At 33.7% G+C, this 71,263-nt stretch overlaps 8 protein-coding genes and 1 long non-coding RNA gene across 14 annotated transcripts; 6 read left to right on the top strand and 3 right to left on the bottom strand.

Moving 5' to 3' along the window:
- The first annotated feature begins 4,583 nt into the window (after window positions 1-4,583).
- Window positions 4,584-6,444, top strand: LOC130981683 (phospholipase A1-Ibeta2, chloroplastic). Its single transcript, XM_057905322.1, has one exon. The coding sequence runs from the start codon at window positions 4,723-4,725 to the stop codon at window positions 6,334-6,336; it is 1,614 nt and encodes a 537-aa protein (XP_057761305.1). The 5' UTR covers window positions 4,584-4,722; the 3' UTR covers window positions 6,337-6,444.
- Window positions 6,445-9,669: 3,225 nt separating this feature from the next.
- Window positions 9,670-10,264, top strand: LOC130981814 (uncharacterized). Its single transcript, XR_009087030.1, has 2 exons — window positions 9,670-9,908; window positions 10,037-10,264. It is a non-coding gene; the product is annotated as an uncharacterized LOC130981814 (long non-coding RNA).
- A 178-nt stretch (window positions 10,265-10,442) lies between these two features.
- LOC130981813 (monooxygenase 3-like) lies at window positions 10,443-12,407 on the bottom strand. 2 transcript variants are annotated; one of them, XM_057905529.1, is made up of 5 exons: window positions 11,897-12,407; window positions 11,748-11,813; window positions 11,472-11,634; window positions 11,074-11,302; window positions 10,443-10,954 (listed from the first exon to the last, which is right to left on the bottom strand). In XM_057905529.1, exons 1-5 carry the CDS (start codon window positions 12,262-12,264, stop codon window positions 10,443-10,445), a joined length of 1,338 nt encoding a protein of 445 aa, XP_057761512.1. In that variant the 5' UTR covers window positions 12,265-12,407. The 2 variants fall into 2 exon arrangements, with proteins under 2 accessions (XP_057761512.1, XP_057761513.1); XM_057905530.1 differs by having other exon boundaries at window positions 11,748-11,821; window positions 11,897-12,137.
- A 10,702-nt stretch (window positions 12,408-23,109) lies between these two features.
- LOC130982442 (vinorine synthase-like) lies at window positions 23,110-24,740 on the top strand. The gene is made up of 2 exons (XM_057906451.1): window positions 23,110-23,652; window positions 23,965-24,740. The coding sequence occupies exons 1-2, from the start codon at window positions 23,119-23,121 to the stop codon at window positions 24,601-24,603; spliced, it is 1,173 nt and encodes a 390-aa protein (XP_057762434.1). The 5' UTR covers window positions 23,110-23,118; the 3' UTR covers window positions 24,604-24,740.
- A 4,585-nt stretch (window positions 24,741-29,325) lies between these two features.
- On the bottom strand, window positions 29,326-29,880 carry LOC130980323 (uncharacterized). Its single transcript, XM_057904015.1, has one exon. The coding sequence runs from the start codon at window positions 29,878-29,880 to the stop codon at window positions 29,326-29,328; it is 555 nt and encodes a 184-aa protein (XP_057759998.1).
- Window positions 29,881-30,666: 786 nt separating this feature from the next.
- Window positions 30,667-34,387, top strand: LOC130982480 (uncharacterized). 4 transcript variants are annotated; one of them, XM_057906497.1, is made up of 8 exons: window positions 30,667-30,984; window positions 31,314-31,402; window positions 31,547-31,622; window positions 31,959-32,008; window positions 32,100-32,435; window positions 32,945-32,986; window positions 33,105-33,284; window positions 33,940-34,387. In XM_057906497.1, exons 1-8 carry the CDS (start codon window positions 30,849-30,851, stop codon window positions 34,105-34,107), a joined length of 1,077 nt encoding a protein of 358 aa, XP_057762480.1. In that variant the 5' UTR covers window positions 30,667-30,848; the 3' UTR covers window positions 34,108-34,387. The 4 variants fall into 4 exon arrangements, with proteins under 4 accessions (XP_057762480.1, XP_057762483.1, XP_057762481.1 ...); XM_057906500.1 differs by having other exon boundaries at window positions 33,105-33,219; XM_057906501.1 differs by having other exon boundaries at window positions 30,845-30,984; window positions 31,486-31,622.
- A 986-nt stretch (window positions 34,388-35,373) lies between these two features.
- On the bottom strand, window positions 35,374-36,248 carry LOC130982429 (vegetative cell wall protein gp1). The gene has a single exon (XM_057906436.1). The coding sequence runs from the start codon at window positions 36,117-36,119 to the stop codon at window positions 35,610-35,612; it is 510 nt and encodes a 169-aa protein (XP_057762419.1). The 5' UTR covers window positions 36,120-36,248; the 3' UTR covers window positions 35,374-35,609.
- A 3,474-nt stretch (window positions 36,249-39,722) lies between these two features.
- Window positions 39,723-43,345, top strand: LOC130979773 (vesicle-associated protein 2-1). Of its 2 annotated transcripts, none has more exons than XM_057903311.1 (7): window positions 39,723-39,966; window positions 40,504-40,574; window positions 40,668-40,749; window positions 41,549-41,664; window positions 41,759-41,890; window positions 42,857-42,925; window positions 43,093-43,345. In XM_057903311.1, exons 1-7 carry the CDS (start codon window positions 39,897-39,899, stop codon window positions 43,243-43,245), a joined length of 693 nt encoding a protein of 230 aa, XP_057759294.1. In that variant the 5' UTR covers window positions 39,723-39,896; the 3' UTR covers window positions 43,246-43,345. The 2 variants fall into 2 exon arrangements, with proteins under 2 accessions (XP_057759294.1, XP_057759293.1); XM_057903310.1 differs by having other exon boundaries at window positions 39,724-39,966; window positions 42,851-42,925.
- Window positions 43,346-56,717: 13,372 nt separating this feature from the next.
- Window positions 56,718-58,840, top strand: LOC130979189 (bax inhibitor 1-like). The gene is made up of 6 exons (XM_057902566.1): window positions 56,718-56,923; window positions 57,344-57,487; window positions 57,592-57,683; window positions 57,946-58,132; window positions 58,213-58,368; window positions 58,493-58,840. The coding sequence occupies exons 1-6, from the start codon at window positions 56,816-56,818 to the stop codon at window positions 58,541-58,543; spliced, it is 738 nt and encodes a 245-aa protein (XP_057758549.1). The 5' UTR covers window positions 56,718-56,815; the 3' UTR covers window positions 58,544-58,840.
- Window positions 58,841-71,263: the final 12,423 nt, after the last annotated feature.

The raw sequence follows: 71,263 nt of genomic DNA on the forward strand, positions 1-71,263 counted from the left end.
TATTAGAGAAATAGAAAATAAAAACCCACAGAAAATGAAATCCTGTGAGGATAGCGAACAATATTCTCTCATGACAAAAAACAAAAACAAAACCAAAAAAAAACAAATCAAGGAGCACGGATGGAAAGTCAGCCTCATTTTATTCTGTTGACATCCCTATTTTAAACATCTTTTTACCCCAACTTAAATTATCTTCTTCATTAATGTTGACAATATCCTCTTCTTCCTTCATATTTCTTCTCTATCTGCCTCTGTGAACAACATTCGTGGCCATGTTGAGTTTGAATCTACACTTAGACTGACCAATCAATTGAGACCGTAAAATTTGAATAATTAGAATTACTCTTGCCTAACCTTAGCAGAGTACTTGAAATCCTAATAGGATACTTAACATATCTTCTATCATTAACAATAAATCAAGACATTAATCAAAAGACACACAGTTAATAATCATTGCGCAAGCTTTAACAGCCCATGAAAATATTGGAGTAAAATATAAATAACCATCTAAAAATAAATATGGGTCATTTTAGTTTTGATATTATGATAAAATTATGAAAGAATAAAAAAAAGATAAAAAAATATTATATTTTGTATTTTTTAATTGATTGAATTATAAATTATGAAGATAAAACTAAATATATATAGAATATTGGTCTATGAAAGATAAAAATAAATAAAGATAAGAAAAATAAAGATAAGATAAAAATAAAATAATAATGACTAAAATTGTAACTAAATTTATATATTCTGTTAGACTGAATTTGTGGACTGCAAGATTTTTTATTGTTATCATAGATTAAGATAAAAAAATCGTTTAATATTTGAATAAGTTATCATTTATATTCATAAAAGATACAGATGCTGACAAATGTACTCGTATAAGAATAAAACGACAATTGTAATCACAGAATATGGCCTCCGTGTGCCAAAAATACCCAAACGTTGATTACGTAATTGTCGTTTATTATTATATGAGTATATTTATCAGCGTCTATATCTTTTATGGGTATAAACGGTTATTTATTCTTTAATATTTTTTCCTTAAAATACTAAGTCACCCCAATAAAAGCCAATTTTTTATCCAAAAATCACAGTTGAAATATTAAATTCTATATAGTGCACCAAATTTCAATCCCCCTAGGAAAGTTGGACTAAATTCAAATATCCGCCACTCACTGTGTTGGCCGATATGCCTTTTGAGTTTTGACGAAAATGAACAAGAAAGGAGAATAATAAATATATCTTTTTATTTTCTTTTGACGGGAATAACTTAGTTTCATTGTTCTCCCTTTTTAATTTTTATATAAGGCAAAGTATGCAGCATATATTAAGCGCTTGTTGTTCAGAATTCAACGGCACCCCGGCGGCATTTTCAGAATGTCAATGCCGTGCTCATATCCTCATAAATGCAGTAGCAGTTATCATGATGTTAGATTATCTTCAATATTAGATCTAATTTTAATTTTATTTTAAATTTTATATAATGATATATAATATATAAAATCATATGTTATAAATAATAATCTAAAATTAAAAATAAAATTTATTTTTTAATATTTAATTTTAATTTAATTAAAATTTTATATTATTTTTAAGAATGTAATTAACATGATAAATTTATTATTTGTGAATATTTTTAAATATTTTTATTTAATAAATATAAAATTAACACATTAAAAATTTAACCTTTTTATATTTTTAATAAAATTTTTTTTTAAACTTAATACATACTTTTGGGGTACAAGATAGACAAATTTTATTTTTAATTATTTTATTAATATAAATATCGTTGTGACAAAATTTTATTGATTTTTCATCAAAGTGATATTATATTTTTAAAGTGATACTCGTTTTGTTTTATCAATAAACTCTAATACAAATTTCAATTCTAAATCAATTTTTTTAAATTATTAAAAATGATACTCTAAAAACATTCTATTAAAAATACTTTTAACTACCAAAAAGTTATTTACACTTTTTTTAACAATATTTTAATGGATTTGGCTGACATATATTTTAAGTTTTTTATTAAATTCATAAAAAAATAGACACACAAAAAAGAAAGTTTCGTGTAATATTAGAGTTTATAACCAAGTTCAGAAAAGATTAATTAATTAAAGTATGGTCATAATCAATTTGAATAGTGAACTCACTCGTTTGCTTAAACAAGTGTCAGATGTTTAAATCTCGCCTTGCGCATGTAGCAATTCATCGGTCAGTAACAAACCCTTAAATGAAGCTCAGATCTACGATAGAATAGTCGTTAACCTCTCGAGTTAGGGAATAACATGCGCAATAAAAAAATATTAAAGTATGGTCATCATCTACGTACAAGGTAACGAAACTGAGATTTTCCGGTTTGTTTTCCTGAGTTTTGGCCTTTGACGCAAGTAATTGATTTGAATTGTTCTATTTATTATTGTGGTGTTCAATGTTCAAACCCTTTTTAGTGCAATATATCTAACGGATCAAACTTTTGCGCCTAAAATATGAAATGTCTAATGTATATATTGGATGCTTAGGTTGAGCTATTGAAATATGTTAACTTTAGAAGTGACATGTCAAATCTCCTCCCTTTAATCAGATTGTTGAAGGAACAACGAAATTGCGTTCTTACGTACTGACAAGGTCCGATTAGTTTGGAGTGAAAGCAAAGAATGTAGTTTAATTTGACTTCAAAACATTTTCAATAATAACGACCAAAACAATATCACTATTAAATGTTATTAATATGTTATTGTTTTTTACGTAAGCAATATCTCATCAGCTATGTATCTATCAAAAGAATATCAATAGCTTTGAGATTTTATTATATTAACTTGCCCTGAAAATATACATTATTTTAAATTTAAATTACACAGTTTATGAATAAGGTTTATAGGTCATATCTGATTGTATTGTTGTTGAACTTTGCTAAGAGGAATAAAAACTGGAACTCTTTCCAGTTTTTCTCTAAAGTGCCGGTTATTCTGAAATATGCAACATACCAGCTGTTGATTATAAAATAAATTGTTTGAAAACAGTTTTGTTATGTCTTTTTTCCTAATCAATCAGAGTTCTGCTGGATAAATAATGGAAATACGAATAACATGAATAATAGCACGCCTTATCTATTATAATTAGAGTTTTACTATTTAATTTTTTACTAAAAATATCGTATTATCCTAAAACAAAAAAGTTAAAGATTAAAATAATTTTTTAATTTATTTTAATGTTAATATTGTGATTAAAATTATTTATTTTAATATTAGTGTTAAAATTTATTGATATTATAGTTAGATGATAGATTTTGTAAATTAATTGTTATTTTTATTGTGTTAAATTAAGATATTATTGTAGTAGTATTAAAAATTTTATTTTTTTATATTAATTATTTTTAAAATTTAAAACTTGATTCTTGATAAAATGTTAGTGAAAATATACATTTTAAATTTTAATTTTAAATTTTTAATTATTTTATATTTTTAATTTACATAAAATCAATTTTATTAATTTAATTAATAATTTATAAGTTAAATTAATAAACTAATAAATCAATAATTTGTCCGATTCGACCACCTGATAACTATAATTGAATGAGATCTTTTCTCATTTTTAAGAGGGTTTTACCAGATAGACAATAACTTTTACAAATAATATGAACAATAGACTTTAAAATTGACTTAATAAAATAAAAAAAAATAGAGAAAGTATAAGGAGCCAATGACCTAAGCGTACAATGTGTACAACGAAGGTTTAGAAAGTATTAGAGATATGATTATTAGTGTTACATTGTCCTATCAGGTTATACTTTTGGGATGAGTAGTTTCAGGATATGGTAACATGAGATGTTTATTATTCCTAATATCTGAATGGTTATTCTGGATAGTATAAGTGATGTTCATTTTATTCATAAACCAAAGATTTAGCACATTATACACATTGTACGTTTAGGCTATTGGCTCAAAAAATATTATATCCCATATTATCTCTTAAATCTTAACATTAGTATAACTATCTGTACACTTAGTGAATTGAATATCCAATCATTATTAACATGAACAAATTAAATAAAAAATCATCTAATTAAAAATAATAAATATAATTATCTGTATATCTATTAAATTAAACATACTATATATTCATTATTCACATTATTTTATATTCTCATTATCAATCTATATTTTTTCTTTTTAAAATTTTTGGAGCAAAGAAGGAGAGGCCATTAGTCGCGTCCTCTGTGTAAGGCAACACTTCAATTTGATGACGCGAGCATCCCAGTTCTTAGGGCCAAAAAAGTCATTTGATGTGAAAACGAGTAACAGCGTTATGTGGTCGCAGACTTTCGTGAATGAGACCCACACCCAAACTTAAACTCGGGACGCGGTCCATTTTACTTCAAAACACTACTCTTATTTTTTTAACCACCTCTAATTATTCAAAATAAAGTCAGACCCCACCACTAATTTCCAAATTCCCATACACACTACCATTTCAAATATTTTCGTTATAAAAATCTATCTATATGTACTACGTAATTATGACAAAATTGAAGGGCATTGACCAAAACACGAAATTATACACCCATCTCTTTAAATACACCTTGAAACATTCACCTTCTTGGATTTCAAGCGCACTCTACTTCATTCATATCATAAAATCTTATTTGACGCTGTCTTCCCCCACCTCCATTCTCAACAACAAAACTAAAACAACGAACTCCATCTTGTATCAAAGAAGATGATGATGATGCAGATGTGCTCCACCGTGCCATCAGTTCACAGCATCCATAACAAGTTGCAGGCAACAAGGTGCCCCAGTTTCAGATGCCGCGCCGCCTCACCTCTCAACCCTGCAGCTTCCGTCAAGCCCTTCGTTTCTACCGAGTCAACTCGCTTGCACCTCTCTAACCTCGAAAAGCTCCTCGATACCCAAAAGCCCCTCCAACAACAACACAATAAGATCACCAGCACTGACGATTCATCATCGTCCACGGAGAAGAAAGCAAAAAGTTTCCTTGAAGGACTCAACTTAGGGAGATTGTGGACTTCGGAAATGAAAGCAGCCGCCGAGGATATGTCCCCGCGAAACCTCCACCGCCTGCAGCGCCTCCTCTCCAAGACAGCCGAGTATTCGCCGCGAAACGTCCTCGGCAGCCGGTGGCGGGAGTACCACGGCAGCAATGACTGGAAAGGGATGCTCGATCCGCTCGATGAGAATCTCCGCCGGGAGGTTGTCCGGTACGGCGAGTTCGTCCAGGCCGCCTACCAAGCTTTCCACTCTGACCCCGCCATGTCCACGGAGGCCCCGCCACAGCCCCGCAACGTAGCCCTCCATGACAGGACATATAAGGTCACCAAAAGCCTCTACGCCACGTCATCTATTGGTTTGCCCAAATGGGTCGATGACGTGGCACCGGATCTCGGGTGGATGACCCAGCGCTCTAGCTGGGTCGGGTACGTCGCAGTTTGTGATGACCAAAGAGAGATCGCACGGTTGGGAAGGAGGGACATCGTGATTGCCCTTCGCGGAACTTCAACTTGTCTCGAATGGGCCGAGAATCTTCGAGCCCAGTTGATTGATCACCCGGATGATAACAAGGAAGATGATAACCAAGGAAAGCCCAAAGTGGAGTGCGGGTTCTTGAGCCTGTACAAGACACGTGGTGCTCACGTGCCTAGCTTAGCCGAGTCTGTGGTGGAAGAAATTAAGCGGTTATTGGAGGTTTACAAGGGTGAGAGCCTAAGCATTACAATCACAGGCCACAGTTTGGGGGCAACGCTGGCCTTGTTGGTAGCCGATGAGATAAGCACGTGCAGCCCAAACATGCCACCGGTGGCTGTTTTCTCCTTTGGTGGGCCTCGAGTGGGTAACAAGGCCTTTGGAAACAGAGTTACGGCCCGTAATGTGAAAGTGCTTAGAATTGTGAACTCGCAAGACGTGATTACGAGAGTGCCTGGAATATTTGTAAGCGAGGAGGTAGAGGAAAAAATAAGGAACTCCAAGGTTGGTGGTGGTGTCATGAACATGCTTGAAGAGAATACACCGTTGGCTTACTCACACGTGGGGACCGAGCTACGTGTCGACACCAAGATGTCGCCTTATCTAAAGCCGGATGCTGACATGGCATGTTGCCATGACCTGGAGGCTTACCTGCACTTGGTGGATGGTTTCCTGGCATCTAATTGTCCATTTAGAGCAAATGCTAAGAGAAGCCTGGCTAGATTGATGCAGGATCAAGGGTCTAATGTCAAGAAATTGTATGTTAGCAAGGCAAAAGCCTTGACTGTTAATCTTAAGAGACAAGGATCTATGTCCATGTCCATGTCCACTTGTTTGCCTAGTCCATCTTAAACCACTCTAATAATATTTATGTGTAATTCTTAGATGAAAACAAAAAATGTGAATATATTTTATTTGAGGATGTTACACATACACACAGCTTGTGCTTTTTGTCTTCCACATACATATAGTTATTTTTAGACGAAGATTATAGTTAAAAGTTATTAAATAATTTAATATATTAACTAAATTATCATTTAAAAATTCTCAACTATTAAATTTCTTTCATTCATAGAGGATGACAGAAACTCCAGATATGCACTTTAGATAAAGTATATGCTGCTATTTCCCTCAGTTGAACTAGTACGTACTTGCATATCAGCTTCCTACACTATGCATGGCGAACAACAAGGGTTAGGTTTTTTCCCACTTAAGTTTAGGAATCTGGAATCTCTCACGAGCAAATGTGGTTCAGGGTTTATCAAATTAGGAAATGGAAGGCGAAGCAAGCACAACATTTTAGTAGCCAAGAGAGCATCGTCGAGTGTTGATGAGCCACATGTAGTGTTACGTACTTGTAACTAATTGCGCCATTAAGGAGACTCACGGAAGAACTAACGAAACTCAATGTAAAAGTTTCTAATAGCTAGATTTAGATGACATTTAAAATTTTCCAAAGCCTTAAAATTAAAAAAATAATAATTGAACTTACATATCCTTTTATTCTAAGATGTTAAATTAATAGAATAATTTTTTTGCATTTGGGAAACTTATATTTCCAGTAACTATTTCAGTATTGCGCTTATATATATATATATATATATATATAATCGCAGCTATATCTAGTACCCTCCAAAAATTTGGGTGATTATAGGTCTAAAAATGGCACATACTTTAGCAGTAGAAACAAACCTAAAAGGACAAGCATATTGTGGTAGTTGAATTCTTTAAGGGGAATTAAGGAAGGAACCATACTTATGCCATTTTTTGATTGAGTAGTTTAGTTTCTACATGCCTATGGAAATCCTGCACGTGAAAATGAGATGAAAGAAGTAAAATAATGGGAAGAAGAGACTACAAGAGGAGTGGCATCATGATTACTGTGACGTACTGGGTTGGATTCGCACTTGAATCGGAGCGTTTTAAAGGTGTGGTTGACTTCTATGGTTATCGGATCAATTATCTCTAACTTTTCAAACCTGTCTCCACATGCAAAACACTAGGCCTTTAATTAAGGTTGTGAAAGACAATAACTTTTTGTAAATAATGTGAATGGTAAACTTTAAAATTAACCTAATAAAATAAAAAATATTTTAATTTTAAATTAATTTATAGAGTAAAGTATTGTTTTTGTCTCGTTTGGGGTAAATTTTAAAATTGTCCCTAACGTTTCAATCGTCCTATTTACGTCCCTAACGTTTTAAAATTGACTCAATGTTGTCTTGCCGTTAGGGATCCGTTAATAAAATTAACGATGGGACAAAATTGAGACGATTTTGAAACGTTAGGCACGTAAATAAGACTAAAACGTTGGGGACAAAAACGATACATAGAAATAAATTTTAATTTTATTCTTCAATAATATCAATTTTTTATTGTACATAGTATTCAATTATTTTAATCATATTTACACTTAATCACCTTATTTTCATTCTAAATAAATTAATTTTTTAATAATTTTACGCTTAAAGTAATATAATTTTTTATAAATAAATAAATTTTATACTTTCATTCTAAATAAATAATGTAATTTTACTTTCATTACTTAATCACATTACTTATATTTTTTTTTATAGTTTTACACTTTCATTCTAATCACATTACATTATTTATTTAGAATAAAAGTGTAAAATTTATTTATTTATAAAAAAATACATTATTTTAAGTGCAAAATTAAAAAAATAAATTCATTTAGAATGAAAATAAGGTGATTAAGTGTAAATATGATTAAAAATAATTGAATACTATGTACAGTAAAAAATTGATATTATTGAAGAATAAAATTAAAATTTATTTCTATGTATCGTTTTTGTCCCCAACGTTTTAGTCCTATTTACGTCCCTAACGTTTCAAAATCATCTCAATTTTGTCCCGCCGTTAATTTTATTAACGGATCCCTAACAGTAGGACAACATTGAGTCAATTTTAAAATAGGACAATTGAAACGTTAGGGACAATTTTGATATTTACCCCAAACGTTTGGAACAAAAATAATATTTTACTCTAACTTATATAATTTAATATTAAAATAAATATCTGCACATCTAATGAATTAAATATGAATAAATTGAATAAAAAAATAATTATTTAATTAAAAATAATAAATATAATTATCTATATATTTATTGAATTAAACATATAATATATTTATTGTTTATATTATTTAATATTCTCATTTGCTATCTATATTTTTCTTTTATTTAACTGTTTACAATGTCATTTTTTAGGTATCAATCGTTGAAGTATCTACCTTTAATTAATTCCTTCACCCAAACTCTACCAACCGCCGCGTGAAAGGAAGCAGAAATGTAATATTTTGATATATTCAATAGAAGACTTTTTATATTATTTCAAAAACAGAAAATAGTTAGCAGTATATATAGTTTTTTTAGGAAGTTACTTTTATTTTTGACCCAAAGTGGGAACATTACGAAGAATTTCCTGTACATGACATCACCAAAGTAGTTAGGAGGATATATCGTTACAAAATAGCATAATAAGAAATGTAATATATGGGTGTGTGTAAATTTTTTATATGTTTCAAGAGCAAATGAATGTTTTCCTTACGTACTATTTATTTTGTTAGTTTGATGTTAATTTCAATTTTATTAATATTTTTAAAATTAAAATTAAAAATAGACTATAATATTGATGTAAAAAAAAACAATTAATTGATCAAAATAACAACACTTACTTATTCTTGGAAGTTGAAACACCTATAAAATTTCTCACACATAATTTATTTTGATACACCTTTTATATTTTTAAATAGAATTTTATGATTTTAGTATGCAAACATTTTATATAAAAAATGAATTATATTATCATTTTCATTAGTATTAGTATATACGAGACACGGTTGAAAAAACCTAGAGTAAGAGTCAAATATTTCTACTTATATGACTCTACTAAAACTTTTTAAATAACTTTGAGTAATTTCATTTTCTTAGATCTAAAAAAGTTGACATTTATTTAAATATATAAAAATCTTGATAACAATAGTAAACTTAAAGATGATAACGATGTAGGTGTAATTCATTTGTCAAATGTGAATAAACAATATACCTATATTGAACAAATAAATATTGTTGAATAGGATGGCACCTTCCTAGAAAAAGTGGTAGGAAAGGAAGAAAGAAAGGGATATAGGAAAAAGAGAAGAAAAAATGAAGTTGAGAAAAGACTGAAAGAGTTGGACTCATTCTAAAGCATTCAAGATTCAATAACATCACTCGGCTGCTTCAGGCTGAGCATGGAAACCGATGAAGACCTTCCCACATACGATCCCCTCTCGTATGTTTCAAAGAGGGAGCGCTCTCGTGTCAGATCAGCACAGAAGGCTGTCCACCTCATCCCTCTTCTCGTTCTTCTCTGCGCCATCATCCTCTGGTTCTTCTCTGCTCCTACTCCTTCACCGCAAAAAGGTTCGTCTCGGATTTATTTATATATGTTCGCATGAAAGTTCGTTGGAATTGGATTTGTATTAACAGTTGTTAACTGATTTTGAGTTTTGACCTAAGTTTTTTCCTTTCCTTTTATTTAATTTTTTCAGCCTGAGGAAGCTGAAGTTGAATCCTGAAGATGACAGAGCAGTTGAAGTGCTATTTCATTTTGTCAAATGATTTTGTGGTTCGCTTTTGATTAGATTAAATGATGGCTTGGATGGACTAGTTTAGTTTTAAAATGTAAACAAAGAAAATCATAGATATGGTTCTTAGTTCAGAAATACTCCAATCTTGATTGTATTCTTATCTATAATATATGGCTTTTATTGTGTTGAGATTGAAAGCTTGTATTTGAGGTGTATCTGAGATATTTCTGGCAACTGAAACCAAAGCTTGCAATTGCATTAGTGAATACAGGCATTTCTCTATCTTTACATTGATTTAATGTATTATACATTCAGGTGTTGGATTTAGTAGAAATAAACTACTATTTTATCCCATTATCATTCTTCTTCATAGACTCTCAGGAGTAAAATTTGTATGCTCCAACAATGGTCCAAGCCTTACTAACTTAGGTATGACAATGTTGTTCCTAACAGAACACACCAATGGATTCTCCCACTGCAATATGGAACCCACAAAGTATGCACGAACAGTGAGTGGAAACACTCGGGGCCATCTTTCACTGCCATATGACCTCAAAGCTTCTTCAACTGATGAGTGGTCCTCATTAGACTTGATGGCCCCTGCAAGCTTCTTAGCAAGAACCACAGCATCCTCAAGTGCACAACATGCTCCTTGCCCCAGATTCGGAGTCATCGGATGCCAAGCATCTCCGACCAGCACCACTTTACCAGCAGAAGCAGGTGGACTTACGGCCGGCCAAAGCCACCGATCTACCAGCGGAGTCTTGCTGACAGTCTCGTCGGCTGTAGCATCCACTATGTCCAAAAGCTCCGAAGGCCAATTCTTGACTAGTTCTTTAGCTTCCTTCTTAAGAACAGTTGGATTAGTTATTTTTGGACCTGCCATTCAACTCAAACTATTCTTTAAATGAACCAAGATAATTTCAAGTTTCAACTTTCATAGATTGTTGGTATAAAATATGTCTATATAGATTATGTATGGAGCTATCATTTAGGACCTGGGGATGAACTGTTAAAGCAGATGAACCAGTAAACTTTTGTTGGAGAAACAGGAACATATCCTGCACGCACCCCTCTACCATAGATATAATTTACTCTTGGTCCATAAGGCTGTCCTTCTGAATAAGAAGCAAGTCCACGGAAAGCACAATGACCAACATAATTTGCCTCAGAAAACCCCATCCACTTTGCTATTGGTGATCGAATCCCATCACAACCTATCAAAATCTAATTATTCATGAGATTAACTTGTCAGAGAGAATCATAATTGGTCATCATATTTCAGTCACATAACTAATTACTCATTTCATTGTTACTGCTACTTTTTGTTACATTCTTGGATCAATATATATGGAATTTAAGCTGAGCTAATTAAACCAGAATATGCACTACTAACCTTTGCAAGAAGCTTAGACCCATCTGCAAGTTCCAACAAGGTTTCCCCGTCTGGATTTGATTCAATCCTTGCTAGCTTTGAAGAAAACTGAATCACATCCTGGGGGAGCTGGGCAGCTAAGGTTTCCAAAAGTACTCGCCTTTCCACAGCTCGCACCTCTTGGCTGCAGCATACCCCTTCTTTAACAATTTGATAAACAGAGGAACTTATAGTATAAACTAAGCCGCCAAAAGGTAAATTAAGAAAGCTTGGGATTTTTGAATCGAGTCTGGGTACCTTTGATCCTCTTGTTTGAAAGTGAAGGAACGTAGTTCTCTGCCATCCTCAGACTTCACCACCATCCTGTACAGCTGATAATATGAACCAGATCAAGCTCAGCTGATAATAATTAAGATTGAATAATAGTGATTACTATAATAATGTACCCTTGAATTTCCAAGAAGTGAGGTCTGAGATAATGAGCGATTCCAATAGCATCGAGTACCCTCCAGCCGTTCTTGAAGAGGGTGAGGGAAGTGCCACCGGTTCGAAGCGAGTCAGCCTGCTCAAGAACGAGGGACTTAACTCCAAGCCTGTGAAGGGAGACAGCAGTTGCAAGGCCAGCAATGCCAGCACCCACGATAACAACATCTTCCTTACGGACTTGAGCCTTCATTTCAGATTTGCTTCTGTGGTTGTTCTGGTACTTTTGTGTTCGCAGTTGGAAGAACAAATTAGATGTGGCGTGAGAAGAAGAAGGTAGAAGAGGTTTGGGAAAGGCAAGAGACGCGGTTGTTGTTGATGATGTGGCCATGGATGAAGCAAAGGATCGGATGATTGTTGAATCGTGAAGCTGGCTATGCCAACCAACATACAGTGGTCATAGGAGATGGTAACGGTGCATGTGTGGCTGCGTGTTCAGCCTTCCGCCATAGAAACGAGTGGTGACTGCTCACTCAGGATCATTTCTTCATTTTTTTTTGGGCAATTTACTTATTTAAATAAAATGACAGAATCCTTTACCTAAATGTGCAAAACGGATTGTTATTACATGCATGTGCAAAAACTCTATTTTATATAATCCGTGGCAACTCACCACGATTTCTGAATTGTGCATAAACCGTATGAATTGTGTATAAACTGTGGCAGGCTGAGACGGTTTATGGAAAAACTTAGTTGCTTGTAAACCGTGGGAGGTTCCAGCGGTTTATGAAGGTGGCGTGGAAGGCATAAACCGTGGTAGGTTACCACTGTTTATGAAGAAGGTGAACTAGTCATAAAGGTTACAACGGTTTATGTAGGTTCAATTATGGCAAAAAAACACACCGTTTATAGATCTACAAATAGTATATAGGAGTAAATAAAAAATACACAGACAGCAAACATGACTTTTTCAAAGATTTTTTTAATAATGACTGTTTATGAATAAGTCATATTTAACAAGAATTTTTTTAATTATAAATTAAAAAAATAACTATTTTCTAAAAATAATCCACTTCAAATATGTCAGATTGAAAAGTTAACAATAGTAACTATTATCATCGTCTCCACAGTATATAAGAGTACACAGGAATAAGTTGTATTTTATTTTTGGAAAATACTTATTTTTTTAATTTATAATTAAAAAAATCCTTGTTAAATATTTATTTCGGTGTACCTGTATATTTTTTTGAGACTATAATAATGGTTGCCATTGTTAAATATGGCTTGTTTTTTTTAAATTTATAATTAAAAAAATACTTGAAGAAATCATGCTTATTGTCTGTGTATTTTTTGTGTACTCTTATATACTATTTGTAAATCTATATACTATTTTGGAGACGATGATATGCATTTTAAAAATTTTGAGTGAAGCTTGTCGAGAATTAAAGTGAACTTGCTTATTTTTATAGAGTTCGCCGAACTCCAAATACAAAAAAAGATAAATCTAAAAAATTAAAGTTGAAAAATCGTTTTTTGGAATTAATTAAAATTATAGAAAAAAACTGGTGAGACGCTTGTGTGATTTTTGTCATCATTCCTAGAAGCCACCTTTAATTCTCTATTGTTATAAAATTAAAATAAGTGCATATAAAATTAAAAAGGATTATTGTCATTTTTTGGGTGGGATTTTATTAGAATCATTGTCACATAATCCATTGTTAGGAATAGTAAGGCACTTTTGGTTTTAAAATCAAAATTGTTATATTTATTTTTTTGTATTTTTTATATACTTTTTTTATTTTAAAAATAATTGGTAGAAATATTTGTTTTTTCTTTCCTAATACTCCATTGTAACACATTTATGCCCGACTGTTGTAACCCACAAGGGTTTATGACCAGTTCACCTTCTTCATAAACCGTGGTAACCTACCACGGTTTATGCCTTCCACGCCACCTTCATAAAACGCTGAAACCTCCCACGGTTTACAAGCAATTCAGTTTTTTCATAAACCGTCCCACCCTGTCACGGTTTATGCACAATTCAGAAACCATGGTGAGTTGCCACGGATTACATAGAATAGGGTTTTTGCACATGAACGTAACAACAATCCATTTTGCACATTTAGGTAAAGGTTTCGACCATTTTATTTAAATAAGTAAATTGCCCTTTTTTTTTCTCTTTTGGAAAATACTATTATATTTACCAGCATTTCTTCATGAAAAAAAAAATAGAAATTATTTATTTATTTATTTTAAATAATTAATCATGTTATTAAACAAATTATACAAAATAATATATATAAATATATGGTTTTTTTTCTTGTTTTTAAGTTTTAACAATTCTTCATAATTTCCTAAGCTAACAAATACCTTGAGGTTACTAAACTTTTCATACTAGTGAACATTCTCTAGTATTTTAGACTATTACAAAGTGAATATAATTTATTATTTTTGGTCCTTATTAATTAATAATATTTAAATAGTGAATTCTATCGTATCTTCTCTAAAATAAAGGATAAATTACTCATTGTTATATATATATTAAAAGTGATTCACCAGATGAGTTTTATGAATTGGAAGAAATCTTTACTAATACAATTGATGCACTTAAAGGTAGAAGAGAGCTTATAGTCTGTGAGGATAAAAGTCATAAAAACATTTGAAAAGATTCTTTGGATCCTCAACTCATAAACACAATTAAAGATATTGTTGTTGAGGATGTCAAATACAAGTTTCAAGGTATGGTATAGATTCGGATTCTTATGAGATTAAAGACATTGTTGTCGATGAGATGGAGATCAAGTTGAATTCAATTGCAGACAATAGTATTTACAATATGAGGTGACAATTATGCACAAGAATTTGATTACTTTCATGGGACAAAAGTTTTGCGGATAGTGAACTCCGCAGTAGATGTACGCTGAAATTAGGAAGGAGTTGTACCTATGTAGCAGAGATTCTTCGTACCTCGGTAGCACAAATAATGTTGTCACGTGTAACGAGCTGAATACATACTTGCACCTTGTTGATGGATTTGTGAGTTCACCACAAAAAGATTTCTCCGGCGGTAACAGCCACCACCACCACCATAAACTGATGGTGCTAAACTAAATTTAAATAATCACAAGAGAGAGAAAAAAAGTAGAGAACATATACCTAATTATTATGGTTAATATTCAACTTAATTGTAATTATAAACACAATATATATCACAGGGGATAATTTATCCTTTATTTTAAAGAGGGCATTGTAGTATTTACCTATTTAAATATATTGATTAAAAATATAATATTAGACTGTTAAACTAAATATGTTAATTGTAGAATTGTATGCTTTTATTATTTTGATTCTTCTAGTGCATATATATATCCCTATGTATTGTACCTTTTATCACACAACTGAATAATACACAAATCCTTTCTCCAATTCAGTTTCTTATTTCTAACATGGTATCAGAGTCATGGTATCCTCCTTGAGGAAGATAGGTTATTTTTCTTAATGTGAAATTAGGGTATTTTTCATATTTTTCTTCCGTGCCATTTGTTTTTCTTCTCTTTTGTCAATACTTTGATACTTATTCTCATTGAGAAACCATATGTTTTTCGTCATTTTCTGATAATTTGCCATCTCTATATTTTGTCACTTTTCAGCAGTTTTACGACAGTTTGCCATCTTTTTAACAATTTTTCGACAATTGACCACTCTTGCAGCAGTTCTGTCTACCCTTTCCTTGTGGCAGTTTCGTCTGCGTTTCCTTCCACCAGTTTCGTCTGCACTTTCCTTGTGGCAGTTCTATCTATGTTTCTTTTTTGCAGTTCCGTTTGCGTTTCTTTGTAACAGTTTCATCTGCATTTTTTGTGGCAGTTCTGTCTGCACCGTGCGTTCTACCAGTTTATGCATTTTTTTATTTCATTGTTTTAAATAAATTTCAAACTCAGTTGTCACTCAAGTTTGGGAGGATGTTAGAGTATAATTAGGATCAATTAGACCAAGTAGTATTATTTAGTATATCTAAATATTTATTATAGAATATTACGTATTTATTACTTCAATTTTCTTAGCATCTATAAATACCAGTTTATATTGTATCATTCTATACAACTTAAATACACACAAACATTTTTCTCTACTGTTCTCTCTTATCTGATGGCTCTATTGACTGTTATAAGACACGCTTGGTTGCTCAAGGTTGTACAAGAGTATGATATTAACTATGAAGAAACTTTTGCTCCTGTTACTCGTCTCACATTTGTTCGAGCTCTTCTTGTCATTGCTGCAGTAAAAAAATAGTCTCTCAATCAGATGCACGTGAAGAATATATTTCTTAATGGAGATTTTAAAAAGAAGGTCTATATGAAACCACTTCTAGGTTATCCTTGTCCTTCTAGCAAAGTCTGTCTCATTCGCAAGGCACTTTATAGTCTTAAGCAAACTCCTCGTAAATGGTTTGACAAGTTCAGCACCACTATCTGTAATTTCGGTTTTACCTGCAGCCCTCATAAAAATGCTCTTTTTATTCGTAAAAGTGAACGTGGAGTTGCTCTTCTACTTTTATATGTTGATGGCATGATTATTACTGGAGATGATGTTGATGGTATCTCTGATCTCAAAGCCTCCCTTCATCGTACTTTTGAGATGAAAGATCTTGGTTCTCTCAGTTATTTTCTTGGTCTCGCGGTCATATCCACAGATGATGGCATCTATCTCGCTCGGGCTAAATATGCCTCAGATCTTCTTGCTTGCACCGGGATTACAGATAGTCGCACTGAGTCTACTCCCATTGAGTCTAATGTTAGATTTACTCTTATGGATGTTACTGTTTTGAATAATCCTACTATTTATCGACAGTTAGTTAAAGGTTTCGTCTACTTGACTGTCACCTGACTAGACATCACCTATCTAGTTCATGTACTTAGCCAGCTCTTGTCAGCTCCTCGTACTACTCACTATGCGACAGTTCTTCGCATTCTTCGCTATATCAAAGGCACCCTATTTCATGGATTTTATTTTTCTGCCCATTCATCTTTGTCCCTTCAGGCATAGGGATGGCAGTGGGGCAGGTAAGGGCGGATTTTTGCCCTACCCGACCCCGCCCCGCCCTCCTTGTACCCCACTACTACTCGCTCCGTCCCTATCCGTAGGTAGTAGGCTACTCTACCCTAACCCGCCCCACGGGTACCCGCCCCGCCCCTACCCACCCCTATAAAAAGTAAATGACATTTTAAATTTTACACATTCATATATAAATCAAGATATAAACTTAAAATTCATAACTAAATTTAAATACAAACATAAGATTCATACAATGTCAAATAACTTAAAATTAAAAAAGAGTTCATACAATGTCAAGTAACTAAATTAAAATACAAATATAAAAAAATTACATCATTAAAATATAAAAAAGTATTCAATCCTTATTCTTGATCACTTTCCACGTCTTCATCATCATGAAAGGTTTGAAGATCAAGATTCAAACCTAAAAATTAAAAGAGATAGCAATTAATATATTAATTACTATAATGTAAAAAATTAACATAAATTATCAATTTCATTATCAGTCGGAACAACATTATTGCTTTGTGTATCTTCTCTAGCATTGCTAACCATAAAATTACCTTAACAAACCTACATTAAAAACACAAAGCATATAAACTAGAGATATATAAGTGTGGAGAATGAATCATAACAATAAAATAACAAATTCTTGTCCGCAATTCAATAAACCACAAAATTTCAATCACAACAAGAAAAAATAATTAAAAAAACACAAAACAAAATTTAAGAATTGGCAAACTGTCATAGGTGTGGATTAAATTATCATAACTCATGATATGATAGGTTAATATGAACATTCCAGTACTATATAGGTATCTAGTCATTAATCATGTTCACATCACTAAAATATTAAAAATCTGAATCCCTTTGAATTATTCCACTTATGGTTTTTCATTTATCAACCAAATAATTCATCACAAATATCCAAAAATAGTTACAGCTGCCGAATCTTTTTAAGTTTCAGAGCATGTAAAAGGTGCCAAAGGAAAACCTATAATTTCTTCATAGCAACTTCATAATGGAAACAAAAAATGCTGTTCAGATTGGTGAGAACAGTATTAAATTGGTGAGATGTTTAAAAATAGCATAAAACTACTAGAAAAATATAAAAGATATATGAAAAAAACCAAAAGATATGAAATATATTATTATGTTCAATAATTTCATAAATAAATAACCCTCAGATTGGTATACGGATGCTCCTGAACAAAACTATTATTAATTCCAAACTTAGGAATACAATGATTGAATGAAACCATAAGCATCACCAACGCAATATTCATAAGCATTACCAAACTATTAATTGAATGTTGAAATTAGCTTAAAACGGGCTAATTATGTTACTTATACAGACATGATGAAACTAATATGGCGATTATTATGATTATTGGCTCACCAAATGCGATATAAACAATCACAAAATTTGAACAATTTCAAATCGATCAAGCACTTACAAGAAAAAACAGAGAGAGCATAATGTGAGATAGAGAAAGGGAGAACTTACCAGTTACTAAAGGAGGAAGACGGCGACAAAGAGTGCAGCACAGATGATGAGTAGGTTCGGTAGCGCAGTGACACGGCGAGGGGTTCACTGTTCAGCAGATGAAGACTTGGCGAGGGGCTCGGAGGATGGTAGCGTCGTGACGGTGATAAGCTCGGCGGGAGAGGAAGAGGGTTGCAGCTGAAGAGGAAGAGGAAGTGAGCGAGGGGCTCGGAGGATAGTAGCGTTGCGGCGATGATAGGCTCGGCGAGAGAGGAAGAGGGTTGCGGCTGAAGAGGAAGAGGAAGTGAGCGAGGGGCTCGGATCAGACTGCTGATATCTTCATGAAAATTCATCATCCTATTCAATTTTTTACTCTAGTATCCAAACTCAATATGGTATCCTTAACTCCCACTTGAGTTTGAGGGATGATGTTAGAGAATAAATTTTAATCAATTATTATCATTTATATTTATATAGAATATCTATATATTAATTTTAGAATCATATATTTTTATTATTTTCATTCTTCTAACGTTTATATATATTCTTATGTATTGTACTTTTTATCACACAATTTAATAATATATTATTTTTTTTTAGTTTAATATCTTATTTCTAACGTTCCAATTAGATTAAGTGGGAGCGAATAACACTATTGGTTCTTTACAACTCTATATAAACAATTTCAAAATAATTATGGGGAAAAATTGAATCTAGTATCTTCACACTATGAAAATTGCTCATACATATGATTTCTGATAACTAGATTATATTTGATTTATTTTATGTTTAGCTATCATAATATTTGTCAGTGGTGCTGTGTCCTCTATTTTATTTCATTTTTTCTGCAAGCATCACAATACTTTTGAAACCAGTTCCTAAGAATATTATCTAGGAAAAGTCTAGGGGCTAGCAATTTTATTGTATTTTGGCCAGCATGTAACCAGTAGAGAAAGGTGAGCCATTGGATGAAATCTCACAGAAATCTCACACCATCAAATCATCATTGATAACTAGTTGATAGCTACCAATCATAAATATTACTGGCCCCTAGCATTGCTCTATTATCTAATAATATAACGTAGTATGTGATACGGTCTAACTCTTCATACGCCTTCGAAACATAGAAGACAAATTTCTCCAATCGTGTGTCTTGTCTTAACTCTTATCTTAACCACCATATATTACACATGCGACTTAAAACAATACTATTTGTACATTAAAATAAATAATTAAAATTAATTATTAATATATTTATATATAAATATATATATAATTTAATTTATTTTTAATATATATTTTATATTAATGGTCACTAAATTTTATTATAATTAAGCTAACTAAGCACTAGTCAAACCTATTACTTAAGTAACCATTCTCCTAATTGTTAAGCTATTCTCTGCTAACTATCAACTTGCAATTTGCTTAATTGGCTTCAAGTTTAGGGATGGCAATGGGTAAAGTATAGTAAGATTTGAATCCAACCCTAATCTTATTTGCGGGTTGAGATTTTTATATAAACTCAACCCTATCTTACCTGCAGATTGAGAATATTCCAACCCTAACCTTACCCGTTCTTAACCCGTAGATACCTGACCCTATTCGTAGGTTACAAAAATTATACAATATTATTATATAACTTGATGATAATTTAAAACAGAACTGATTTTTATGTAAAAAAAATTTTAAATTATCAATTAATGATTTTCTTTTAGTGGTTAAGGATCTTTTGTATTTAGTGAGAGGTCTTTGATTCAACATTCACTTAAAACATATTTTATATAAGTATATAACATAAATATATATAGAGTGCGGGTTGGTCGGATAGAGTTGAGGCTCAACCTGCACCATACCCGACCCGCACGAGAATCCTACCCGCACCCTACCCTACTCGCTGTGAATCGGGTTGACAACCCTACCCGATCGGGTGAGGTCAGATTGAGTACCGACGGGTAGAGTATATATTGCCACCCCTACTCAAATTGGCCAACATCCCTCAACACGTTTTCTCTTTGTTTTTTTATTGCAATTAAAGATATTTGTTGGTGGTTTGGCTCTCAACTCCACCTTCCAAATTAAAACATGTTGGTGATCGTCTGCTCGCTCCTATTTGACCTTTGAATTAAAAAATGTTAATAAATGATACTAACGTATCTCGTAAGTAATAAGATAGCTCTAACATGAAAACAGTAGTGTGTAGTTGGTGGGAGGGTTTCAGATAGGAGCAAGTAGGAAGAAGATATAGATATCTGTATAATTTAGGATTTTTTTATCTTAATAAATTAAAAGAGAATCTTTATACAGGATTGTCTTAATCTAATTTTTGTAACAAATTTATCTTTTTTTTTGTTAAATATAAATGGTTGCTGTATATAAGGTTTTATTAAGATTTATATACTTAATACACAAATTTTGGGAATAAATAATTTTTAATAATTTTGATTAGTATTTAATCAGTATAAATATTAAATTATTTTTGACCAATAAATTTTATTAATGTATATATATATAAATTTTAATAAATATAAATGTAAATTATGTTAATTCATATACGTAAATTTTGATTAATATAAATATAAATTATATGTTTTATGCGTATAAATTTTTTTAAATATGAATGTAAATTATTATTGACTAAATATCGATCCAAAGTAATAATATTTATTGGCCATATAATATTATAGTTGATGCTCTAAATTCTATTACAGCGATTTAGTAGTATATTTTATTCCGAGATTGCAGTAATAAATCGTTGCACCCTAACTTTGAAGTCCACAATTTATTAATAATAAATCTCTCAAATCTGTCTAATTAAATTTATTTAAATATTTATAATATATGTTCTAATTGTGAAATTATTTTTGTAGGTTATTTAGTAACAACCATGGTTTTTGATAAATCGTTACAGCTTTTTGAAAAGGTTTATTTTGTTATCTATTTTGTGGGTTAATACATACATAATTAGTTATTTTGTATTCAAATTGATATATATTGGTTCATTACTATTTTATAAATAAAAAATAAATTAAAATTGTTTATTAATTTAAACTTTAATACAAAAATAATATTAAATACTATTTTATTTTATTTAAATGTTGGTTCCAAAATATACTATACAGCTTTATTAGGTAGACAATAGAAATTGTGAATAATGGGCTAGAAATTTGACCTAACGAAAATAAAAAAAATACTATTCAAATTACTCGAACAAAAAATTTCATTCAGTTATTTCAAAATTTTAACCATCTTCTATACTACAATTTACCAAACCAACATCTTCAATTTTTTCCCAAATTCTCTACCGCTGCCCCTTCATCAACCATCTCCTTTACCGGCGTCAATCTCCTCCTCATTGAAATAACCATCTATGTATATTAAAATAATCATCCAACTACCTAGTGAAATGACCATCTAGCATTTGTTAACTGTATATACTTAAACCGAATTGAACAAAATAACCATCTATTAAAAATTAAAATAACTATCTGCATACCTAGTTAATTGAACATTCAATAAAAATCAACCTATTAGCAACAATTTCGAATCAAATCCACGACGAAACCCCTTTATCTGCATTGAACACTTCTTTAGGGTTGCACAACGGTGCAGACGGTTGTGTCGAAAAAGGATACCCTTCCATAATGAACAGATCATACACCATAAGGTTCAACCACTCCATGTAGTCGTTAATGGCGGCGATAGGATAACACTGCAACAAAGATATCTGGCAACAAAACAGTCACACAACAAAAACTTCGATTAAGCAAGGTTGCGAATTTGTTTTATGGGTTTTGAACCCAAACACATAACGGTTAGAGATGAAAGAGGAGAAGGAGTTGAATCAATGAGAGGAAGGACGGCGTCAATGAGATGCCGCACAACAACGACGCGATGGGAGGCGACGGTGGCGTGACGGTAGTAGGCAGCGACATTGAGACTTGTTGGGATGACAGCGAAATGCGTGTGTTGACGCAAGATAAAAGTGTGAGAGGTGCGTAATCTGAATATATTTAATTGTTAATCTTAATTTTTAAATTTTAAAATCTAAAATCGAATAATTAAATAATAATCTAATTTTTAATTTAATTTAATTTTTTAAATTCATTGTTCATAATTATCATTATTTTTTTATATTTTTTATATACTGAATTTACCCTGATCACGACATTTTCTATAAGAAGAATTGACGTTTGACCGAGATATAAAAAAATTGAAAACTCAAGTACAATTAATTTTATGTAAAGTTAATAGTTAATAGTTGTTAGATGACAACTTAATTAAACCTATTAAATTATTTAACAATTTTTAACTATTAACTTCACTTAAAATTAATTGTCCATCAATTTTATAGTTATCTAGTAACAAAAACTAAAGGTACAAACCAACTTGGGTTGGTCGAGTGGTCAGCTCACTCGTCCGCTTAAGCAAATGTCGGGAGTTCGAATTTCGCCTTGTGCATGCAGCAATCCATTGGCCAGCGACAGACCCTTAAATGGAACTCAGATCTGCGACGGATTAGTCCTTTAACTGTTGGGTTGGGAGGTGCCGTGGAAACCAAAAAAAAAAAAAAACTAAAGGTACAAAATGTGGCGCAATAAATAACGTCATTCCTCTTTGTTGCAACCCCCACCTTCTTCCCAAAATCTCACCCATAATGTATACAAGATGAACAATTGTCCTTATAAATACATGCCCTACTACGTAGCAATGAACTCAATGCGAACCATCTATTACGATACAAACAAAGGTTGCAACTTCCAAGGGAAAAGCAAAATGGATCTGCATGACAATAGTGCCAAGCAGCCGCAGGTGGTAGCTGTGATGAGCGTGCCACCTCTCAAGGTGACTGAGCCACGGCTAGCTCTCCAAGTCCTCGCGGATGATGATGGTATCGATGCGAGGACCATTGGAGGGTGCTACCAAGTAGTACTATACTACAATCAATGCAATGAGGAGGACAACGGTTGGAATTTGGCTGGTTGGTTTGTTGAATCACTTGCCAAGGCTCTCTTGGACCACCCTCTACTCGCTGGCAGGCTCCAAAGAAGAAGCGATCATCACAATACTTGGCTGGAAATTGTGTCTAATGATTCCGGCATTCGCCTCTTGGAAGCGCGCTGCCCGTTGAGCTTGGCGCGCTTTCTTCAGCAGAACCAAGAGGAGAACCGTGAAACTCAGCTTGTCTTTTGGAAGGAAATTGATCACCAGAATCCTGAGTTCTCACCCTTGGTTTATGTTCAGGCAAGTTACATGTACATTAGTACTGTCGTGAAAAACTAGTAGATAATTTGATATGTTTGACTAAATTATTATCCAAACGAAGGCAATTTCATGTGTGTAGCTGCTGCTTTTTCTAATTTAAGACAGCATATGAGTAGAGATATATAGGCAAAAAATTGTTTTTTAAGTACAGTATGAATATTGGGATTGAATCAACTTTATCATTTAACAAAGAAGAAGGAAACACATCATGGAAATCAAGGTGGTTGAACATGATGAAATTTTGAGTGGAATTGTTTCTTTGTTCTTTGTTTTGTTTTTGATGTTTTTTAGGTGACCAATTTTGAATGTGGAGGGTACTCAATTGGCATTAGCTGCAGCCTCCTATTGACAGAAGTTTTGGTAGTTGACAACTTCCTTAAGAAATGGGCAAAGATACACGATGAGATGTTATCCAAAAATGGAGAAATCAAAAGGCCCATATTTTACCAACCTTGTCAGAAGAATGTTGATGAGGCTCTTGCTAGTGATGTAATTAGCCGCTCCCTAAGCAAAAATGGAATAGAAAGCATGGTGTTCAAGATCACTTCAAATGAGGCAAGTTTCAACAAAGAAAGGTTGAGGGAACTAGCCATGTTTTGTGTCGAAGAAGCAGAACAAAAACTCAACATAAAAATGGGGACAAGTTTTTCTTTTGTGGTGAGAGAATCATCTAAAGTCACAAGGGTAGAAAGCTGCTCAAAATCAAAGAGGGGGCATAGTAGTATGCAGGGTTTGGCCCTCAAAAATTGTATTCAAATGACACCGACAACATGGAATGAATTTGGATTGTACGAGGTAGCGTTTTGCAAAGGGAATACAGCTGTCCATGTTTCTTGTTGGGTTGCTTCGGTTCCTGATGGACATGTTTTGGCAGTGCCATACCCAAAGGAGAATGTATCTGCTCTGATTATAGTCTCACCTCCACGTTGAAGCAGAGTGCTTAATTAGATTATAGGATGTTATTTATTTGTTTATTTTATTATAGTTTCAAGCACTGGCTTTGCTTAGTCCATTCATACCTTGCAACACTAATTACTCGCTGAGAATTCCTGAGATTTATAGTAATTTATGAAATCATATTTTAAAGGATGATATTATTAGTAGTTAATAAATTGAAAATGTTTAAATGTGTTTTTTTTTTCTTATTTTCTTGTTTTAAATATACCAATTATATAATTCTTTTGACCAAATGCTAATGTGTTATAGAAAAATAGAAAATGTAATATTTTTTTTTCAAAGATAAATATTATTTTATTAATATAAAATAAAAGTGTTTCCATAAGGAAGTACAAAAGAATTGGGTATTTTCATTTATCACCAACTGTGACTGAAAGACTAAGAGCTTAAAGAAGAGTAAAGTAAGAGTAAAGAAAATTAGCAGCATCTATCAGGTATGGCTCACGAGTTCACGCACTAAATTGCTGACTTCTTTTACTATCTCTGGTACCGGGCTTATTACCTTCTCAAAAACACACCGATTCCTCGCTTTCCAAGTGCTCCAACACAGCGCCGCTATGAGGAGGGTCTTTTGTCTACCGTCTAATTGAGCCGCTGCCCAGGATAAGACTCATTGCCACCAATTGAAAAATGTCTCTTCTTCTCTCATCCATAGGTTAGGGGTTATTAAGCTTAGTCTCCATATTATTAAAGATAGGGGGCATTGGAACAAAGCATGAGAAATTGATTCAACCTTCAACATGCATCTTGGACAAGTGGCAGGAGTGGATGCGAACCGGCTGTGGACTTGTTGCAACACTGGAAGCTTTTCATGAAGACTTTTTCATAGAAAAATCTTAATTTTATGTGGTAATTTCAACTCCCAAATGCTATTCCAGACTCTGTTGTGTATGTTCTGTGGCCTCAATGAAGTAGGAGAATGAAAGAATCCATAAGCAATTTTGTATCCTGACCCAACTTCATATATATCAGATTTTGTCCAGCACCAATTAACTTCATCCTCCTCCTCTGTTGGTTTGATTGAAAAAATTTTATTGCATATATCAACTGAAAAAATCGACTCAATCAGATTTCTATTCCAGCTTCTATCAGGATTGTGTAACGCACTAACGTAATACACTTGCAGATCTGACGGGATTGTGAGTGCATTTTGAGGGACATTAAAGGGCACTGGTGGTGGGAGCCAGGGGTCATGGAAGATGCGAACATTAGTGCCAGAGCCTATTTTCCATAACAAGCCTTTCTCGATCACCTTGCACCCTTCAAGAACACTTCTCCAGCCCCACGACGGTACGCTTCCTATCTCTGCATGTAGGAAATCTGTATATCTGAAATATTTAGCTTTGAGCATTCTTGATAGAGTAGAATTTGGGTATTTCATTAGATGCCAACATTGTTTTCCCAATAAAGCCAAATTTTGCGCCCTTAGGTCCTTGATCCCCAGCCCTCCATCTTTCTTCGGTCTCGTCATTGTGTCCCATTTAATCCAAACCATTCTTCATTCTGCACCTTTTTGACCCCACCAAAATTGCGAGAGCATGCTATGAATCTCAGTCAACAGCGTGTCCGGGAGCTTGAAACAAGAGAGTGTATAAATAGGAATCGCCTCCCCCGCCGCTCTCAATAGCGTGTGCCTACCACCTGATGACAATAGACTTCTTTTCCAACCCATAATCCTCTTCTGAACTTTATCCTTGATAGCTCCAAAGGTTGCTTTCTTTGATTTTTGAACTATAGAGGGCAGTCCCAGGTATTTGTCTTGTGCTCCGATATGTTCAATATTTAGTGTCTGAGCAATTGCTAGTCTTGTGTTCTGAGGTGTGTTGTGATTGAAAAAGATAGCTGACTTATTCAGATTGAATTTTTGCCCACTGAAATCCTCATAGATCTCTAGCAATTCTAGAATACTTTGGCTTGTATTAGGTGCGCTCTTGCAAAAAAAGGATTGAATCATCAGCAAACAAAAGGTGATTAACTGTTTGGCATCTCCGATTAACTTGAACTCCTTGAATTAATATGTTTTGCTCTGCCTTATGTAGCAAGAAGGAAAGCCCTTCTGCACAAAAAAGAATGAGATATGGAGATAGGGGGTCACCCTGTCGGATGCCCCTATTTGGCCTAAAATAGCCAAAAGGTTGACCTTCCACAACGATAGAGTAAGAAACAGTCGTTACCAATTTCTTAGTCCAGTTAATCCATTTAGCATCAAAGCCCAGCTTATCCATAATATACCATAAAAAATGTCATTCGACCCTATCATAAGCCTTACTCATGTCTAGTTTAATAGCCATCTCATGCTCTACCCCACTTCTCTTATTTTTCAAATAGTGCATACATTCGTGGGCAATTAGGATATTATCTAAAATGAGTCTACCTTTGAGAAACGCACTCTGATTTGGGCTTATAATTTTATTCATAACACCTTGTAATCGATGCACCATAACTTTAGAAATAATTTTATACATAACTGAAGACAAGCTGATCGGTCGTACCTGAGTCATGTCATTGGCATCTGGCACATTTGGAATCAAACAAATTTGAGTATGATTGAAGCTTTTTAGAATTCTGCCACTGTGAAAGAAACTTCTTGCAGCCTTAAAAATGTCACCTCCAACTATATCCCAGAAAAAATGAAAAAATTTAGCTGTAAACCCGTCATCACCAGGAGCACTCTGAGTGTGAACACTAAATGTAGCTCTTTTGACCTCGTCCATAGTTACTGGCCTTTGGAGCCTACGGTTCATGGAAGCTGTAACCTTTGGCTCCAAATCCTTTAAGTATGGATTCGGATCAGCCGAACAAGAAGAAGTAAAAATATCGCAAAAGTACTCTTCAGCTATCTTTGCAATATCCTCCAGTTTCGATGCAATCTCATTGTCCCTCCCCACTAATCTCCAAATTCTGTTCATTCGCATCCTTGATTTAAATTTCTGGTGAAAGAATCTAGTGTTCTGATCTCCTTCTTTTAGCCACTTGACTCTAGATTTTTCTCGCCAATAGCTCTCTTCTTTCAAATATGCCAGCTCCAACTTCTTCTCCAAACTGGTAACCTCCTCTCCCCATTGATTCCAGCCACCCGCAACTCCTCTAGTTTAGCTTGAAGGTCCTCAATTTCTTTTCGAGAGTTTGCTTTGTGAGTTTTCTGCCATTGAACTAGTCTATGTCTACAAACTTTCAACTTTTGGGCCAAGGAGAACATAGCTGAGCCTACAACTTCCATTCTCCACACTTCACTAACAATTCTCTTGACATCCTCTTCTCCACACCAACGTTCCTAGTATTTAAACCGCCTTTTATTATGCCAGGATTGAGGTTCGGTTTCCATCAAAAGTGGAGCATGATCCGAGCCTGACTCTGTGAGCCTGTGCACCACTGCATTCGGAAACTTCAACTTCCATTCCATCCCAACTAAATAGCGGTCAAGCCTCTCCTTCACCAAATCCTCTCCTTGTCTTCGATTTGTCCACGTGAAAGGGTGCCCCACTATTCCAATATCCACTAATTCGTTACTGTCAATAAAATTAGTGAATGTTGCAATAGTGGTTGCTGATTTTTTGCCTCCACCCTCCTTTTCTGCTTGGCTTGTTATAGCATTAAAATCGCCTGCTATTACCACTTTTCCTTCCAGGTGTTGGCTCATTGTTGTAAGCTCCTCAAACTGTAAGGATCGAATTTGTTCCGAACAACTCAAATGGACACCAATGAACGCCCATACCTCACTGCTTCTGACTTCCTTAATTTCGGCTGCCACAAAGAATTCTCCACTGCTAATAATTTGAACACTGATGCTGTCCTTCCAAGCTAGTACAAGTCTTCCTGCCACTCCTACCGGGTTAACAATATGCCAGTTTTCGTAGCCGCATACCCGAAGTTTTGCTTCCACCTGTCGAGATTGGTTCTTTGTTTCACTTATAAACACAATCTCGGGGGAGTGGGATTTACAGATCCCTTTTAAGGTGTGAATTGTCAGGGGTCTTCCCAAACCCCAACAATTCCAAACTATAGTTCTCATGGCGCCTTGGGTGCCATTTGTAGGCTGGCACCCTCCACCATCTCTTCAACTGCATTTTCATCCTCTATTCTTGCTCTCTTTGTAGATCTTTCAGCTATACCACTCATCAACCTTTTTTTGGGTTCACTTTTAGTATCTGACTCTGCAGCACCTTGTCTTGCTAACCTTTTCCACTTCCTACCTTTCTCTGTGGTGAGACACTGCCCAATAGCGAATTGCATAAGCTGCCCTTCATCCTCCTTGGTATTGGACTGACCAGCTATGATAACCTCCATGCATTCTGTTCTAGAATTGGCTGATTGAGGTGACTCAGGTGCTACCCTATTACCAATGTCTTGTGGTTTCAAACTTTGTTTTCCTTCTTGCATTGACATCCCTACAAATTCTTCTAATAAGCAGTTTAAGACCGATTTTTTCTTACGTTGAGTGGCCTTATTCTGGTTTTGGGTTGAGTTGTTGAATGCTCTTTCTCCTTCAGAGTAGATTCGCGTTTCCACTTGGCTGGCTTTAACCCATTCGCCAATGTCATCCTCTTTTACCATATCACTCTCTGTGTCCTTCAGCAGATCATGGCAGTTTTTCACCTCGTGCCCCAATTTTGCACAATAGGTATAGAACTTTCCAAGTCTCTCATAGCGCAGTACCACTTCTACCTCTTTTTTATTAGGTCCTGCCACTATTAACTAATCTCTCACTTGCCTGGCAGCATCAATATTGATTTTGGTCTTCACAATCTTAGTTTCTCTGCCTCGCATCTGAAATTTACCTACCTCCAACACTGTGCCCAATTTTTCTCCCAATTTACGTCCAACTTCGAGGGTTTTAAACGATTCTGGCAAACCCCAAAATTGAACCCAAACTGGAAAATTGGAAATAATCTCTTTATCACAGTTCTGATCTTCCTTCCATCTCTTGACATGGAGCACATAATCTTTGAATAGCCATGGAGAACCACGTTCAACACGCAAGACATCCACTTCTTTATTAAAAAAGAATTGGAAGGAATTATCCCCTTTATCACTCACGTTAAATCCTTCCGGGTTTCCCCATATAGCCTTTAAAGCATTCCCCATGGTTCCAATTGAGAAGGTTTTGGAAGCAAAGAGTCTGCCATAGAGACTATTGGAGCAAGCGTTAATACCTTCTGATATGTCTGCCTCTTCCAGTAGAATCACATTCCTACCTCCTTTCCGGTTGTCTTCCTCGATCCGATCTTCATCCCTCGTTGTCTCAGCCATGCAGATTACGGAGACTTGTATTGAGATTTAATTGACGTTGACAATGTAGCCTTGACGGCAATAGGAACTCCGTTAAAAAACCCTAACAGAGCACTAAAAAACTCTAATAGAGCACTGTTTAACTTTTTTTGAAAATGTAATATTCATTAAAAATGAATATTAAAGACAAGTTATTCTTTTTTATACTAACATTCAATCATGTATTACTATACATAGTCATTATAGTCAATTTTGTCATATAATCATCTAAATAATTGAACTAAAAGGTTGACATTGGAAATAGTTTTAAAAATTTTTGAATTTATTTTAATCCCTAGTTTTATTTTTTAATATTTATATGTTTGTGTGTATGTACCTGCATAATAACATCATAAATATTTATTTATTTTCATAATATAATTATATTTTAGTAGAAACTTATAGACGGTTATCTTCATGTAAAGTTAATAATCAATAATCAGGTCAATGACTAATTCATCGCAGATCTGAACTCCTTTGTCACAGATCTGAGCTCCATTCACTTGTTTAAGCGGACGAGTGAGCTGACTACTCGACCAACCCAAGTTGGTTTTACCTAACATTTTTTTCCTGCGTATATGAATATATGATATCATTTTTGGTTTTGGGTATGCAGCTGAATGTGGTGACTATTTAGTAAAGTATAGTGGGCCAGCATGGGCTAGTTCACTTTTAATTAACGTGAAGGCCCAAAATAAAAGAGAGGCCCAACACGTACTATTAACGGAGAAATTCCGGTGCAGCGTTTCCTACCAAGTTTGACGTTCAGTTCAGAACTTCAGATACAAACCTCACTTGATGTCAGTTATGTTAGTTCGGCTGGCATTTCATGCGTATTAGGAAGGGCCCCCCGGTAATTTCACACCTCCGATGATGCGGAGGGAAAATTGTGAAGAAAGATTTTGACAGAAAGCAGAGAAAGAAAAGAAAAGGGTTTAGCTTCTGTAGGAATGGATAGCAGAAGGGGTGGAGAAGAAGAAGGGTTTAGATTAGAGAATCCCTTTACTTTGAAGGTGGGTCAAGTGTTCACCGGTTTTGGAATCGGATGTGGAGTAGGAATCGGCGTTGGTCGCCCTTTAAATCTAGGTAACCTCCTCCTCCTCCTTCTTCAAAGAATCGCATTCACATTGTACATCATGGACTTGGGACGCTTCTTCAAACCCAAGAATGACCAAAACCCTACTCACTCTTCTCCCAATAAACCATGTATCTTTTATTATTATTTTAATTCCCCCACTCTTTAATGTGGAATGTAGTAGTAGCACTCTTATGATATTCGTGTTTGTTTTGATTTTTTAAAGTTCAGTGAGTCAAGTACTAGTAGCAGTTTCACATTTATGTTCTGTACTTGATAAAGGCCTAATGCATTGAGAAATGTTACTAGAGAGTTTTATTATTACTATTGTTTGGTGTAGCTGCAATACCAATGTTGAATCAAGTGATGAGTGCAACCAGAGGTGCAACTGATGCATTCTCGGGTGTTACCAGGCATGTTAATACCTCTGTAAGTCAGAATTCGCCATTTCATGTTTAAAGTTTCATTCTTATTTTGATCTTACTTATCTTTCTTTTCTCTCTTGATGGTAGAGCAAGGAGTTTAAATTGACCTACTTCTCTCATCAAATATTCCTTTCTCATATTTACATAGTTGAAGAAGTTGGGAGCTAAGAATATTGAAGTCGGTGTTGGATGTGGAGTTGGTTTTGGCCATGGTTTTGGAGCTGGTATGCCATATGTGTTAAGTATTTCAGCTGCAAAATATTGACATAGCATGAGAAAATCGATATATAGCAAATAAACTTCAATGCTAACTTGTACGTTCATATCCATGGACACTAAGAATGAAAATGTGGGAGCAGAATACTTTGCTATGAATTGCCTCAGGATGCTTTAGAATGCAAGGCTAGACGCAAGTATTGAGCTTCAATGAAACTTAGCTATCATATGTTTATTCCAGGCCAAAATGGATTCTTCTTGTTAATGTTACTTGACAGAGACTTTCCATGTTTTATACTTATTCTTCAATTCATTGTTGAGTTTGTACCTATTTGTTATGGCAGGCGTTGCTGTGAAACCAGGGGTGTTGAATCAAATTCAATCTTGTGTTATGGTACGTAAAATTTCTGTCATCTCAAAAGTGTTGTTCTGTATTTTGTCCATTATGTATTATATCTATAATGTTTGCAATCTTAATTTGCTAGGTAGCAATGACAAAGATGATGATGAAGCTTGGTATTGTTCCCAATTTACCCTTCAATCCGGGTGCATTTTCAGCGTCCTTTCAAAGTGGTATAAACATGGTCAATAAAAACCGAATTTCACCACCAAGCATGATGCAGCTGGCAGGTAAACCAGCAGATCAAGTTACTCAGGGTCTTGCAGGGTCCCAATCTATGCAAATTGGGTCGGCTTTTGAAAGTACTACCATTAAAGGAAATGCAATTGACCCCAAAGTTGGCAGCCGAACCGAGAAGGTTATTAGCAACTTTCTGCAAAATCCATTGCTGAATGGGGAGGAAGGAGGAGTTGATGAATCGGTATGCACTCATTTCCATATGTTACCATTAGGTGTTATATGCCTTTTCTTGCATTTGATAAAACTTTCTTCTTTTTTCCAAACTTGGGAATGCTAATTGTGGATCAAATGATCAATGCCTCCCCCCACTTATTAAATTTTTATTAACACTGCATTGACACACCCAGCCCCCGATCGGCTTGAGTAACAGAATCTTGTCTCTTGATACAGTGCGTCTGGAAAGATATGATAGTGAGGAGAATGAGTAGCATCAACCTATTTATGTTTTATGCCCCTTGCCCTGTCATCTGTTGGATTAAACTACACATGCCATTCTTGCTTCCATGTTTTAGAGCAATAAATGAAGCTTAGATAGTGTTTCTTTATATGCACTTTTGAGATATCTTTGGTAGTTTAGTACATACTTACCTTCCAATTAGATTAATAATATGCTGTTATTGGAAGTCTTGTCCCTTCTCTACAATAATCACACCTTTAAAGTTTTTCTCGTGTTCTTTCTCTTTGTTATAGGGGGCTGGACGCCTGCGGTCGGAGAACAATGTACTTCAGATGGTAATTTTTCGTTCTTTGTAATTGGTGTCAACGACCATAGTTAGATTATCAACAGCTAACCGGTCATTTAACCATTTCAATTGTTTTGACTTTGTTTTATTTTATTTTATGGATTTAGGTCTTGAAACACCAAAGAATCATTGAAGAACTTGTGGAGGAAAATGAGAAGCTTCGACAGATACTAGTGGAGGACCTGAAAGTACCACCAAGCAAACTTGAAGCAAATTCTGCAGGTAGAATTAGAAATGAGTTGCCATGTACTAATTGTTTTGAGTGCAGAAGAAAACAAAGAAAAAGAGTACGTTGAGAATAACTTACCGTGATACACATTTACGGTGTCTTTTTTTTTTGGTATCCTTTTTTTTTTAACTTTTGAAAGAGTTACGAAATGAATTAGTGGATAGATTATAAGCCAGAAAAAATATCACATTTTAAATTGGATCACCATAAGATTGCTACATATTTAATGAATTTTCATGGTAGCATATTATATCCCCTCCCAAGAAAAGTGAACAAATGGCCCAGCAAAAATATACTTAGAAAATTTAAGAAGGATCGGTTTCACTCGGCCGCATATGTCTCTGTTTTTTACTTTTTATTTTATTTTTTGGTCGTGTGTTCTTATTTTATTTTATTTCTGGTTTATTAGTGAGCTTAGGCCCAAAAAAGACTAGGAGAACTATCATTCTATTTTGAAAATTTCAGATTTTGTTGCCATTTGCGTTTTTTTTTAAATGATTAAGTAAGGTGACCTTTTGTCTAGGCTCGACAAGAGATTTTAATTAACGATAAAAGAAATTAACATATCTTCGTGAAAAAAAGAATCAATACTTTATAAAATCATATAATTAGGTTACGTAAAATTTTCATAAAAATAGAGATCTATTCTGATAATAGAAGAAAAAAAATTCTGATAATGAAGTTATGTAATATTTTCATACTTGTGTTTGCAGATCGTAACACACTCAAGTCCAAAGGAGAAAACAATAAGAGAAAAAAGGGAGAGAACCAAAAGTAAAATAAATGGTCCACGCTTACCAAATGTAGGAACTGGTTCGTGTATTACTATACTCAATAACAAGTCTTATTACGACGTGGTATGCAATATCTATGATGCCTAATTAGTAATGGACATCTCTACCTTATCTTTTCTTTTTAATTGTGTATGTGATGTGGAACATTCCATCAATAATTGTAGAAAATTAATTTTATAGTGCTGATCGTTGATCCCTTTTGTAAGTAACTAATAATAAAAGGCAAAAGGAGAAAATGCTAGTGCTTGATAAGTTTGCACTCACATTGGTACACATAAGTTTTATGCCCACAAGTCAGCGTGAATCTAATGCTTTATTTGGTGTGGTACTAAATTCTCTCCCCTTTTTATTTTGTTGGTCGCCAAATTCTCCCTTTGTATTTTGATCAGAAATGAATAAATTCTTCAGCTTTATGGCACCAAGGACCATTTATATGGCTACAGCTAGAATTAGTTCCTTTTTTTGTGGGTTTTTTTTTGGGGGGGGGGGGGGGGGGGGTTGTTTCAGAAGAACAAGTAAAAGTCTAAATGCTTTGATTTCATTGTGTCAAAAAAGTGAAGTATGAGGAATGATTAGGGTGCCAAGGACAGCGTGTCCTTCTCTAATGCTCCCCTCATTATATGGTGTTGACTGTGTCAAGAGTTTGTATTTGTATTGTATTCAACAAAATATAATGGCCACATATTCGGATTGTAAATCAATCAACACTCACTCCTCTAAGGTGTGTGAGATAATAATAATAATAATAATATGAATGTGACTAAATTCATGTAGAGACAGCTATACAGGCAGATAAAGGTCTTCTATCAAAGCTATAATATAATTAAACGACGATCAATATCAAAAGAGGGAATTAGATTCATCAGAAAATCGTGTCTTCTAAAATCATTTTCCTTGGATACCCTTTAGTTTAGACTATCTGAACCCTATAGTTTAATCTGATCTGTTTTGTATATAAGTTTGATCAAGTAACATTTTTTTTACCACAAAGAAAGCCGCATCAATTATGAGGCTCTTGTTATTCTTGGAATTCCATTATGTTGAGCACTCACAAAATTCCAAAAGCATAACATGTTGCTCTCTTAAACAGCTATCTCTACTACCACCTAACCTTTTTTCTGCATCTCTCATTCCCCACCACCACCACCAATTGCACCTATCCCATTACTCTCTTATCTCTTTTGTATTTACACACCAACAAAAAGGCTTCAGTTAACAACATTCATCATTATTTAACTTCCAACTACACACTAATTACTAGGTATATGTGAATGTCATGCCATTGACTTGACTCAAAAGACTTATGTTTTGTGTTCTCAAGTGTGATTAATATTAGAGATTAGAAAACATAAATAGAAATAATGAGATCTCTCTTATTGAGTGAGCTACAAAATGCTACAATGTGACAAGTAACATAAATACACACACATGTCTGTTATGTAAATAGATGCTCATCCTCCCAAACAAATCAACAATGAAGCACTCAAAAATCATACACCAAATCTATGAAACAAGAAGCTAAAAGGAACGAGTGTAAAACTAGAGAGAAAAGGAAGAAGCTACAACCAAGTACACACCATCCTTTCTCTTCAACCAAGAAGCACTGCACCACCACCCAACAATGCTGCTACCATCACCAAGCTGAAGCTGCTTCCATGAACAAACGCGTTTGAGCTTGGGGACTTCGGAGGCGCTCCGGTGGATGGTGACGGTGACGGTGACGGTGACGGTGACTGTGACGATGACGGCGTGGGAGATGGTGGAGAGTCCATGGCTGGTGATGAAGCAGGGGAAGGAGCAGAGGCTGAAGGAGGTGTTGACGTCGTGGAAGATGGGCTTGGGGTTGGGCTTGAGGAAGTTGGACTTGGACTGGACATTGGTGAGGGCGGTGAAACCGGTGGTGAGACCGGAGATGCGGCAGGTGGTGGAGGGGTGGTGGTGGGGGCCTTTGGTGAAGCTGGCGATGGTGTTTTTGGTGTTGATGGTGAGCTCTTAGGTGAAGCTGAAGGTGAAGGTGACGGAGCTTGTTGCGCTGTGGACATTGTTGCCACCAGAATTATAGACATAGATAACACGAGCATGGCACGTGACAGTGCCATGGCTAAACAGAAACCGAAACCGAAGAAGAAGAAGAAGAAGAAAACAGAGAAACAGAGACAGTGCTGTTCTGTTTTTTGAAGTAGAACAGAGGAATGAGAATGGGGTTGTTATTGTGATTGATATATAGTAACAAATAATAATAATAATAATATAAGAAAAGTGAAAAAGAATGAAAAGGCTTATTATTATTATTATTTGGGGGGGGGGGGGGGGGGGGGACAGTGAAATAGGAGAATATTTTCATGCAATGAAGATGAAGCGTGAGGTGGACACGTATGGAAAAGGCAGAGATAAAAGAAGCATCTTTCTTTGTGAGGTCCAACACCAATGGAATTGGAATTACCTCATTCATGAATATTTTACAATATCTTGCATTCTTACCATTATTAATCATTAGGAAACTTAGATCACATCAGATTTTGACTTAAAAATGCTTCTAAATAATTTTGACTTTTGTGAGTTCACTTCTTGCTATGTGAAAGTACCTTTGGTTTGTATTATAGCACATAATTTTAGGCATCATTTGGTGTTACAAGAAAATAGTACATGTTCCAATAAACAATTAGTATAATAACGGTGTTAAGTTGCTGTTGGTAACACAATTTAGATGATTGTGTTAGAGCTTTAGGAAATGTACATATGCACCCATCATTTTCTCATTAAGAATAGCCACGTCAATGGTAAGCTTGTGTCCCCATATCCCTCCAATGGAGGGAGAGAAAGAGAAAATTACTAGCAGACAGCTTGCTCCAGGCGGGTGGAGAACAACGTCTTGTCGTTTTGGACTTAGAAATTTAGTCATTAGAATAATCATGTTGTTCAAACAAATAACATCATTGTTTGAGAAACAATAACTTACATGGCTGCTACACTGATATTTTCTTCCTACTCAGCATTGAGCCATTCACATTGAGCCAAATGTATGATTATACACTTTCCCATGTGATTCCAGGACCACTTATGCCACACTTTTTTGTTCTCTTCACCCGAGAGAAAAAGAAAAGGAAAGAAAGAATATATTTATCTCGGTTTGTTTTGTTTCTTTACAATTTATTTGTGAACAATGAATAATGATAGTTGTTCCGTCCTGGGTGAGTCGAGGTAAGTGACTTTTCGAATAGTTATTCGATTTTTAAGTTGAGCTATACGTCATTCGGGAACAGCGTTGTAAATAAATTTTGGCGTTCTGAAATACGGCGATAGGAGCACCTGTAAAAAGAACTCCGACGCCTCAAATGAGTATGTGAGTTATGAAAGATAAAAGTAATAAACAGGAATGAGTTATGTAACTTGAGCCTTCGTGAGTTATTTGGTTTGGTTTTATAGACGAGTGGTGTGTTAGTTTTAGTTTGTCTGTTCCGAGATGTCAGATGAGTATCGCTGTTAGTATCTTTGACTTATGCAGAATCGTGATCAAGTTTGGGTAGTAGGTTCCGTTGTTGTGGATAACGGTTGGAAGATAATAGTGACTTGCAATTAGTTTAATCAGTGATCTCCTTTCTATTTATTTGTTTTCGAGTTTTAAGGTCAGCTTTTAGTTATAATCCTGTTTCCGTGTATAATAGGATACACGTCAATAGTAAACAATGTTCTCATGTCTATCATGTTTTTCTCACTTACTATTAGTGATGCCATACAAGAGATAAATTAGTGAAAAATGTAACTGAAAGAAATCAAGGTATGATTCATATTCACAAGCTATAAAGAAATACAATTGTGGAACGGTAATTACTATATTATGAAATAAATTGTTACTGTTAATTTAGCCATGCTTATACAACATGGTTAATTTTAAAATGTTAAAAAGAAGTAAGCTCCCAACAAAATTTTTAATAATGAAGCATGATCAGAAATATCATGTTGTAGAACTCTCTAAATTACGTCATGAGTATAGAAAAGTGAAGAATGAAAATAGAGTTGGTGTCCTTATCCGAGAGCTACATATATTACCTCCAACTGAAGCTCCATGATGTTGGTGTTCAATGTCTTCACATTGTTTGAGACAGATTCCTTAGGATTGGGAATGGTGTCGCTGTATCTTCATGAACATAGCTGCAGATTTTACATCAATAATGTCATATTAATCAACTGCACTTACATCTTTACATTTTTGGTTTGGTATATATACTAATTAGATATTGAACATTTCTATAATTTAATCAAATTGGGTTAAGTGTATTTATTCTTAATCAAGTTAGTTGCATATCGATCAAAATGATAATATTTATGTTTTATGTAAAAAGAAAACTAAAAATAATTATTATTTATTTTTTGGTTGTGAGTTTACTTGACAGGTGTGGTATGTTTAGTTGTTAGTCTATAATAAATTATGGTCTATTTTCAGAAACAATTAAGTAATATTTTGAGAGTTGAACATGAGTTCTTTTAAAAAAAAATATATACTATGTGATTGATTGATTGATTTTTTTGTTATTATTTAAAGTATTTAATTAGAAAAGAATGATTGAATTTTTAAGATTTAAGAAGTAGGTGTTATAAAAATTATCAATAAATCGATTAGAAGTTAAATGGAATGAATTTGATCCTTTTAGTTAATAATAATACCAAAAATGAGTACGAATTAATATCTTGTTATTTAACTTTTAATTCCTTGCTTTTAAAGTACTTCATCTTTTTGTATTAAATTTTTGTTTAAAAAAAATCATATGATCTATATTCGAATTTAGATTTTTTAAATTTTAAATTTTATTAAAAAAAAGTATAATTTTTATTATTTATTTTATAAGTAAAATAAAAAATATGAAAAAAAAAAGCTATTAAAAGATGAGATATTATACTTTATCTTTTTCAGTAAAAATTTAAAATTCTAAATTTTATATATATAAAAGACATGTAATTGCTATTTATGGCTTCATGAGATTGAGAGCTAAACATGACATACATTGTCTCTCTTAATTACTGTCAGCTATTAATTACACGGATCCAAGTTATGTCATAATTATATGCATCTATCCATCTTTCTTCCCATCAACACTAATTGAATCTTAAATCTAATTAAATTGAGATAATTTAATAATTAATTCATTAATTTATTTAAATAAATATTATGAATTTAAATTTTTTTATATTATACAATAATTTATTAATTAACAGTAAATTTTTAAATAAAATTTTGATACACAATAAATTAATTTTTAATCTGTTAAATTAAAAAAATATTAAAAAAACAAAAAATAAAGAAATTTTAAATTTGATCTATTAGTTTAAAAAAATACGTATAATAATATAACTCCTTACCCCCAATTTGACCATCAATACCGCTTCAATTAACATAGGAGTTTGGACAAAACTACTGCAACATGAGAATACGTGCAATTAACATGGTCTCTCTCTAGTCTCTACTCTGATCTGACATCAACATGTGTAAGCTATGGTCAACATGAAATGTGATGAAGGAACAGTCAGAATTAGTAAGTACTATGATGTCACTAAGAAATATGAATTAATTAGTATTATTTTATTTTGATATATTTTTAAATATTAATGAGTAATTACCATCATTTATATATAATTAAAATAGAATGAAAAATGTTATAAGGGTAAAAGAGGGGAAGAGAGACTGGTTGTAGAAAATAGAAAGAGCGAGAGATCCGGTTAGTGGTTAGGCTACTTCTAAGGCATAGGCATCCACTCGTCCCCATGGGTACCCCCCTTCATCCTCGTTCCACCACATATTCCTTCCTTTTCCTCTCTTCTTCCTCTTCCTCTTCCTCTTCCCCACTTTCCCCCTCTTTCTGCTTTTTCATTCTTCCGCCATGTCTACTCCCGCCGCTGCTTCTGCCTCCCCTCTCATCTCCGTCAGTCCCGATGAACTCAGGTTCCCTTGTACGTCTCTCTCTCTCTCTCTCTCGTTAATTTTATTCTTTCTGATCGTCTATGCAAGCAAATTGCATGATTCATTTTTTTTACTCTCTTATCTGCGGATCATCATTAATAATCCTAATTTAACATAAAAACAACGTTCTAAATTCTAATAGATTGGACATTCGACATTTATGTATATCTTTTTTGGAAATTTAATCCCTCACTTCTTATTCATCTTAGACTTGTAGTTGTTGTACTTATTAATTACAAGGCTTAATAAGAATTCAGTGAACCATTAAGATATGCTTTTAGCCATTTCTACTTCTTATGTTTCTAGAGCGCATTATTATGGATTCATGGTTCTCCCTGTTTGGCAAATCGAAGAGCACGTTAGGCAACATATTGCTCTAATATATGGTTGTACATGTTTTCAGTTATTCTGATATTCAACAGAAGAATTTATATATTATATAATGTAAACATGAATTCTTATTCTCTCTTTTCCTCAATAAACTTGAGCTCTTATTCAAAATTTTCTTATGTTATTCTTGTAACCAGTTGAGCTGGAGAAGCAATCATTTTGTGATCTTAAAGTTGTGAATAACACAGAGAACTATGTTGCTTTCAAGGTACTTTCTTAAACTACACATTCTGGTATGAACTTCATGTTGCTTGTATCTGATTGGATCTAATTTCAATGTTATGTTATTGCTGTTTTGTAGGTCAAGACCACTTCGCCAAAGAAGTACTTTGTACGGCCTAACACTGGTGTTATACAGCCCTGGGACTCGTGTATCATCAGAGGTGCTCCTTGCTAATATTGCCTAGTCATTTTTAAGTCCTTTCCTTTATTCCTTCACCAAAAACTATTGTCTAGTTCTTTGATAGATATATTCTTATTTAACTTTCGGGTTTCTGAAATGTGTATAAATCACATGTTAAGGACTACGAAATTATTATATGAAAGGAACATGCATTTAATATCCTGATTGAAAATTCCAAAGCTAATTATATGAAAAGTATTCTGTTGACTAATTAAGTGGTAGATAATTTCTTTTAATACTTAGAATATACCCTAAAGGTGCACTTGTTGACAAAAGCATTTTTATTTTTTCTTATAAACACTTCATTCAGATTTTTTATGGTCCGAGCTTAAGCTGCTTATGACAACCCAAATGTTTCTGTCAATTCCTTATAGGAGTTATGCATGTGAACGAATAACTTAATGCCTGCTCTGTTCTATAGATACAAATTTAGAAATATGTTGTTTCATCTGAGATATGGTTATAAGATATAACCTGTTTCTGAGGTCTATGTAGACTGGTAATTTCAACTATCATCAATGGTCAGAAATCAGGTGTTTTTCTTCACAAATCCCAATATCATAAAGATTTTAGAACCAGGGAAAAGAAAGCGATTTGGAGCTTATTAGCAAACATGTGTTGCACAATTTCTGGATTTTATAGTTTCAAGTGTCCCATTTTTTGGTTAAATACTGTGGGACCTAAAACCGATAACTTGTTGTCAAGCACCAAGCTTTTGCTATTCTGTTTCATAGTGGTATCAGCCTTTGTCATATTGTTCAATTTTTTGTATTGTACAGTCACTCTTCAAGCCCAACGTGAATACCCTCCAGACATGCAATGCAAGGACAAGTTTCTACTACAGAGCACAGTAGTGAATCCAAATACTGATGTTGATGATCTTCCTGCAGATACTGTAAGAGTTTCAAGACTGTCCTTGTTTTATGGGATCAACTGTATAATTTGGAAAGAAAAAAAATTAACCATGAATGCTGCTAATTGGCTTGTAGTTTAATAAGGAAAGTGGAAATACAATAGAAGAGTTGAAACTAAGAGTTGCGTATATTGCTTCTAACTTAACCCAAGGAAGCTCTGAAGATGATGCATTGAAGAACTCCGCACAAAAACTTGATAGTTCTTATGTGAGTCTCTTCTTCCCCCTACATTCGTGGAATCAGTTTGAGTTTCTGTTTATTCTTCTCTTTGTAGAGTTTTAATTTTGTGTATTTAGCTCTATGTTATATGATACATTCAATCTGCCAACCTAGAATCTTCATCGGCTAGGAGTCTCTTGGAATGACAAATAAACTTAATATATTTCAAAACGAGTACAGGCTATTAGGCTAAGAAATGATATAAGGGTATTAATCACTCAGGACCAATTCTATCTTATAGATGCATAAACTTTTAATGTAGACAAACAATGCGATTGGAGAACACGACCTTTCATTTTTTTAAAAAAAAGAAAAATGCAAGTTAGCCAGAAAAATTATGTGATTGATAAGGGAAAACAGAAAACATAATTTTACTCAATCAATTACTAAAGAAACTTCCAATTGTATAACCCTTCTCCTGTAAAATATAAATCTTTGCCTGCATCGTATTTCTTTGTTTAGAATAGACCTAGCATCTGGCTACAAATGCCATAAAGCATCTAGCAGCTTATGCCATGTAGAATAATTTGCGGATGACTAGTGTGTGGAAGAGAAAATATGCTTGGGTATCAAACTGGTTTAGGAAGATTACTTTCTGAAAACCACATTTAGAAGTTTATTTCTTATTGGACTGTCTATAGATTACTTAGTGGAGTTGAAGTTCACTTCTGTCTTTGTGACGCTGGTTTCATTTTTCTGTAATTAATTTTTTTTCCTTAGCTAAGCAAGTTATATGAGCTTCTTTTAAGGACCCATTTAATAGGCTTTAGTTGAAGTTAAATCTCTCCCACTGCTTTGAATCATGGTTCCGTTTTCTGTATTTGAGTGATAGTCTCTGCCTAAAAGATTACCTATTGTTACATGATAATTAGGTTCATTTGGAAACAAGTTTCCTTCATTATATCATTCAATGCCCCATAATTAAATTTCCTATTTTTTCCCCTCAAGAATCAGGCTTTACAGCAGCTGAAGGAAGAAAGAGATGCCGCCCTGAGACAAACACGACAGCTGCAACAGGAACTGGTAATTATGCAACATGTTTCCCTGTATTACTTCATTATCACAGGATTTTGGCCAAGTCTGCTCTCTCTTTAGTTCTTTTGTTCTATGGAAAACTTGAATCTACATTATAACTTCGATATTTTACTTTTGAATATTGAATTCATTGGTTGGGTTGTGTTTATATGCAGGACATGCTGAAAAGGCGAAAAAGCCAAAGAGGAGATCCTGGCTTTTCCCTTATCTTTGCCTTTTTTGTAGGTCTCATTGGACTTGTGCTTGGCTTTCTTTTAAAACTTCTATTCTCTTCACCACCACCATCACTATCACCATCTACGGAATGATTTTTATTGTGGAAACCCTTTGCATGCAAGACCTTTCTCGTGTTAACACTGTAAAAGTGTAAAGTTCCTATATTCTTTTCAATGAGATTTTTGTTCTTTATTTTTTATGCCTTAACTGCCATATGGTATACTGGATAGTACTTTTCTTTTTTCTTTAGAAAGGCATACACATTAGAATGCAGAGATAAGAAGGGGATGCTTGTTAATAATTTACGATATAACATTATAGCTATCAACAATTGAAATTCTCTGAATCCTTCATCTCAAAAGGAAAACTTTAAACCGAAAACATAAAGTAAATAAATTCTGATCCTTGATCTACACTGCTACTTCACCCCAAAGCAAATTAGTAAAATATGGTTTTAGTTAGCCGTGTATTATTTTCTCTTCAATCACGATTCAAGAAAGATGTTCTTTTCTGGGTGTCTAACAAGAAAACAATGGAAAAGAGAAAAGACAGCAGCAAAGCTTAACAGGATTAGACTAGTCATGTACAATAACAGGAGACAACTCGGCCCAAGGCTCTAACCACTCAAGAAAACCACACATGGATTTGGCAGCTATTTTGGCCACACTACAGAAAAAATGTATTACTTAATAATACCACGCGTCTCTTTGTTGTTTATTTATTATCTTTACATGATAAATTATATTTTAAACTGATTTAATGTGATTGAAATTTATGTTTTTGAAATTGAATATAAAGATGAAATTGGAGAATAAAAGGAGAGACCAAAAGCGGTTATTTATTCTATCTCAAGCTAGTAGTATATATCTATAGCAAACAGTTATAAAGATTGATTGTTTTGAACAAAACTATATTTTTATATGTAAGTGCAAGTGCTATAATAAAATAACTCATCTGAGGGGACTCAAGAAAAATCTTAAAAAACAAAAGGCTTCACAATCACAAGTAATTTAACACTAAACTAGAATAATAACTACTACTTTTTAAACTAAGGAACCTAGGAAGTTAACAGCCAAACTGAAGAAGCAGTAGGTGAATTTGAGCTAGGGAAAAGTTGATAGATAAGTCCATTTTCCAAGTATACTACACCATAATCGTGACCACCAACAATACATAGAATATCATGATCGATCACATTATTAATAATTATTATACTACCTGTATACTAAAATTAGTTACCAATATATAATATATGTTAAAATATAAATACACATTAAAAATAAATTAAACCACACATATATTTATACACAAATATATTAGTGATTAATTTTAATGACTGATTTTAATGTACAAATAATATTTTTGTATTAATAATTACTAAGGTTTGACGCACCACTTGATCATGTGTATAATAGATCAACATGAAAGCAGGTGAATTATATCCGAGTATTGTCGCGTAGTTCTCCAATGTATTTATTCTTGACCGTGTAGGTTGATTCATCTTATCATTGTTCAACATATAAACATCTAACTTATAATCCAATCAGATACTTGCGGGTGAAATCACAGGATCGGGAACAAGATCATCGGGTGGTGTCACCAATGTTTTGAAACCAAGGAATGGAACCCCTGTCTTGGCATCATACTCGTGCAGTTCAGAAGTGAATATATATATATATGGAAGAGGAGTCAAAGAAGAGAATCGAGATAAGAGTGAAGCGTGAGGTGCGGTCAGAATTAGATATTTACACGGCTATGGATTTCAACTAGGATACTAGCTAACTGTCAACTAATGTATGAACCGCAAAAAAAAACCTAACAAAAATAAAGAGAAAGTATGAGCACTACCACAAAAACGGTGTTTAGCTACCAAATTTTAACTACTAACATTAAATCGTGATAAAAATAAATAAGTGTGTCTTCTATTTATCACGAAACATTATGACAGTGGCTAAAATTTAATTTTTTGCTACGAATAATATTTTTTGTAGCTGTATTTCTTGCTTACATTAACGTACCATGGCTATTCTGTCTTGAATAAATTAATTTTTTAAATAAATTTATTAATGTATAGTATCATTTTTTTAATATTCTAACATTAACACATATTTATAAAATTAAATCTGAAAATATAAAAAAAATGAATTTAGATAAAATAAAAAATTATAAAAATAAATATAATATTCTAATATTTGAGTTAATTATAAAGATAAAATTTATTTAACTAAAATAATATAATTTGAATAGATAATAAAAAGTTCAATAATTTGTAAGTATAAAAAAATTTTTATTTTTTATTAAAAATAAATTATTTTATCATTTTTTGAATTTAAAAAAATGAGAATAAGTTAAAAAAATAGTCTTATTTACATGGTTTAGTACTCATTATATATTTTTGTGAGTACTATACTCTTATTATATGTATAATTATCTTTTTAAAAATTATTTTGTAAAATTATGAATTAAATTTTTTATTTTTACTAATATTTAATTGGTATATTACATTAATTAATTATTTTACAATTATTTCCAGTTATAAAAAAATTAATACTAATTAATTTATGAGTCACTTGTATAAAAGTTTGAAATTTTATTAAGTAACAAAAAAATTAATTTATAAAATTTCTTATAACAATTTTATCTGATAATTAAATTTGTCTAATGTAATAAAATTTTAGTAACTAATTTAGTAATTAAAATTTATTAAACATTAAATTTTTCAGGTAAAAATATTTACAAAATTTACTTAATGTATAACTCTTATTATATTATTTCGTGTATAATAGGTAAATAATTAAATGATAGTATATTGTTTGAATCATCAACTATTAACTGCATGAAATGAGAGATTGTGAGGGTCATATATTTATTAAAGTAGTTTTTTTGTTATTTATTGTTATTATAATAAAAATTAAAGACAAAAATATTACAGAATCAAAATTTAAATTTAAATTTTTTATTATATTTGACCATTAAAAAATAAATAAATAATTATTGTATTAAAAATAAAATAATTTAAGGTATATTTAGTAGATAATAAACAATAGGATGGAAAGAAATATTCTTAAAATTAAAGAAAATTAAAAGACGATTTAAATAACATTGGTCAAGCTGAATTTTTAAAATTTAAAATTTTAATGTGCGCTTAACTTTTGAAGTAGCTTTTGGCGGAAAGTTAAAATAATCACGGACAAATTTCAATATAACTTTCCATCATTCACGTTGTCTTTTAACTCCTACTTTTCTGCAGCACACTCTCTTTAACCACACTATATGAATCCTATCATATGATAGGGTATCCTCCAAACTCAAAATACGGATTTTTTCTTTGTTATTTGTTAGTTTTTTTAGTAAATTTTTTCGTGAAGCAAAAACATAATAATTCAGAAGAGGCCCTTTTAGCAGAACTACGATAACACAGAATATTAACAACAATGAAGAATTTGCAGAAGATTTGGGTGAAATAAGTCTCAACCAACTGTTCCTACCAGAAAAGATTATAATGACCCTTTAGTTGTGAATGTCAAAGGTATATGAAATTTCAATTTTTTTACGTGATTTTTTTAGTTCTAATATTTAGTTTATTTCTTTTATTCAATTTTGTATTCATTGTAGACACTTCTATGGGAGAAATTACAACCGGCAAAAGGACGACAATTCAAGTTTGGCATTTGAAAAAGGATGAAAAAGACATTATGAAAGTTGATGGGAATGAACAAAGTCGAGATAATGACGTAAATTTATTGATACGATTTCTGGGTGTAATGGCTCGTAGAGCAACGCTGTAAATTGAAAAGGTCTTTGGTGCTGAAAATGTAGGATATGTGATAAATTTAGAGAAACGGTTGAAACTTTAGAGAAAAAGCTATGGATATGGCAGCTCTGTACAAATTTTTGTTATCAAAATACAGTGATAAAGTGCCTAATTTATCCAGTAATATGCTAGACATTTAATTGATGTATTTAATAAGTAATAGTTAAAATTTTAAATATATTTAATTTAAAAGGGATTAGAATTTATTTTATTTATGTTAAAAAAATTTTATTTCTTATTATATATAAGTTTAGACTATTATTATTATTATTATTATTATTATTATTATTATTATTATTATTATTATTATTATTATTATTATTATTATTATTATTATGGAAAAATGTTAGATGTTATATATTTAAAAAGTTTGATTTTTGTTATTAATGTAATATATATAAATATAATTTTAATTTAATAAAACTGTTCAATTAGAGTAAATTAGCACAAATTAGCCTTGGATTGTATGTGAAAAATATAGTGAGTTAGCCACAAAAATAGTGTGATTAAATAACCCAACGTTAGCCACAAAAAAAATGTGGCTGAAAAACCCGGCCTGCACAAATTAGCTACGGATGAAGTGTAGTAGAATTATACTTTTTGATTTAATTATTCTTATTTAGCCACGGCATTATGCGTGGACAATGATATACAAATCGTGGCTCTTTGAAGGTCTCCACGATGTTTAAAATTGTGGCTAATAACGCTAAAATCGTGGCAAATTAAAAATGCAACTCCCCGATTAGCCACAAATATTCTTTCGTGGCCAATATATAATTGCTACGGTTATTTTAGAGTTTAGCCACAATTTTTTTCGTGGCTAAACCCCTTATTTCTTGTAGTGGAGTAGCTAATTTAATATGCTGCCAATTAAGTCAGCTAGCAGCCAACTTTCAAAATATCTTATTTTAAATTTTTAAGAACTAGTTTTACACTCAAAAAATCTGATTTTAAAAAAAGTGTATGCCATGATGTTTATATATACTTGCCTAACTTATTAAAAAGAGATGAAAATTAGTATTTAAATTAAAAAATACATAAATAAATATTTTTTTAATATTTAAAACATATCATAAAAGGCAAATTCGGTAATTTCGACACCAAAACTATAGGCACCACATAATTTATCTTTCAAAAAACGCGACACTGCGATCTTCTCCTCCTGCCGTGTCGCATCTCCTTCCAAACTCTTCTCCCCACAACGCCACATCCTCTTCTCCAACCTATCGATGCGTCGCTTTCCAATATAAACTGTCGCGGTTACGTCACGCACGATGTTCTTTTAAGTTTTTGACGCTTCTATTTTTTTTAGGTTTCGGATGCGTTTTTGTAATATGTTTTGAATGTTTTTTTATATTTCTTCTTTTTTAGATTTTAAATTATTTTTTTAATAGTTTTATATGTTTTTTTTGTTTTCGCATGTTTTTTTAATAATTTTGAAAATCTCATTTTATTAAGCTTTTTTATTTTTAAAATGATTTTAGATATCTTTCTTTTGTTATGTTTTGAATGTTTCTATATTTAGAAGTAATGTATTTTTTTATCCTAATTAAAAGAATTTTGAATAATCTTTTACAATAATTTTAGATGTTTTTTTTTGTGGTTGCTTTTTTTTATATAGTAAATGAGAATGAAAGTGAAATTAGGGTAACTCTTGTCTTTTGATTTAGGATATTGCTTTTTTTGTTAATGGGCACTTTTTTTCACTAGTTGGTTGCATTTTAGTTGGTTACCTAGCAGAATTACAAAAAAAAAAAATTTAAATTAAGAGTAGTCCTAATCTCACTTTCACTCTTATTTATAGTAAAAAAAAAATAACCAAAAAACCCTTTCCCTCACGTACGTATGACTAACATCAAAGCCGCACGTCCCGCACGTCCTCTTCTGCCACCAGCAGCTGCGAGTCCTCCACCGTCAATGATGCATCACCTTCTGTCATCTTCAGCTACTCGTGACGTCACGAACGTAGTAATGCGATCCTCTCTTTTTCTCTTCTTCTATGTTTTAGATATTTATTTTTTTTAGATTTTGGATAATTCTTTTTAATAATTTTAGATGCTTTTTTTCTCTTAGTTGTCGAATATTTTTTTCTTATGTTTTAAAATAACATCCAAAACTTAACCAAAAAATATCTAAAATAATAAAAAAATAACATCTAAAACAGAAAAAACATCTAAACTCATTAAAAAAGCATTTAAAATCTAACAAAAATATAAAATTATTGTACTTTATACTAGAATTTTGATAGGTGATATCGAATAGAAGAAAAAAAACGTGGAGAAAGAGATGATACAAAGAGAGAAAAACGGAAAGAAAGAAGAAAAAGAAATGTAGAAGAAGAGGAGAAGAGAGGTGAATAGAATAAGAGGACGCGTGTTATTTGAGTATAAAATTAATTTTTCTAATTTTAAAATAAATTTTTTAAAAAAATTAGATATTTAATTTTATATAAAGTTGAATTTTTAGATTTTCTCTTTAAAAGAGACCTAATCTAAACAAAATTGCAATATTTAATGGAATTAAAAATTCTTTCTGACAAATGATACAAAACGAGATATGTATTTAGCACATAATTTCCTTAGTTAATCCGCCTCTAGAAACCATCATAGATACAAACAAAAAGAAAACAAGATAGCTTCCTGGAAAAATAAAAAAATAAAAAAATCTGACAGCTAAAAATATGATTTTTGGTGAAAAGTTAGTTTCATTTCAGTCTATTTCAGTCTCTTTTTAGAAAAAAATAGAATTTTAATGAATCCAAGCTCAGCTAATCTTTAAACTTCTCGCTATTACTTATTAATTAAATAAATCTTAATTATTTATTTATTATAATTTATATTAATAATTCTAATTTAAAAACATAAACTATAACAAAAAAATCATACTCTTTCACATAAATATGAGAATAAGATACTTCACTATTAAAAGATAAGAAGTACTTGTTTTAATATAGCACCAAATCTCTAATTTTTTAGTCTTTATTTGTTTATTTATTTATTTTTTTTTTCCTTATCATTTTTCTTCTCAAATAATTAAAACTACCACTATAATCACTGTAATTATAATTTTTATTGCTAGTTAAAAGAAAATCATAGAAAGAAAAGATATTTAATAATAATAATAATTTTAAAGTAGATGGTTAAAATAAGATAAATAAAATATTTAAAATAAAAATTAAACACTTTAAATATTAAAAACAAAATTAAGAGTTAGTCCAAACGATAAAAACTAAAAAAATATTTTTTTTTATGAGTGAAATTTAAACTTGCAATCTTTAAGTGAATATGGAGAGATTATGCAATTTGAGTTATAGCTCATTGACAAAGAATATTTTATCTTATTAATAGGAGTTTTGACAAACAACATGAAAAATTTAATTTTAATATATTATTGATGTTCAACAATTTTATATATGTATTTAATTAGGGACGACAGTAAAAGTAATTATTTTTTTATATTGACAACATAAATAGTTAATAAATATAATTAGATGATTGTATAAAATAATTTATACTATCAAGATATTAAAATCAAATTCTACTTTAAATTAAAAAAAATTAAAATTTAAATAGATATACATATCTCTAATTTACATTGATAACAAAATTGGTTACGATGTAAACTAAGGGGAAAGTTACCAAAATAAATTATTTGCTCATCAATATTACCGAATTACAACTTTTAAACATTGCATACGGAAATGCAACTTTTACATATCTATGAAAATCGCGAGAGGGTTAGGACAGATTAGGTATTAGACGTAAATCGCTAGAGGGGTATGACGATTTATGTTGGAATACAGAAAAGAAGAAACTGTGGCACCTCTCCAGCGGTTTTCTCATGAACGCCAAAACTGCATAAACTGCGAGAGGGGTATAGCAATTTATGTTTGCCTAGAGATGCCTATAAATACCAAGCAGGAGGGAGTGGTGTGATGGTAGATGGTCATTTTTACAAATTTACAAATGGATAGTGAGGAGAATTTTTTGTTCTAGTCCATTGTTTTGGAAAAATTCAAAAAAGTAAAAGGCACGGTATTAAGTTCACTGATAGAAAACCGGTGAATATTTTTATCCGGTCAACAAATATGTTATCAGAGCTAAAGACGAATATATTGCAAAAGGCGGGGTTGTGTGGGACCAAGTGGGTGAAGAAGTTGTTCTACAAAATTCTGATTGCGGTTGTGTCAACTGGTGTGAAGCATGAAACATTTGTGATAAGGTCGGACGAAGACATGCAGGTTTGGTTTTATTGTCGGCGAAATTTTCCAGAAGTGAGAATACACGAGCTGTATGCTAAGTTGGAAGATGGCGTCGATAGTTCTGGGCATCAGCGCCGAATCCTCAGTCGACAACGGTGGGGGTACTTCTACCTCGATGCCTGTCATTGTACCTGGTTGTCTATTGGCTGATCCTCCATCTGTTGCAATTGGGATAGCTAGGTTACCCCGTATGATTCTAACAAAGTGCCTGTTCACATCGTGGGGACAGTGACAAGGAACTCTGAGGGTCTCACCTACACATCAAGGGCCATCCAGTTCCGAGACATAGCAAGTCAGCAACATCCTCCATATTTCTCAATACTGAATTTGAAAACCGTCGGCTAGCAACCGGACATAGATCCTACCTTTGGAGGTCAAGGATTACATGAAGGACTTCCTTCTGTGGAATTTCAAATTGGCCAATCTTTCCAAACTAAGGAGGAAGCTATATTGAGTGTAAAAAATTATAGCTTTCGTCTTGGAGTTGAGTACAGGGTGATAGAGTCATATCATCTCAAGTATCATGGGAGATACAAGGAGTTTGGTAAAGGTTGCACGTAGTTGATTTGCATCATACTTCGGCAACGAAAGAGTACTTGGGAGTTTAGAAGGTACAATGGACGTTACACTTGCTTGGCTACATCGATTTCGAGTGATTACTGACAGCTTGATCATCATGTCATTGGTGTGAATATATTTTCGTTTGTTAGAGTCGATGCAGCGGTTACGATAAAAGTGTTGCAAGAAGCTACTGAAGCAACCTACGGATTCAGGACTAGTTACAGAAAGGTCTGAATGGTAAAACAGAAGGCAGTTGCACAGATCTACAGGGATTGGAAAAAGTCGTATGCCGAGTTGCCTCGGTGGATCCTTAGTGTGCAATCCACAATGGATGAAACTGTGGCGTTGTTGAAGACTTCTCCGATGCATATCGGTAATCAGGTTGATGAATCTACCGGGTACTTTCATCATCTTTTCTAGACATTTCTTCTATGCATTAAGGCATTTCAACATTGCAAGCCACTGGTCAGCATCGACAGGACTCATTTGTGTGGGAAGTACGACGGTACTTTGTTTCTGGCTATTGCGCAAGATGGTAACTCGAATATCTTGCCCATTGCCTTTGCACTTGTGGAAGGGGAGAATGCAGAATCCTAGGCTTTTTTCTTATCCAACTTGCGTCAACATGTGACTCCGCAAGAAGGCATTCCGGTGATCTCTGACAAGCATAATGACATTAAGGCGGCACTGGAGGCACCTGACAGTGGTTGGCTACCACCTCATGCATATCAAGCATTTTGCATTCGTCATGTTGCAGCTAATTTCACCCTCAGTTTCAAAGGTCAGGATGTGAGACGGCTAATTTTTGGATTAGCCACTCTCTGAATACTCAAAATAGAATCAACTTTGTTGTCCTAATGCAAATGTCATGTCTGAAAATAACTCGAGAACCACCTATCTCCACCCTACCATCCTTGCCATGAAGCCAGTCTATGTTCAGGGCTGCTCCAGGCACATGCTATATGCCACCGAGCTGTGGGAACACCCTATCCACTTGATGCCACTCAATCACGGGAAAATATATCAGGCTAGTGACCGCCCACCATAACCGACTATGCTCTTCAACTAGAATCTCCGGATGAACAACCGCAAGCACGTCAAGTGCAGCATAAGGCTCCCACACAATCTGCAAATGACAACAGAATCTACCATTAGTACACCATATACAGCCATGTTGGCGAACGAGTAATGAAACTTCAAAACAGACACAAACAATTTACATTTCGACCACCCAACCGGTCTAATGCAAGGCGAAACTGGATGATTCTTTACTCCTTTCGATCGGATGTCGGTAAATAAGTGGCCCACCTGGAGGATGACAATGTCATATGAATAAATAATCCAGGATCTCAAAAGTTTATAACTGACAAACAAATAATGAAAGCTTAAATGCATAAACTAATACTTGGATGCCAACGAAAAAAAAAAAGTCGTCAAATCCATGCGGCCTGAGAGTAGAGAACCGCCAGAATATCCAAGATTGTAGTAGCTAGAGGGGACCTGCCAAGTTCGTGACATTTCTGTTGGCCACCCGACACATGCATCGATATAGTCATGCCAACGCAGCCGAATCCCAACTATAAATTCCCAACTCGTCAAGCATCGCCACAAACGGCAACCACCGTATATGTACCCGATTTGCACTCTTGTCACCAAACAATTGAGTGGATAGCAGCATCATAATGTACCCACGTGCGTATATGCGTATGGTGTCCTCAATCATATCCACCGGTAGCTCCTTAAACCTCTTATAGAACTATGTGAAGTGGACTGTGAACTGTTTTACCCTATTTGGCGGCAGAAACTCGCCAAATAACTCCTGAAACCACATCCAAGCCGGCCTGCTGCCATCATCCATCAACTGGTCAAAATTTGTGACGCACCCAGATACAGCCTTTCCATCAGCGGACAACCCCAACTGATATGCCACATCCTGCAGCATGATGATGCACTCCCTGAACGGCACATGAAAGGTGTGCATCTCAGGATACCACCTCTCAATAAATGCGCTAACCAGGGGTTCATCCAACCAGAACTAATGCGTGTTTAGTCTAGCCAGGTGGTACAAACCAGCACTCTCCAAATAGGGTATGAATTCTATTGCCTTCGAATGCTGTAGATACACCTACTTGGCTGCATGATGTGAGAAAAAAATCACACCAAATGAAATTTCAATACTTACAAATTTAAACCATAAATTATAATCAAACACAAAAACTACAAGTTTTCTATCTATTAAATCTTAACTAAAATTCCAGATACACTTCACTTAACATTATTTTTCAAGCTAATTTTATTAAAATAGAGAAACAACACGTATGAACTTTTACATAAAATTTTGTTTTATAGATCTAAACGTATTTTACAATAAGTGAAAAATCTTCAACTTTTAAATTTATATGTCCTATATTATAAAATTTAAAGTTTAAAATTTAAATTTTAAGACTTAATATTAAATTTTAAATGATGAAATACAAACCTTAAGTTCTATTTCTAAAATTTAAGTCTTAAATTTCAAATTCTAAACTACAATACTTCTAATTTTAAAATTTAAAATTTAAAATTTAAAGTTTAAAATTTTAAATCTTAGTTTTCAAATATCATATTTAAAAAACATCCTTATAATTCTTAAACACTATATTTAAAATTTGAATCCTAAATTTCAATTACTGGAGGATAAACATTCTACTTAAATACTATATCCTTAATTTTAAATTTTAAATCTTAACTTTCAAATAGTAAGCTACATATCTTAAATTCTGTATTCTAATTACTGCACTCTAAATATTATATATTATGCTATAAAATTTAATAACTAAAAAAAATAAACTTACCTCTTCATTGATGCCGCCGGCAACATGCGCAACGCTGTTGAGTCGGTACAGCTTGTCTTTGTTCGCCATGGTCGCACGCCTTAATAATTTCAAGTGCCCAAATACTCTCCAAGCCTTTTCCTCCTTCCCTCTCGATCCACAATTCTCCCTCTCTAAACAAATAACTTCTCTCTCTAAAATAGTTGGTACTCAGTCGAAATGAAGAATTTGCGACTGGATTCGGCAGATTTATAAGCAAGCATAAATCGCTATACCTCTCTTGCGGTTTACGCGGTTTTGACGTTTGTGAGGAAATCGCTGGAAGGGTGCCGCAGTTTCTTTTTTTTTTTTTTTTTTTGTTCCAATGTAAACCGTTATACCCCTCTAACGGTTTACGTATAAAACCAAATCCACCCTATCCTTTTTGTGGTTTCTATAAATATGTGAAAGTTGTATTTTCGTATACAATATTTAAAAGTTATAATTTGATAATATTAGTTTGTAAATAATTTATTTTGATAACTTGTCATAAACTAATTATGTTTTTTGTGACTAAATAGAAAAGAAAGAAAAAAAAAAGAGACAAAACCAAATTAATTGGCTAGGTTCATATCTATATCTATTAGATGTTGAAACTCACTCCATGGTTGGCTCCAATTCGAGTGAATGTCCGCGACAGAAGCAGCTGCTTTAGCCATACAATCTGCAACACTATTTGTATTCCTCTGAATTAAAAGAATAGAGACTCTCCAATTCTAATTCATAACCTCCTGTATATGCTTTGCCAAATTCCATTCCGGAATCTCCTTACTAAGCATTCTTTGGTTTACCAAAAAAAGAGCTTCTAAACAGTCTGTTTCACAAATAACCTAACGAAATTCACTCTCCCAAGCAAGAAGTAAACCTCTCCAAATTGCATACAATTCATCAAAAAGAATAATGCACACTTCGACTTTCCCAGTGCAACCTTTCAACCAATATCCATCAGGATTGCGAATGATACAACCAAAACCAGCATAGCCAAAAGGAGCAAAACAACTAGTATCACAATTCAATTTAATATAATGAACTGGAGGTGGAACCAATGCAAACAAGAGGAGGAGACAAAGATTGATGTATAGCAAAAATAGTGTGAAACTCCCTTATTGAACTACGAATCAAACTCACCACTTTATAGCACTCCAAGAATCATCTATATTAAATAAATCATGATTCCTGCTTCTCCAAATCCACCAGATGGTCGAAAAGAAAGAAAAACATATCCACTCATTGCACCTCTATAGAGCCAATCATGTAAATCTGAATTATCTGAATACAGACCTAAAAAGTTCCAGACCTCCTTGGCACTAGGACACTCTCGAAGACAATGAAGAATGGATTCAGAACCATTCTGACACCGATGACCGGTGCTAGATAAAGTTAAGCCACGACTCAAACGAAACTCTGCCGTAGGAATAGCATTATGAAGACTTAGCTAAATCAAGAATTTATACTTCTCAGCAATATGCAGTCGCCATATCCACAACCAATTATTATGCTCATTCCAGTCAAACTTTCTTTTGGCTAGCCAACTGTACCCACTCTTAAATGAGTAGATATATATATATATATATATATATATATATATATATATATATATATATATATATGACTATTTCATGTAAAAATAAATAAATAATAAAATATAAATATATAAATATTTTAGAAAAAACATATAATCGTAAATATAAAATTTTATTTATTTGTTTAAAATAAAAATCCATTAAAAGGGCATTTGAAGGTTTTAAGGTTTAATTAGAGTTTTTATATAAGTTTTTAATTAAATTTTTGTATTTTTTAATTAAATTTTTATATTATTTTTAATTTTATAATTAGATTACTTTTTATGTTAAAAATATTAAAATTAATAAAATATTTATTTTAAAAAAATATACGGTGAAAGATTTAATTTAAATATTAATTATAAATATTTTGAATATATAAAAAAATATTCTACTCATTTTAATATTTTTTATGTTATAATAATTTAATTATAAAAAAATAATAAAAAAATTAGTTTTAAAAATATATAAAAACTGAATTATAATTTTAAATGAGGAGGGACTAATATTTTTTTTTTTAATATAAACAGGAGTTTCCTTCAGTTTTGCAATTCCATTCTATTTCGTTTTGTTTCTGCTCGTTTGTGTGAAATTGGAGAAAAAGAATCAACAATGGATTCGTTCACTTCGTTCTTCGATTCAAGAAGCCGCCGATGGAACTACGACACTCTCAAGAACTTCCGCCAAATCTCTCCCGTCGTTCAGAATCACCTCAAGCTGGTAACGCTATATTAAACCCCTTTCTGCTTCCCCTAACTCCTTGTTCTTTTCCACAATCACCAAATCGTTTTTCCTATATTCCGTTGAAATTTCTATCTTAAATCCTGATTTCTTATGCTTTTTGCATTAGGATTCTATCAATTTAGTTCTTCCGTTAATTACCGCTTTGAAAGATGCTTATTTCTAGGGTTTGAAGATTTGAGAATCACTTGTTCCCGATAATGTTCGATTCTCTTTGGATAATATTGAGTATACCTAGATTTTAGAATTGTGCCACCCATCAAGTTCCTTTCTTTTGTACCACATTTAGAACGAGACCGTTTCTCGCAATTTGTATTCAATTTGTTGAATTTTCTAATTTCTGCTTGTCAATTCTAATTTATGTATGTATTGTGTTGTGATTCATTGATTGATTTGTAGGTTTATATCACACTCTGTTGTGCCGTGGTTGCTGCGGCCGTTGGGGCTTACCTGCATGTTCTTTGGAACATTGGCGGTTTTCTTACGTCAGTTGGATGCATGGGAGCCATGATCTGGTTGCTCTCAACTCCTCCATCTGAAGAGGCACGAAACATTTTGCTCTTGTGATCTTGTATTTGTTTCATTTCGTGTTTTTTTGCAATTTATTGTTACTTACAGAGCCCTTTGTTATTTTTTAATATGTGTAGCAAAAGAGGGTCTCTTTGTTGTTGGCATCAGCCCTGTTTCAGGGAGCCTCCATTGGCCCGTTGATTGATTTGGCCATTGAAGTTGATCCAAGGTGTGCTACTGCTGCCATTAACATTTTGTCATTTTTTACTATGATCTTTTGGGAACGCTTTTTTATTTTCGGTTCAATGTCAATGATGAGGTTATTGAATTACTTTAGGGATTGTATTCATATTCCCCTACTAGAATTTTTATTAGAGCAATTCCCCAACAATTCCCACCTTGATTTTTTCCTTCGTTTGACAACTATTTCTCCATACTTAGAGTACTGTGGCTATTGGGATAAATTCATGATATATTTTTCTTTGCTACAGCATCATCTTTACTGCATTTGTGGCAACTTCCTTGGCCTTTGCATGTTTCTCGGGAGCAGCTTTGGTTGCAAGGCGCAGGGAGTATTTGTACCTTGGTGGCCTGGCTTCTTCTGGTTTGTCCATCCTTCTCTGGTTGCACTTTGCGTCTTCTATCTTTGGAGGTTCATTAGCTCTCTTTAAGTTTGAGGTGAGCACTTGGCGATTCGAATATCTTTTTTTGCAACAAAGTGAGGTTCTTATATAGTGTTTGTTTTGCAACTTGTGCAGTTGTATTTCGGGCTTTTGGTGTTTGTCGGCTACATTGTAGTAGACACTCAAGAAATAGTTGAGAGAGCACACTCTGGCGATCTCGATTATGTGAAGCATGCTTTGACCTTGTTCACTGACTTAGCTGCCATCTTTGTCCGAATTCTCATTATCTTGGTGAGTTTGATCATTGAACAGCTCGCCCTTTTCAAGTTTTACCTCTATTCTTCGTTTTTCGATTCTGTTGTTGAATTCGTACTGACAGAATTGTTATTATTATTTGTTGTGCATATTTTTTCAGGTGAAGAATTCAGCCGAGAGAAATGAGAAGAAGAAGAAGAGAAGAAACTAAATCAACCAGGAGCGTATATGTGGAGATGTCCATAAAAGCTGTCTAAACGGCTACCCAGTTAGAACTTGTTACAGATGTGAAGTTAATTTGTCGTGTTTATCTGACTTAACCATTAGCACTACACGTTATGTTTTTTTTTTAATGGTTTTTAATAATGGATAACCAGATGTAGTAGAACCTTAGTGCTATGTTTTTATCGTGGAACATGATGTAGAGATATTTGTGTACATGTACACACTAATGTTACACATATGGATTAAAAACTCCTATACAAAGAACTTGCTGCTTATTTGTGAATTAGAAGTAGAACACATCCGATGCCTATTAAGAAACAGATCGTCTGTTTGCGTTAACTATTGAAAAAGATGTTAGTATGAATGTGTATTTTACATAATTAATTTTGATTAAAATGGGATTGGTGTCAATGTGATTTGTGTTTGCATTTCTTTTGATTTTTTGTCAGAGAAAATGAGTATTATTTGGTTGATATCCGCTAAAATTATGTTGAAATGTATAATTACCAAAATGGATATAATTTATATGATATGGGTTAAAAAATAAGAAAACGTGTATGCAATTTTCATAAGGTAAATTAATTTTGAAATAATTAAGATTAAGATGTATGAATAATGCAAGTATCATGTGTAATATTCTACACTGCTAAAATCATCCGCCAATAACTAAGTATTGCTAATTTGATGGGTTATTCTGGTGATCAATTGAGCCAGTGGACGAGACAGGTCACCTTGGCAGAATTTATAAGCCCTTCTTCCAATATTGATCTAGATACAATTACGAGTTTTAACCAGATCTAGACCCCTCATTCTTTCTCTAACCGTTGCAATTCGATCAAGCATACCATGAGACTGATAGATGCCACATAGGGCTATGTAGTGACTAGTATTATTTGGTTCTAACTGAAAAAGATGATGAGCTGTAATCTTTGCAATCTAAGCATCTTTGTGCTGTGCATTACAGAACCAGCAAGAAAGGCACCCTAGATGTTTCCTGTTCCTAATGATTTCAGGCTCTTCAACAACTCAAGTGCTTCAACAAGATACCCAGAGCGGCTCAAAAGATCCACCATACATGCATAGTGTTCAATCAGAACTAATTGGACTGAATTTTTTTTCCGAGATCTATCAGACCAGAGTGACTACAACTGGCTAAGGCTGCTGTAAGTGTGACAGAATTTGGTGTAATTCCTCCATCAACCATCTTCTGAAACAGCAAGAGTTCTTCCTAACTTCCTCCCCATTTCCGTGCATCCCATAACATGATATCATGGTAGTCCACGTAACCACGTTCATGTGGCGCATTTTCCTGAAAGAAAAAGTCTAGGGAGCCAGCAGTTTTATTGAATTTTGACCAGCATGTAACCAGCAGAGGAAGGTGAGCCATTGGATGAAATCTCACACCATCAAATCATCATTGATGGCTAGTTGATAGCTAACAATCACAAAAATTGCTAGCCCCCTAGCATTGCTCTTCCTGAAAACCTCTGAATCATTCAAGCATCCACACTTCCCATACATGTCAATTAAGGCATTACCAATGCGAGCATCCACATCAAACTCAGAGTTCTTACAAACGTAACCGTGAACTTCTTTGCCTTTCATCAAGTCTCCTTCCCTTCCACAAGCAATCAAAACGCTAGGGATAGACATGGAATCCATCTTCCCCCCATTTGCAAGCAGTATTTTTCTGAAACAATGGATAACACGCAAATATAATCCAACCCTTAGAAATTTCGAAATCATCAAATTCCATGCCACAAAGTCCCTACAAAGCATCTCTGCATTTCACATAAAACTCGAACAAAGAACTAGCCACAACAACATACCCTTCATAGCCAAGTCTTATCACCCAACCATGACACCTTACCAAAACAATAATCACCTACTCCTACACAAGCCTTAAAAAACTGAGGCAATGTATAATGATCTAGGCCAAGATTATAGCTCTTGAACTCGCCAAAAATAACTAAAGCATTGGAATACAAGGAAGCTTCATTGTAGGAGGCAATCATGATGTTCCATGAATGCATGTTTCTTATGGTTATTGTGTCGAACACCCTCCGTGCATAACAGAAAAGACGCAATCTACAAGAGATCAGTCTGAAGAGTGAGATGTAGAAGCAATCCTTTGAGAATAGTTTGGATGTGACATTGCTTAGCTTGCAAAACTGCGGAGCAAAAATGACAATTTCAAAGCTATGTTCCAACATATTTCGATTGTGTCATAGATTCTTCCTATAACAAAAAAAAAACTTATGACTATGTAAAAGATTGGTCAATTATATCAAAAAGTCTAAGTTTATCATTCAATGGTATTTTTTTTTTTTTTGGTTGTTCATTCAATGGTATTATAATTGGAAAAGAATAGAGCTTTTTTTAATTATTGATATCCATGATAGGCCTGGCATTATTAATTAATAAAAGAACCCCAACAATAACTCAAAATGAAAGTGCATAAAAAAATTAAAAACAAAAATCACGCAATAATAATTGATACTAAAAATCAAACAATCAAATCCATCCTAGCTGTATTCAAGGGAGACAAAATTATATTATACATATGTTGCAATTCTACAACTTAATTTCCTTTCACCTAAAACAAAAATAAAAATAAAAGCTTAATTGATTGTTATTTGTTAAAGATGAAAAGACGAAGCACATATATATAGAGGGCAGGTTTTATGTGGTTGAAATAAAAACTTGTTCAAAAATCAAAAGTGTTGCACTCAGGTATAGTGCGTGTTGATACATGTACTTGGACATCCATTTAAAAAATTAAAAAAATTAGTGGATGAAGACGAAGCTAACGATGGGTTAAAGTTAACTTTTATGTCATTTGTGGAGTAAGACCATAGAACATTACCATGGTATGAGGCAAATCCGAAAAAGCTAAATGCTTCGGATACATCATATATATATACATGCCATTTATTTCATATTGGACAAAGTCTATTTTTGCATTTTTTTATTTATTTCAATTGCATAATGCATAGACTGTATATTTTATTTATTTATTCGTTTGGATGGGTGGTGTGTTGCATTACATCATTGCATTAACTCCAAATTGCAATGTTTCAAAAAGATGATGTAGCTTGGCTTCAGTCCTTCCGTAAAGTCACTCCCACGTTGGTCCGTTGGATGGAAAAATAAACCATGTACTGGTGGAATGGAATATATGTAGACGAAAGAATAAAGGGGCACTAATATTATGCAATTTTTAGGTACAAAAGAGTCATATTAGGTTGCAAAAGTTGGCCAATAATAACTTAAATTATAAGAGAAAAATGTTATTTAATACTGTTCTTGTGTTTAATACATTTAATGAACAACGAGGGTTGGGCGTGTATTTTTGCCAAGTTTTTTTTTATAATGACACCTTATTTTGAAATCCAAGTTAAGATTTTTTTTTTTAAATGCTTTTATAAGACTTCAAATACATATATTTTATTTGTAGTATTGGCAAGATTTTTTTTTCCTCACTAAACTCATAATATTAGAATTTAGAACCTATATATGGTAATATTATTGAAATTCTAGTTTTGTGGGAAAGGCCACCATCAATCTGACTCAATCTTGCTCATATATATATACCCAAATGGACCTAATATTACTTTAATTTATAGGGCGGTTACATCTAGTTTGTCCTTTATAATTGGCCAACTATTCCAACCCCAAAATCCTATGATTATCATTAACACTACTGAATAAATAATTTTATTCATCTTCATCTAATACTCTTCTTGTCCAAATATATGCAATTTATCCGTTACATTCAATTATACACTAATTATGAAATATTAAACTAAATAAAAAAAATCATCAAAAGTGATAGCTAAGCATAGAAAAATAAGAGTGATAATTGAGATGAATGAAATTAGAGTAATGATTAATTAGAAGTCTTAATTTATTCTTTAATTATCTTTTTAATAATTAAATGAGTATATATATATATATATATATATATATATATATATATATATATATATATTTAAAAACAAAAAAGATAAAAAAATTCAAAACTTTTGTTATTTAAAAAATAGAAAGATAATCAGAAGATGCATTAAAACTCCTAATCATTTTTCATAAAATTAATTACTCAAAATAAAAAAATATATTTTTGTTAAAGTGAATATTGAATGGGATGGAAATGTGTGAAAGATGCCAAAACAGTTTGTAATAAAAGAATAGAAACAAAATGGACGAAAATGAAATACAAATATATTGATAGCATTTCTATAAACAACACATACATATATAGTATATATACAGTTGGTTAGAGCGATAATTTTTTTTTCTCTTATTTACTAATCTTGAGTATTTAATAACTATATCAGGATATCTTGAGTTATGTCTTCCGTAGAATTTTCAATATTAGTAAAAAGTTCTCTGATAATAGAAGAATATATGTAATATAAAATAAATAAAAATAAACAAATAAATTAAAGCCACCCTTCACTCATAGTTTCACAATGCAGTGAAGGGGTAGGTGTAGAGTAGCGTGAACCATGATGCTTAACTAAGAAAAAAAGATTTAGTGTGAAATATGCCACATTCATATTCATGATTTAAGGTGGGTGCCTACGTAATATATGTGGGTTTTAGATTGTTCACACCTCCAACCCAATGAAAAATGACCACATTGCATTACATGTTGATTCTTAATGAATTGGTTTTTTTAAATCTTAATTGTATAATTTTGATTTAAGGGTTCGTGCTATTACTTCCATCTATTTTTGTTTAGACTTTTGTTTCAAGAATTATTTGAAATTGGATTGTTTTGGTTCTAAACGTGAGGTTCACACTTTTTTGGTGCAACGTGCGATGTTTACTGTTATCGAAGTGCTGTGGTTCGAGTTTCTCGTAGGAAGGTGGGGGATGGTACCTGCAAGAGATTTCGATACTTAAGTTAACAATGGTTTAAACAGGTTTTTAGTATATTGATTGGGTTTGAAAAATACTTAAAGGTGACAGAGTATTTATAAGTATAGATGTAGAGTCAATAATTACCCTTCGAATAATTCCACCTTTGGTGGTAGGTCGGTTTCTCCTTTTTGTTAGTGAGATTGTTGAGATCTCATTTTTAGATTAGTAAGAGAGTTTGCAATAGATGGTTGAGATTTATCTTATTTGAATGAGTTGGGCCAAGTTAGCACCATGTGGGTCGACCTTTATGAGGTCGGATAGGTCCAGAGTGTGGTCTGGACTCTTGCTCTGTAGACTGGACTTTTAATCATTTTGAGCCTGGCTAAATTGTAGGCCAGTGCATGAACGGTACCCCCGTTCAAGGTCGAGTTTTATGAAGTTGGGCTCGAGCAATTAGATTACCAAGTCGAAATGTTGAGCTGTAGAGAAGTTGTTCAATAGTTTGAGGTCTGAAGCCAATAAGATCGGTTGACTTGACGTGATTTGAATGTTGTAACGTTTTCTTAACATTACTCCGTAACCATATGTGCATTTTTTTGAGTGTTAATTTCGTACAACTCGCTCAATTCGAGTTGTTTTGAGGATGCATGACTTGTTTTAATACAAATCACCTTTCTGAAACTTATTATGATTTTGTATAACTCGTTTTATACCGAGTTGATTTGAAGGTTGTAGAATTATTACACGACTTTGTTTTTTACATAAATCGCTTGTTTTGAGATATGATTATTTCTTGATCTAATTTCATGCAACTCGTTTAAATCTGAGCTATTTTTAGGATTTCACGACTTGTTTTAAGTACAAGTTGTTTACTTTGAGTCCTTTTAAAGTATCAGATCATCTTTATAACCATAAGGCTTTGTTGCTTTATCCATTGTGCCCCCTGCTCGAGGTCGAGCTTCATGAAGTTGGACTCGAGCGATAAAGTGGGTCGGATGGTCAAGTCAGATTGTTGAGGTCGAATTTTCATAAAGTCTTTCAATGATTTGTTCAACTTGTTCGATTCGAGTTGTTTCTAGAGTGATAGAATTTTGTACGATTTGTTTTCAATACAAATCGCTTATAACATATGGTTATTTTTTACTCGATTTTGTTCGACTCATGAGTTTGACTTGTTTTAAATCATCAAATCGTATTATAACCATTGGACACCAATTTGAACCTCGTCGCTTTATCCGAGCGACCGTTTAATAGGTCGGCTCGTGATTTTTGCATTTTATCGAGCATAAAATTGGTGTCTTAGGTGAAAGGAATATATACTTATTCCATCTCCTTTCTAGTTTTTATAAGGTTGTCATCCTTGTGTATGATACAGCTTGTTTTATCCGAACTGTTTTATTTAGAGGATTGTTTTTACGTTTCGATTTTATTCAAAATGCTTTTACCGTCCTTCTATTCCTTTTCAACTCTTTTTTGTACGAGTCATTTGGTTGAAAGATTGTTTTTACATTCTGATTTTGTTTAAAATGTTTATAATCATTTCTTTCCTTTTCGACTCGATTTTATACGGGTCGTTTGGTTAAAGGATGGTTTTTCTTGTCATTTTTTGCTTTTACCCTTTTTATAGCTTTGTTAGCTTTTACAACACATGCTTTAACTTGCATGCTTTGGACTTATCATTTTCGACATTCTCCTAACTCGTTTTTCGTACGAATTTGCGGGTTATAGGATTGTTTTTACGATTTCGATTTTATTTCGATTCGTTTATACAATCCTTCGTTGAACTCGGACCTCGTCGCTTCAAGAAAGTTGGATTAAGTCTCTTTTTTTAAGACTCGATTACGACCACGCCACCTTTTAATAGGTCGGTCGTGTTTTATATATTAAGTTACTTTTGCGATTTGTTTTAGGATTGCCTCTTCCCGACTTGTTTTTCGTACAAGTGATTTGTCGAGCTTAAATCAGTGCATTTTAATTGTAAAAAATCAATTTTCATAAGAAATTGTAGTATTCCCTTATGTTGGAGGCATGTCACGGCCTGGGTAGTTTGTCATCCTTGAGGTCGGACATTTCGTAGTAGCTATTTCCTAAGACTTCACGGTCTTTTCCAGTATGCTGTCAGTTTTTCTTCGCCCGACCTCTATAACCCGATATTATTTCTTATCAGGATGAGGTCTTCTATGGCGAATCTTGTCGTACCTCGTAACCATCCTATGTCTCGAAACCTCTTTTCTTATCTGAGTTTGCTCTCATATTTCTGGAAGGAGGTTGAGCTCTTCTTTTGTGCTCTGACTTTATTGTAAAATGTTGCTCTTAGTTTTTTTTTCTTTATGTCGATGGAAATCATGGCTTCTGTGCCACATGCATGTCGAAAGAGAGATTTTTCTGTGCCACATGCATGTCGAAAGAGAGATTTTTCTGTCGAAAGTGTGGGCTTAGAAGTAAGGTCAGAGTCTTCTAGAGGCTAGGACGAGGGCATAGACGATTTTTTCTATTTTTTGGTAGTTCAGTTCTGCCCCTTGTAATGCCTTGCTCGCGAAGTAATTAGGTTTTGCCCCTCCTTATCTTCTCGGACAAGTGAGGCTATGGCCTTATCTGTAATGGCTAAGTATAGTACGAGTTCTTCTCCTTCTTCAACTTGAGTTAGAATTAGTGGTTGGCTTAAGAATTTTTTGAAATCTTAGAAGCTTGCTCGCATTCTTGGGTCCATGTGATGTCGTGCCTTTTTCGTAGTAGGACAAAGCTAAAGCTGCTCTATCTTCAGCAAGTCCTCTTGTGATAATGTAGACACACCGATCCAGAGTGCTTATAGGCTTTTGGCAGTCTTTATCTATCTTTGCACTCCTATCTTCTTTTGCAGTCTAGCGTTATTTTAACAGTGTATCTGTCTAACTGACTTTCTCTAGCCAATTTTTTAATCACATTTCTCCAATCATAACACTCAATGGTAGAGTGGTCATAGACTCGATGGTACTCACAATAATCTTCGAGTTTTGTCCGAGTTGTTTTCCTTTTTTTCTTTGGTTCTTTCTCTTTGTCTCGGGCTAGATATGGTTTGTGCTACGTCGGGGTAGGCTCTCTCAACCAAGCAGTTTCTTCCATGTTGATGTACTTCTTGGCTCGCTCTTGTACTTCGTACAAAGAGGTTGGGTGTCTCTTTGATATGGATTGGGAGAAGGATCCTTCTTTGAGGTTGTTAACCAGCCCCATGATGAGTGCTTCAGTAGGTAAGTTCTAAATCTCCAAATTGTTGAATCTTTTCATATAAGCTCGTAGGGATTCTCCAGCTTCTTGCTTTACTCCTAAGAGGCTTGCCGCATGCTTGACCTTATCTTTTTGGATGGAGAATCGGGTAAGAAAGATTCTTGCCAAATCGTCGAAGCATGTGACTGATCTAGGTAGTAAACTATTAAACTATTTCATAGCCGCCTTGGTTAATGTTGTCGGGAAGACTTTACAACAAATTATATCCGACGCGTCTGCTAAGTACATGCGGCTCTTGAAATTGCTTAGATGATGCCTCGGGTCGGTGGTTCTATCATCAAGATCCATGTCTGAGCTTTTAAAATTTCTAGGGCACTTTTGCCCACATGATTTCTTCTATGAATAGATCTTTGTCCGTGAGAGATGTTTCTTCTCGGTCAGCTCGAGTTCTTCTACCCTTGAAGTCGGACTAAAGTTTCGAGAGCTTTTCTTCTAATTCCCTTCTCAGGGCTCTTTTAGTTTTTCATTGCCGCTCCAGCTCCTGCTTGAGTTGTTCTAGCCAATCTTGATGTCCGTGGACAAGTTTCATGATATATGTGGGATCTCTTGGCCTGGATGTTTCAAGTCGGTGTATTTTCGAGCTTATCATGTGTCCTTCCAAGTTTGAAGCATGTGCATCTCTGGTCGTACCTCTCCCTCTATCATCTTAAGGAGGTATGACTAACTCCCGTTTGTCGTTGTGTTGTTCTTCTTCTCCAGCTTTTGAATCGAAAGCTGTATGTCTGTCCTCAGGGTTATCGTCTGCCATCTTACGATTTTGATCTCCAGGTCCCCGACAACAGTGCCAATGTTTTGAGAATTATTGGAAACTAGGTTGCTTTGGGCCTGAACGAAAAGTTCATACTTTTTTTGGGGCAGCGTCCGACGTGTACTAGTACCGAGGTGCCGTCGTTCGAGTTCCTCGTGGGGAGGTGGGCGTTGGTACTTACAAGGGACTTCGATGCTTAAATTAGCAAGGGTTTAAGCAGGTTTTTAATAGATTGGGTTCGAAAAATACCTGAGGGTGTCAGGGTATTTATAAGTGTAGATGTAGAGTCAATAACCACCATTTGAGTAGTTCCACCTTTGGTGGTGGGTCGGTTACTCCTTTTTGTTAGAGAGGTTGTTAAGATCTCCTTTCTAGATGAGTGGGAGAGATTGTAGTACTTAGTTGAGATTTATCTTATTTGAATAAGTCGGGCCAAGTTAACGCCGCATGGGCTGACCTTTATGAGGTCGAGTAAGTCCCAAAGTGTGGTCTAGGCTCTTGCTCTATAGATTAGACTTTTAATCATTTTGGGTTTGACTAAATTGTGAACCAGTGCATGAACAGTAAACCTAAAAACTTTCGTATTTCATGTTCATAATCCATATCACACAAGCACTCTACTCTATCAAATGAGTCCACTTTTTATATATTACATAATATTATCATACGAGATAAAACTTGACCATTTTTTCAGCATAGATCAATTAAATGAAAATTTATTAATTTTTAATGAGCTATAAAATCTAGCTATCTATCATACATCTTATTAATTCAGTAATGCTAGTGAAACAAAAAAAGTCAGAATTTATTTTATCTATTTTATTAATTACTGTAGTAATTACTGAATACTAAATAAGATAATTTTTTTTTGAAACAAAAAAAGCTCAACACACTAAAGTGGAGCAAGGAAGCCAAACAAAAAAACAAAGACAACACAACAAAAATAATCTAAAGTTATCTCCGATATTACCATCAACAACCAAAAGGAATAATACTACTTCACTCCTTGTAACTCAAAACTGTCTTTCTTTGAATGCTCTCAACACCTATTTCTCTATTGTTGAATATTTTGCCATTACAAATATATTTTGCCATTACGTTCCAACCAAATGTTCCAAAGAAAATATGACGCAACCCTACAGTATAACTCAAATTCTCCCACGCCACCAGCTTTTCCTCCTGTACATGTGCCCCAAACACCAAACAAAGCACACTTAAAATTACTTTTTGCCAAAACTCCTACAAAGCACAACTATCTCTCTCCTTTATAAAAACTACTAGATTTAAATAACTCTTCATCCCAAAATACCAACAAACCCCCCGAAACACCTGTAGATTTTACATATTTCCAATCCACTGTACCATACCCCCAACCAAGATCGTGCTACAACAAATTTGGGCAACACCTCCCTCTTAGTTTCAAGTAACCCTAACTTGTTCCATTTATAAGTTTTCTTCAAATTTTCACTATACTGAATTTGCCATCACCTGTAACCCCCTAATATTTCAACCCCTAAAAATCATTTAATAAAATTTTTACACACCTTGTTATGCTTCTTAGGCCGACTCCTCTTTGCTTTCTCCCTTTGTTTTGCCATTTTTCTTTTCAGTGCAATATCTTCGTTTTGAGCTTGTAAGATTGCCATAATATCCTCTTCTTCATCGTATAGAATGGCACCCGACTCCACCGCTGATTCCCAGGTTTGCTTATTTTCCTCTATTTGTTCTTCCTTTGTTAATCTGACAGCATCAGCCAAAGCATTACTGTCTCTGTTGGGTACATCATTGGTCTCTCCCTCTGCCGTCGTGCCTAGACCCAACACGCTTTCTTCTCCCCTCACCCCTGCTAGGTCCTCCGAATCATTCAAACAAGTGTAATAGACCTCTCCAACATCTTCTGGCACCTTCAGATCAGGCACCGTATCTACCGCACATTGCACATCCTCCATCAACAGCAGTGACATCGAGGCTCCTTTGGCAACGCCATCGATGTTCACGGCTTCCTGAATCTCTGGTACGTCCCAAAGTCCTCGGGGAACTGCCATATTCGGCCGCTGCTCACGCCATACACACCTCATATTGGCGTCGTGCCAATCGCAGCAGCCATCTAGGTGGCAATGCAAGCAATGTGAAGACGCTCTTGGGCTACGCATGCCTACCTCAACGAGTTCCAAACCCACCTGCGTTGCCCTTTCTTCTTCCGCCCGTGATGCTTGATGAAGCCTTTCAACCCGCTTTGTTAGACCCGCTTTAGCCTCACCCTCCTCCAAAGTCAACCCTTGAAGAGCCCCATCGTGTGTAGGTCCATCTTCTCTTCTTGTTAGTGTTGGGCCACTTTTTAAAAGGCCCAAGCCACACCCATCAGAACTAAGGCTTTTAATAGTTAGCCCATAGTATAAATCCTTTTTGTTATTACCATACTTCCTTATACTCCCTTTATGCATTCCACAAATGTCAACTTCCAATTCTTGTGTAACTGTTCTTTCCGACCCCACCTCCTCAATCAAATCAAATCCCCCATAATTCGCCTTCCTATTTACTCTGGTGCAACCAAAAGGAGTGGTTACCATGAATGGAAGATTTGTTGCAAACATGCCATATTTGTATCATTCAAAATTACGTCTTGAATTACCATTCTATCATTCACATCAAAATAATTCCTACCCTCTATTGCCATCATGTCAGCTGCCGGATCCCACTGCACCGCCATCATCATCTGGCTGCTAGCACATGAACCATAGTTTCCAACCTTAGTAAATTCGACGTGACTCCCCTCCATACTGCCTATACCATATACTTTCGAATTCACCTTCTTCACAAAGATATCAAAACTACTATCACCAAGAGTGATGTGGATCCACTCTTTAATGACATCAAAAACGCATGTATCAGCTTGAATCCGTTCCGAACTAAATGATACACCACATGTAATCACTTCTCCCCCTTATCTAGGGGTGTTATCGGTTTGATTTGGTTTGATTTTGGACCAAAAACTAACCGAACCGATATGTTCGGTTCTTACAGACACACAACCATTTGGTTTGCTGCTTTTACAACAACCGAACCGAATCGAACCAAACCAACAGTAGTTTGGTTCAGTCGGTTTTTTCGGTTTTTAATTTCTAATGAGCAAAATATGAATCACAATAATTAGAGGTTCAAAATAGTCAATAAACTGAAATAATAAGAGTAAAACATTGAAATGGTTAGGAGTTGGGGATTTTTGTTGTTCGGTTAAAGGTTAAAATGGTTAAAACATTGAAATGGATGCATATCTTTGGTTCGGTTTGGTCCGATTCGGTTTCTATTGAGTCAACCAAAAACCGAACCAAACCAATCGATTTTGTTAGAAAAAAAAATCGATTTTTTCGGTTTTCAAATCGGTTGTTGTAATTTTCGGTTCCGTTTGCATTAATTTTCGGTCCGGTTCGGTAACTTATACCCCTACCCTTGTCCACCTATCTTATTAAAAGTTTCTGATGACCAGACGTGTAGAGGCACACCATAACACTCTAACCAGACTCTTCGAATCCCACATCGTTCTGCCTCCTCCCATCTCCGTACGCTACGAAAAAATTTCACCAGGCTATTTAGCTTGAAAGTAAAAGTCTCATCCGCATTCTTCACGATATCAAAGGTCAATAGTGCTTTATACGCTCCTAACTCTCTGATTTCAACTACTTGAGGCATATTTTTGCGAATTAATTTGCTTAACAATTGGAGCTCTATGGCTGTTGACGTTTCCCCAACTAAGCTCCTCATCAACCAGTCCATATTATCCTTTGCGACTGACACTTCAACCTTTTTCGCCACCCATTCCCATGTAGG

The sequence above is a fragment of the Arachis stenosperma genome, chromosome 5, assembly GCF_014773155.1.
Source record: "Arachis stenosperma cultivar V10309 chromosome 5, arast.V10309.gnm1.PFL2, whole genome shotgun sequence".
Classification (NCBI taxonomy): Eukaryota; Viridiplantae; Streptophyta; class Magnoliopsida; order Fabales; family Fabaceae; genus Arachis; species Arachis stenosperma.

Coding starts and splice junctions, on each gene's coding strand:
- LOC130981683 (XM_057905322.1), top strand. CDS start 4,723: ATGATGATGATGCAGATGTGCTCCACCGTGCCATCAGTTCACAGCATC.
- LOC130981813 (XM_057905529.1), bottom strand. CDS start 12,264: ATGGCCACATCATCAACAACAACCGCGTCTCTTGCCTTTCCCAAACCT. Junction 11,814..11,896: donor CACTTCTTGGAAATTCAAGG/GTACATTATTAT, acceptor TCAGCTGTACAG/GATGGTGGTGAAGTCTGAGG. Junction 10,955..11,073: donor CTTTAACAGTTCATCCCCAG/GTCCTAAATGAT, acceptor GTTGAATGGCAG/GTCCAAAAATAACTAATCCA.
- LOC130982442 (XM_057906451.1), top strand. CDS start 23,119: ATGAACTCAATGCGAACCATCTATTACGATACAAACAAAGGTTGCAAC. Junction 23,653..23,964: donor CACCCTTGGTTTATGTTCAG/GCAAGTTACATG, acceptor GATGTTTTTTAG/GTGACCAATTTTGAATGTGG.
- LOC130980323 (XM_057904015.1), bottom strand. CDS start 29,880: ATGGCTGAGACAACGAGGGATGAAGATCGGATCGAGGAAGACAACCGG.
- LOC130982480 (XM_057906497.1), top strand. CDS start 30,849: ATGGATAGCAGAAGGGGTGGAGAAGAAGAAGGGTTTAGATTAGAGAAT. Junction 30,985..31,313: donor TGGTCGCCCTTTAAATCTAG/GTAACCTCCTCC, acceptor TGTTTGGTGTAG/CTGCAATACCAATGTTGAAT. Junction 31,403..31,546: donor CCAGGCATGTTAATACCTCT/GTAAGTCAGAAT, acceptor ATATTTACATAG/TTGAAGAAGTTGGGAGCTAA.
- LOC130982429 (XM_057906436.1), bottom strand. CDS start 36,119: ATGGCACTGTCACGTGCCATGCTCGTGTTATCTATGTCTATAATTCTG.
- LOC130979773 (XM_057903310.1), top strand. CDS start 39,897: ATGTCTACTCCCGCCGCTGCTTCTGCCTCCCCTCTCATCTCCGTCAGT. Junction 39,967..40,503: donor CGATGAACTCAGGTTCCCTT/GTACGTCTCTCT, acceptor TCTTGTAACCAG/TTGAGCTGGAGAAGCAATCA. Junction 42,926..43,092: donor GACAGCTGCAACAGGAACTG/GTAATTATGCAA, acceptor GTTTATATGCAG/GACATGCTGAAAAGGCGAAA.
- LOC130979189 (XM_057902566.1), top strand. CDS start 56,816: ATGGATTCGTTCACTTCGTTCTTCGATTCAAGAAGCCGCCGATGGAAC. Junction 57,488..57,591: donor CAACTCCTCCATCTGAAGAG/GCACGAAACATT, acceptor TAATATGTGTAG/CAAAAGAGGGTCTCTTTGTT. Junction 58,369..58,492: donor TCCGAATTCTCATTATCTTG/GTGAGTTTGATC, acceptor ATATTTTTTCAG/GTGAAGAATTCAGCCGAGAG.